Source organism: Pteropus medius, unplaced genomic scaffold (assembly GCF_902729225.1).
Source record: "Pteropus medius unplaced genomic scaffold, Ma_sr-lr_union100, whole genome shotgun sequence".
NCBI classification, from domain to species: Eukaryota; Metazoa; Chordata; class Mammalia; order Chiroptera; family Pteropodidae; genus Pteropus; species Pteropus medius.
Genome location: NW_024349803.1, coordinates 18,539,915 through 18,611,086, shown reverse-complemented (window position 1 = coordinate 18,611,086; position 71,172 = coordinate 18,539,915). Strand labels below are relative to the sequence as shown.

The window sequence follows — 71,172 nt, the reverse complement described above, 5'->3', positions numbered from 1 at the left end:
GGCAAAAACGAGCTTGAGGAGGTCACGGTTCGTCCCCCGGGACCTCGGCGTTTTTCTCATTCGCACGTAGCAAACGATAAAAACCGACAGGGGAACCAGAAGACCCACGATGTTCATCCTTAAGGTGAGAAAATACTTCCAGAACGTCTCGTTCCCTGGGAGAAAATGCAGCCTGCTGAAGAAACACTCGGGTTCCTGGCTTCCCGTCTGAGGTTGGTAAAACAGGAATTCCGGCAAAGCGACCAGCATGGCTGCTGCCCACGTCACGACACTTGTGACGGTGGCACAGGGCACCTTCCTGGCACTTGAGGAAAAGCTTCTTTTGTGAAAAAACACAGTCAGAAGGACACTGAACAACGCCTCGCCGTGCAGGCCCACGGAGGAGAGAGCGGCGAGAATCTTGCACGTGGGGTCAGCCAGCAGCCCCCCGTGTAAGGCACTGTGAACCCAGAACGGCAGGGTAAGCAAGAAGCACACATTAGCAACTGCCAAGTTGAGGAAATAAATATTTTCCACGTGCTTGAGTCCTTTAAATTTTACCAGGTCGCGCACCACCAAGCCGTTGCCCAGGAGACCGACCAGGAACACCGTGAGGTAGAGCGGAGGCACGAGCTGGGCCGACAGGATCTTGGCGTCATAGTGGTCACACTGTTCTGTTCCACTGTTGTTCAGATTGTCCTCTATGATGACATCATAATCATCACCGTCCGGTGCCGACGTGTAATTAGCCATCTTCTGGCTGCCCTATGGGGAGATGAAACATTATTTTTCCTTCAGACAGCTAGCTGTGTGCTCCTGCAGGAAGCACCAAACAGGACTGGTTTGCTGGTCCGTGCGGCTAGGCTTTCCCTCTCCTGGGGTTTGATTTTAGCCAGAGGAGGTCTACGGCTCAGAAGATGGAGAACAAACATTTCTTTAGCATGTCCCTACTTCCTGAGTGCGGCTGCTAGAACCATCTATTCGTTAAGCACTTAGGTGCTTAGCTGTCTGCTACTCCCACGGGCAAATACAAGCAGGCAGGACACTTCCTCAAAGAACGTCACTCTCCTGGTGGACAGACACAAGACTTGCCCACTTGTACACAAGATGCAAGAGAACACAGTGAGAGAACCGAGTGCCACGGTTTAGTTTCACAAAGCTGGTGTCAGTTACAGTTTCGACACTTTACAAAGTCTGCTCACCCACCGAAACAGCTTCCTGTGACAGGCTGAGAGGTCTGAGTTCTTGGCTCGAAGGATTTGAACAAACGTTCGCAGAAGCGAAACCATCCTGAGCATCAACATGGACATCGCCGGCTAAATACACGGACGACTTACCGGCTGACCGACTTCCTGGGGCGAAGGCAGCCTCCCGACCCACCATGTGAGCTGCAGTGGGGATGGCCCGGGACAGTGGGAAGACCGGCTTCCTTCCGAACAGAGGATCCTGACCCCTAGGGACGAGAGAAACCGCAGTGTGTCCCCAGTAGCTCTGCCCACAGGTCACGGGTCTCGGGGACTGACTGACATAAAGCCACTTGAAAGCTCCCCAGGCCCCGGAGTGTGTCTCAAGCCTCTGAGAGAAACGGGGAGGTTGTTTTCTCCTCCAACTTCCCCCGTACCCCGCCTCCGATTTCCGTGTGGCCTTCATACAGCCGTTCTCCTGGCTGCCCCAGATAAGGGAACTAAGTTACGCTGCTCCTCGGTGATAGCGACGGAGGGATAGGAAGGTGCTTCTGACATGTAACCCTGTGCAGGGAGCAGCAGGGGAGAAAAGTGTCACCTAGTCACCCTTGCAGACCTGAGCGGCCCAAGGCTCCCCCGCAGCCTCTCATCAACCCGAGCAGAAGCCCCCTCCCTGAGTCGGTATGGCCTTCGAGAACTTGTAGTGAGGACCCCAGTGAGCTGTGGCGCTTGGGTTTTTATTGTCACTTTTGAGAGACACTGGATGCTTTAGCCGAGGGATGAGGTCCCAAGAGAGGACTTCATGGCAGTGGAAGCCACAGAGTCGTGTCTGTTGGAGAGAGAGGCGGGCAGAAGCGGGGCCTCGGCACCAGTGAGCGTGGGGCTGCTGTGAGCACTGATGTGGGAGCCCGAGGAGAGAAGTAAGCTCTTAGGGGCTGACCCACCTCGGAGGAGGAGAACCCGGCGCAGGAAATTTCCGTGATGAGGACCCAGAGGCTTCTCCAAGTCAGAGCTGCAGAGAATGTGAGGGACATGAGCTCGACACCAGACAAGGCTGGGGGGTGAGGTTTGAGGCCGGAGAGAGGAAACTGAGAAGAGTCCAGATTTGGAGTGGTGGGAGGAGGTTGTGGGGAGCAGGGAGGGGGGCGGTTTGGAAGAAGGATGATCTGAGAAGAGGAAGTTGAGAGAACTGAAAAATCTGTATGACCTTCTCCTGGATCAAGTCTTTGCATCTGTGATTGACCTGAGGTCTCGTGGATGGGTTGAGCATTTGTATCGCTGGTCGAACGACATCCTGTTCACGCCAAACAGGTGTCTGATTCAGAACGGGGACCCGTTAAGATAGACCTAGAAATGAGGAAAGCTTTAAGAGAATGGAAAAATAAACATAAGACGGGTATGCGATTGAGCGTTAAATTTAACTCAAAGGGAAACTCATGGCGTCCCTCCGCGTGTGGGGGGGTTGGTGCTGGTGAGAACCGAGGCTGTGACTGCTTCTCAACGAGCCGTCCCTCTTTCCCTTCCCCCCCACCATGGGCTTCTGTGAGGGAGGCAGGGTCACCGTGCCGTGGGAAGCTCTGCCCACTGGTGGCAGCCACAGCCCTGGGACCAGCAGGGGTCCTTCGTCCTGGGGCTCTGTCTCCTATAGCAGGGCTATTGGGAGCCACACCTGGGACCCCCAGAACCTGGAGTGAGTAGATGACAGCGGCTCATGATGCTTTAATGGCCCGGTGCTCACTGGTCAGTCCCAGGTCAAGTCCAGTTTTGAGACTCGAAAAACCCCATGAGTGAACACTCTGCATGTGACGGGGAAAAGCAGAGTAAATATCACCAGGCGGGTGCCTCGCACGTGTCCCAGAGTCTTGTGAAATTTGAAGTTTCCCAAAGAAAAGCACTGTTTTGTAAATTCAGGATTGCCCTGACTTCTCAGTATCAGCGTGGCCTTCGCTTTCAGTATTGCTCTATTTTGGCTCGATTCCCAGCATTCTGCTGATCCACACACAGGCCACGGGATTCCTTATTTTAAAAAGGGACATATTTTTATTGACAGCCTGTACATTTACGGTATACCATGGTACTGATCCGATATGTTTATGTAGCGATATGATTGCCATCGGAGCATTATTAGCTAACACCTCTGTCACAGTCCCGTGATTGTTACCATTCGTTCTAGTGGTAGCAACAGTTAACATCTCTCCTCTTAACAAGTTTCGCGTTTATAATACTGTTTTGCCGTCCGTAATCGTTGTACCGTGTAGTAGATCTCCAAGGCCATGGGATTCTGGAAACTCCTGGAATCGTGGAAAGGAATGGTGGAGAAGTTTGAACTTGAGGCAAAAGGAAAGTTTTATTTACCATCTGAACATCTGGATCCATAAGGTCCTCGCTGTCTGTGAAACTTGATCGCGCTCTGTGGATTTGGCATGTGGGTGACAAACCTTACGCTTTAGGGCCTGGGTTCCCCAATTTCGGTCTAAGAAGCTATCACGTTACAAATCTCATTCCTTCGTACATGTAGATCCTCATTTATTCAATTCACTTATTTAACGAGTATTTATCGAGTGCCTAGCATGTGCCCAGTGCTGTTCTAGGTACAAACAAAATGGGCAGACACCTGGACCTTCACGGAGCGCATGCTCTATAGAAAAAAACAAAATAAGTAAGTACATCATAGGGTAGCAAGAGAGAAGTCCTGTGGAGAAAAGCAAAGCAAGAGGGAGAACGGGGAGATCAGGGTGGTTTTGGGGGTTCGTGGTTCACCTCGGATGGTCAGAGAGTGCCTGGCCGAAATAGCTAATGGTTAGGGCCAATAATTAATGCTCATTTTCTCATTCTTTCTTGGTACGTACGAAGTTCTTATTTATACCAGGGAGGTTGGAAAACACCCTGGTTAATGAATTTAGCAATAATTTTACAGACGATGCAGAAATATTCTCCATGTTCCATTGACCCTCAAAGAGAAGAGAGAGATTAAGATGCTGCAAAAACATATCATTCCCCAGTCAGCAAAGGACTGAAGACTTTCTAGACAGATGCCCGCCTTCCAAGGCCGTGTCAGCCCAAGGCCTCCGAGACACAGACGCCGAGATGAGGTGTGGCATAGAAGGAAGGTATCAGCGAGAAAGTCTCTGAGAGAGATTGCAAAGTGAGCCGGGAGTAGCTGGGAAAGCTACCTGACCACAGTGCAGGTCCGGCCCACCATCCACCTAGGGCCCGCTGGGAGCAGTCTTTTTTGGCACCCAAAATGCTTAGTGCCATCACGTCCCTTTCCCGGTCAGTTTTTGTCAACTCCTCAGGTCATGTACCTTCTATTTCTCATCGCCAGCCTCTTCCCGCGAAGCCTGTTTCGTGATAAAGTGTTGACTCTCTCACGGAATTTATTATACGTATCCCTCGTGCCATCATCAAGTGGAAAAATCCTAAGCCGAACCATTGTAAGTTGGGGACGGTCTGTATACGAGGCTACTTGGTCTCCAGCCCTCTTGCTGCGTGACCCTCTTCTCCACCTCATCGCCACCACCATCAGCCTCATTGTGCCCGTCTTTTATCTCAGACTCGTGTACGTGGATAAGGGATTTCTATTCACCAGTGTCCTCCGTCATCCTGGGGACTGAACTGCCCACGTCGACCCCCGTCCAGTGGCCAGATCGTTTAGCTCATTAACTTGACTTCACTGGCCTTTTGGTTTTATTCCACTGACGTCCACACTCAAGGTCAGATTTTGGGTTTGTTAACACGGATTCACGCCCTGAACGCTTAAAATTGCTCAGTCTCTGATAACAGCTTCTAGTCTTTGGTTTTTCTCACTTCGTTGACCTTTTCTGTGATGGTCGTTGTCCTTCATCAAGCCCTCCAGCCTCTGCCTGTCTAGCTGAGATGCAACAGTCTGTCACTTGGTCATCCTCTGGTCAGCACCCTGAACTCCCTTGAAGCCCCAGCCTTAGAGCAAACCATCCACCTATTTCTCTCCTCCATCCATCCACTGAGTATGTGTTTCTGAGAACAGTCGACACCACTTAGCCATGAAGACAAGCGCCACCACTCATGCATGGTCTCCAAGCTCAGCTAGCTTCCGGAGAGTCTCTGGTTCCCCTGGTAAGTCTTCTGAGTGTCCCAAATTGTCACTTTCTCCTATTTTCCATCAGCTATTTCAAGCAATTTAAAACTCACCCAATCGCTTCAAACTCCCCCATTCCACCACCTACGTTTATGCCCGGAGAGAACCTCATCTCCTACTTTTCTTGGAACTCTCGCAACTTCCTGGTCCACAGCTTCAAACGTAACTGTGGCCATCTCCCTTTTCTCTTTCCATGGACAGAGATGCTCCTCTTATGTCAAGGGCTGATTTCTCCTGCGCTCTGGATGTCATTCTAATTTCTATCAGTCATTTCTACATTTTATTTCGGCTCCGTCCTCTCTTTCTCTATTGGATTCTCCAGATTTTTAAAATGCTCATATCTCTCCCTCAAATAAAGACTATAAAGCCACCATTAACCCCACACATTACTCACGACTTACTCTCCCTCTTCCTAGGCAGCCTCCGTTAACTGTCTAAAGTCACTGTTCCCACTTCCTCATTGTTCATTCTCTGCTCCATCCCCTCCAGCCTGGCTCCTGCCCCCGCCATTCCACGGAGATGGGTTTCCCCAGGGTCATCAGCAACATCCCGTGGTGAAATGCAATCAGTTGCTCTGCTAAGTTGAGGCAGGAAGTGTCCAATATCTCCCTACTTCCCAATAACACTAACAACCACAAAACTGTGAGGTCGACAACACATAAACACCACAACGCCTAGGGCTACCCAGGCTGAAGAGGTGTGTAATGTTTTTGAAACCCCTATAGAATTGTAAAAAAAACACTAGCATGGGACTTTCCAGTAGAGATGGCAAGGTGAAACAGGATCACAGACTCTCTCTCCTCTGGTACCTTATAAAATGACCAGAAAATAGTTTCAACAAAAATTCTGAAAATTTGCTAGTAGCAATTGAATAAGAAATAGGATACAATCTTGTATCAAAACTTTGAATAAAGTGCATTAGAGTTGTGCCTGAACCTAATCCTGCTACAGATATCATACTGAAGAAAGAAGGAAAATCAGTAAACCCTGAGAATTATCTTCATGTGCTCCAGGAGACAAGCGGACTCCGAAGGTGAGTGTGTATCCCCAGGAGAAGAAACGTTAAGCGCCTACTGAGTAAAAACTCCCACATTCCAGAAGGATTTCTAAGAGTTTTCATCTTCTAAGACAATGTGCTGAGTTAGGCCAATAAGACAAATCCCACAAGAGTGGAATATAGCCTTGTCTTCACTGAGTGGGTTCTGGTAATAATATTTTGCTGGTTTTTTTTTTTTTTTAGGATTTCGATTCCTTACAAAACACTTTTAATCAAATCATAATTTGATCAGATCTTTCACTGGGGATGGGGTTTACGCCTATGGTTTGTGAAAGCTGTCAACTGTCACTCGTGGTGACCATTTCCTTGAGTGTTTTGTAGTCTCGCTGTGAGTTAGATTTATTTGGGATTATTTTTCCTGCAGTAGCTTGTGGTGGCCTGAAGGGAGAGCATTCCCTTCCCGAGGAGATTTGCATTTCTTTCAGCCAGAAGCACTAGGGGTATGGATGCCCTGAGATGAGTTTCTTTGGTCTGGTTAGGGGTTCTCCCATTTTGAGGGTATTATAACATCGAACCTCATATTTGCATGAGGCACAAATTCTGGATTCCCAGAGGAGATTTTTTTCCTCTACCACTTAGGAATTAAGCAAAAACCAATAAGCTTTTCTACTGTCCTCCCACTACGGGCCAGTTTCTTCTAGCCCGTTTATTCCCAAGCTGAATGTCAGGACCACTCGGTTCCAGCTCCCCGTCTCATGCAGCCCACAGCTTTGCTGTCTACCCCGCTCCCCCCCTGTTCGAGTTATACCTAGTGGCCTTTTTCTGTGTGTGGCCTTTGTTTACATACATGGGACAGCGATCAGCATGATCAATATCCATTGTGTAGAGTTTCAACACATATTTGTTGGAAAGCTCATTCATTTACTCCTTTCACGGGTCGTCAGTGCCTGCTGTCTTGCAAATCTTCCTTCTGTCCTTCTGCATCCACTCGCCACGCTCCTCTGCTCTGCAGTGGGGCTTATCTTATTAACAGCGGACATACCCACCCTTCTGATTTTCAGCTGGATTTGGCCAATGGGGAGTTTTAGGCAGGAGACTGGAGAAGGAGGTCAAGGGGTTGAGCTCCAGGACTCCTTCCTGGTGCGGTCTCAGAGCTCCCCTTCTTGGTAGGGCTGATGTGTCCCCTGACTTGTGGGCAGCTCCTGTCACACAGCATTCTCCCCAGGCAGTGGCAACGGTGGCCTGCTCTCGCCAGCACCGAGTACCGAACTGCATCCTGTGTAAATCTTTGTAAAGAACTCTCTTGCCAAAATATCCTCAGTTGCCCTATTTGACCGTGCCACGGCTTCGCAGGAAGCATCTCAGGAAGCATCTCCCGAGGGCTGGGCACTTTGTCAGGCCCTGGGAGAAAACAGTGAGCAAAGTAGGCCTGTTCTCCACTCTCATGGCATGAATGTCCTAGAGGGAGATGGTCAGATACCTAACTGATTATATTCAGGGAGTCATGTGCCATGCTGGAGGAGCGCGGGGCAGCTGGGGGCAGGAGGCAGTTAGCAAGCCCACGGGGGCCAGGTTTCCCAGGTAGGTGTCATCTAAGCTGAAGGCTTGAGTGGGAGTGAGCCCCATGAGGAGTGCATAGGCCTCTTTTTTAAGGTCCTCAAGGGACCATCTACCTGTATCTCAAAGATGAGGCAAGGGAAGGTAAAGGAACACAATTCAAGGTGGAGACATTTTATTATTTCTCAGCATCTGTGACTGAGTTTTGGTGGAAGAGGAAGCTGGAGCCAAGAGCCAGATTATTTAAGATGGCATTCTTGGGAACGCAGAGTTCTCGGCGAGGGAGTCGCACGAAGAGGTCTCGTTGGGGATGGATCCCGGGAGACCCACCTGGAAGGCAGTGAGTGAGGCAGGGCAGGGCGGAGGGGGAAGCCGGGCAGAGTGTGGTTCCCCTGCAGCTTCTGCTGATCCCCGTGAGGAGCTTTGGAGCTGGGATGGCACCGTCCCACACCGAGAGAAGGGGGCCAGGCCTCTGCCATCGCGCGCCAGCCTGTCGTTGTCCTCAGCCATCCCCCGGGACGGGACATAGCCTGGCAGGCAGGTCCCAGGGCTGAGGGCGGTTCCCGGTGGGGGGCACAACAGCCCCACCCCCGGCAGCTGGGAGAGTGGGGACACTGACCTTGAAGAGGGCATCTGGGCAGAGCCCACAGCGCCCACTGAACAGGCTGAGGGTTCTGGGTTTTCTGCAAATTTTATTTGCCCTAGTGACAGAAAACGGGGAACTGAAATTTCCAAAACCACCATGATGTAAGGCCACGAAACCCACACTCGTGGCTGCGCACACTGCGGGAGGAGTCACATGCACCCTGCCACTCACTCCACTTGACTGGCCCCTGGTCACTCACCTGCGGTCATCAAGACGCAAACAGAAGCGTCGGAGGGGAACTGGACGGTCCCTCCTGGCGTGATCTTCAGCTTCCCCTTCTCCCTCTTTCTCTTTCCCCATCTGACTGGCCACACTCCAGCTTTTGCACGGCTGGGTGGACCGGACAGTCACTGGTCTGATGGTAACCATACGGTATCTTTTCTTATGAACAGAGGTCAAAGGTAACAACCTACGTAGCATCCTCACTTTAGAAATATTCCCTTTAACACAATTAAATCATGATGGATTTTAACCGTGCAGGTCAGGGTTGGGCCCTGACCCTCAGCCTGGGCGGGTGCTGGGACCTCCTAGGGCCAAGGCGCAGGTGAGCCCCACACGTTAGGGACCGGTGGCTGTGCTCCCTCCCTGCCCAGCACTCCCCAGGGACGGTCCCTGAGGCTCCTCCGAGGCTCCGCAGCCATCCCGGTCCAGGCCCTACAGCCCCCAAGGACTTAATTTGAGCTGGCCACTATCATCTCTGCACTGTGGCCCTCGGTACCCATCTCCTTCCCACCTCAAAGGATTTCGCCGCACACTCTGGAAAGGGTCATTGAAAGGGCCCTTCGTTTCCCAGGAAACCAGGACTTCAAACCACAAAGGCTGCTCCTGTCCCCTCTGGAGAGCCCAGAACCTGGGGACAACGCTGCGCTTTCCTAGAGGGAAGGAGGAAATGCGATTCCGTGCCCCTCCGCCGTGCGCTGACACGGGAGGGGACGGGCCGGAGTCTGAAGTTATCTTGCTTTTCTGATTGCACCACAGAGCCAGCGGATGTTTTTCCGTTCTTATCTTGCTTGGTGTCCCACAGCGTTTGACATTGCTGACACTTCTCCTTTGGGGCTCCTTGCTGTCTGTGTTCCCGAGAGTTCCGTCTTGAGCCATGTGTCCACCCCCCATGGTGTCCAATGCCTGTGACTCCAGATGTGGTCTCCACCCATGTGCTTGGCTGGATTCAAGGCCGGCACATCCAGCTTCTCCTGACACTGCCTGGAACCTGGGTGCCACCCCCCGCCCCCCCTGCCCCGCACACATACACAATTTCTAAGTCCACTTGTCCTGAAAACTGACCCCATCATCAGGCATCCTGAGCCAGGTTGCCCACCCCGCTGGGCCAGGGCCCAAACCTTGAGCTCTGTTCCAACCTTTCTCCCTCCGTCCCTTCCTTCCTCCCTTCCTTCCTTCCTCCCTCCATCTCTCCCTCCCTCAGTCCAAGTCCTGAGGAGTCACTCTCCCCTGGGCAGAGGCCTTCGTCATGTCCCAGCAAGGTCACTGCTAAAACCTCCACCTAGGGTCTCTGAGAAGAAGCACAGTATCTTCTCGATAAGTATTGGGTGAATAAATGATTAAAGTGCAACCCCCCCGCCCCCCGATTTAATGACAGTTTCCACTGGAATCTGTTATTTACTCTGTTTGGATGAAGGACAGGAGAGGAGGTTTGACTAAGGAGGAAGACGCGGGGCCGGGAGGCGAAAGCAATACTTTTTTACAATTCACTTAAGGCAGTTTCCAAAAGGACAGACAGAGACCTTGTAGTCGAAACGTCCAGTGTCTTCGTCAGCTCTGTCTGCTGTAACTAATCACTATAGACAGGGTAGCTTAAACAACAGACTTTTATTTCTCACCGTTCTGGAGCCTAAGAGTCCAAGATCGAGGTGCCAGTGGATCTGGTGCGTGGGGCGAGCTGCTTCCTGCTTCGCAGATGGCTGCTTTCTCGGGGTACCCTCACGTGGGAACAGCAGAGAGAGAACAAGCTCTTTGCGTCTCTCTTATATGGACACTAACCCCATTCGTGAGGGCTCTATCTTCACGACTTCATCACCTTCCGAAGGTCTCACCTCCAAATGCCATCACCTTGGGGGTTAGAATTTCATTTTCTTTTCTTTTTTTTTTAGGTGAGGCAACCCTTGGTTGACCTCACAGATTGCAAGGACCTTGTCAGTTTACGATCCCTTATTTTTTTATTTTTTTACTTTTTACGCCTACAGCACCTGGTCTTTCTAGGTGGTCTCCCTTCCGAGTTCTAACCAGGCCTGACCCTGCTTAGCTTCTGAGATCAGACGAGATCGGGCACGTTCAGGGTAGCATGGACGTAGAAGGTTAAGATTTCAAGATGTGAATTTTAGGGGTCCCAAACGTTCAGTCCGCAACTGGTGAACAGATATCCACGTGTCTGCGTATGAAAACCTGTCCATCCCACTGGGAGGGGAAAGGGGCGTTTGGGAAGCGTGGAGTGGGGACACGCGTCTTGCTGGGTGGGCGGGAGAAGCGGGAGCTTTGCATCTGCGCTGGTGGAGAGGCTCCGAGTGTGAGCAGCGGAGATGGACCCAGGCCCACCTAGTGATGAAGGGGAGCGCTGGACGGTCCTTGGGGTTGATCACAGGACAGAAGGAATTGCCGGGCATCTGGCCTTGGGACAGACATGACCCAGGGCAGTTCTGTGTTGGGACTTCTCCCCTGGGTGGTCATGAGTCTTCTCTCCAGGGCACTGCTGGCCACTGTGGGGCCCTGTCATGGCCATCATTTCTGGGAGCAGGAATCTGACTGGCTTAGCTAGATTTCGTGGTAGGCAGGTGGCCTCTTTAGCTTGTGTCCACTGCAATGACCCTTGAATGATCATCAAAGGCCCACGGAGGGGTCTTGCCAAGTCTTGCCAACGAATCGCACCTGCAGCTAATTAATTACAAGTTCAAAGAAAGTACAGGACACAGCGGACTATGTTAAATGACACCCAGGGACGGGGGGCGGGGGGCGGGGGCGGGCAGCCATTTAACCAAAAACACAGACATAGACCCAGACATTTGGGGGAGATTGAAAATATTATAAAGACGGCATTTCAAGTTAGTAGAGAAATTATGTAATAATGGTCTTGGGATGGTCGCGTGCCTGCTGGGAGGAAGAGAAACCCTGGATTCCCGCTTGACTCTGTGCTCCAAGATAAATCCCAGAGAGAGCCATGCACAGTAGGAAAATGAAACCGCAAAAGCTTTAGAAAGAAAAATGGAAGATTTCGCCATCTCGGCGTGTTTTCTAAACATGCCACGAAACCCAGAAAACAAAGAAAGTTAATAAGTTTATTTGCATAAAAATAAAATCTCTCTGCATGGCAAAGAACAATAACCACATTCACTGAGTGGTTGTCATGTGACAGCTAATACATGTTACACATGCTAGTTCATGGGTTAATTTATTTCCTCCTTGGAACAACCTATGAGATTGGTATTATTATGCCCATTGTGCAGGTGGAGAAAGCGAGGCTCAGAGAGCTTAAGTAACTCGCCCGACATGAAGTGGAAAGAACCAAGGTGTGGTATATAAAACTGTGGTATATTGTGTAAAAATAAGAGGTAAGGTTATCAATGTGAATTTGCTTATAAATGCAGAAATAGCTCCTGAATGATAAGAAACCGGTCACTTAATTGCCTGCAGGACAGGAAACTGGGTCACCAAAGACAGGGGTGGGAAGGAGACTTTTCACTTATTCCCTGGGTATCTGGTATGGGTAAACTGAAGGGCAGGGGAGCGGACAGGGAAACGGTAAGACCAGCCCCAAGAATTCAAAAAGCCTGGTGGTGCCTTGTCTGCAAGCCTCTCTCCCCACCCCCCATCTCATGACACCACCTCAGGGCAGGGACACTGGGGCAATAAGGAATAAGGACATTCTGTTCAGCATAATCCGCTTAAGGAGGCATATGGCTCCTACCAGCGGGTTCTGGACAGGCTTGCTTTGCAAAATGGTCACGATAACACGTGGGCGCTGCAAGCGGTGAGCATCAGGTGTCTGCAAATACAGCTGCTGGTGTGCGAACCCCAGGGCCCGGGGCCCACGCGATCCTGCTTTCTCTCTCCCCACCGCCTCCACCCTCCACAGGCCTGGGCTTGTGTGGCTGGAGGGAGCTCGTGCCATCCGCTTCTTCTGTAGACAGAAGACCCTTTTTAAAAAAGCAAAGTTGATGGTGTCTAACTCTGCCAGGGGTTTCCTGTGGCCTGCAGGATAAAATCCGCACCTGACAGCTGGACGTAGACACTGCGCACAGTAGGCAGTCAATGAATGTCGAGTCGAATCGGTGAGTAAGTGCGGGGCCTGGACTCATAAGTAGCCTGCGCACGTGGGTACTGTGTTGGGAGACTCCCCACTCCCCGCCACCCCGTGCTTTGCTTCTGCTCAAAGGGAGGGCAGAGTGTTCGCCCAGGGATCACTTCCTGGTCCTGTCCTGCCTCCGTACTGGCCACCGCTCCTGATCTCCCTCTGCAGGGAGGCCCTCCCTCATGCCTGCCTGCCCGCCTGCCTGCCTGTCTACCTACCTAGCATCTATCTAACTTATCTTCACGGTGCCACTTTAGGTATGTGGACTATGCCTTGGTCGACTTCGCCTGTGCACACCGGCACAGTTGTCCCTCCTCCTAGGCTCTACCCAAGGAGCGTGTTAGGGTCCCTTCCCTGTGTACCTTCTCCTGGGAGAGGCAGCTCCCCGGTCTCTGAGCCGCCTCCCTTTAACGCGTTCGTAATGCTTTTTAAACACCTGTGTAATTTGGTTTATTTGCCTGACTTTCTCTCTAAAGAGTGAACCTGATGCGGACAGGGCCTCTCATGGGCATGGTCGGTGTCTTGCATAGTAGACCCTCCAAAAATGTTTGTCGAATGATCGGTTGTTGAGTGTTCAGCTACTCATGGTTAATGCACAACTGAACTGTGCTAGGGAGGCGTCCGCTTCTCCTAGCCCCAGGCTTCTGCTTCAGCTCCAAGGAGGGCAGAACCTCGGGGGAGGACTGACGGGGACACTTCCCATGTCACTCCCACCCCTGACCACCCCGGCTGCCATGGGAGGGAAGTGGGCTTGGGGTCTATTAACTGTTCCCTTTTCCACAGGGCTCCAGATCTGGATTGAGGGGCTGGTAAGAAACCCCATTTCCTTTCTGTACCTGAACCACGATGGCTTGTGGGCCGGAGCTTCTCATTTGGATATTCAGTACTTACCTAGTTCTTCATAAATTCACTCCTACCTGATTTCTCCTTTGAGTGCAGGCTCCTGGCAGGCTGGGACGTTGATCTGCTACCCCCCCATCCCCCGATGCCCACCCAACCTCCCAGTTTGCTTTGAGCTGTAGGGTCTACCTTGGACTAGAATCACATTTGCAGGTTAATCCCCTCAAAAGGCTTTCCAGGGGAGCTATCCAAGGTCAGAAGGGTTGAACGCAGCACCGTAAAGTTGGGGGGGCCCTTCACATCAATTACTCTAAATCCATGGGGTTTGGTTTCTCACCCAAAAAGCCATCTCCGGTCTGCAGGCTTCAATTCCACTGCAGAAAGTGAGCCGGATCTCACACCAAGGGAAGAGTATCCTTCCGGGGAAGTAATCCTAATCTAAGGAGGGAACAGCCATGATCAGAAAAGGGGCTGCTAGTTACAAGGATTCTGCGTGCCAGGCACTGCACTAAACCTTTAACGTGCAATTTCTCATTTAATCCTCTGGACAAACCTGAGAGGCAGGAGTATTATCAGCCCCACATTACAGACGAGGAAACCGAGGCTAAGACACGTGAACGAACCTGCCTAGGAATTTAAGCCTGGGAATCCCCGATGCCCGAGTCCAAGTTACAATGATATTCGTTGAACACCTATCATATGCCAGACCCACAGTGTCCAATACAGTAGCCATTGGCCATATTAAAATTAAATTAATTAAAAAGAAATAGATAAAAATTCAATGGCGCAGTCACATCAGCCACATTTTGCACTAGTGTGGGGGTGGCTACCGGATCGCCATATCGGACAGTGCAGGCACTGAGCGTTGCCATAATTTCAGAAAATTCTCCAGGACAATGCTGGTTGAGACACCGTCGGTCCCAATAGAACTCTACCAGGTAGATAACAATAGCATCCCAAAGTACAGGAAAGAAGTCAAATGCAGAGACTTTAAGTCACTTCTGTCGAGCTCCCACGGCTGCAAGGCAGGAGCCCAGCTCAGCCCGCCTTTGAAATTCTCATTCTTTCTTCTTCCAGGCTCTATTTACTACTCTGCAGAAAGGGGTGAGTTAACCCATCAGCAGAGTCCCGATTTGATTATATGCTAGAAAACCATCGTGATTTTCTTAAGAGGGACTTTTGAAGAATATGAGTTAGTGGAAATAAATCTGAGCAGAGGAATTTTAGAGTAAATATGGGCCATTGCTATTTTAAAACTAACTTTGTTGTTTTCTCTGAAGAACGATCATTGCCTCATCCGGGCCTGACACGGATGGCCAGAGTTTTCCGATTCTTCTGGGATAATTTACTGGACAGAGTTAAAAAAAGATGGTTCACTGGAGGGACAAGGAAGGGGTGGGGGACAATTCTTCCGCCAACATAAGCGAAATCCGCATTCACTTGCGAAGCATCAAACAGACCCTTTTCTACATGAGACGCATTCTCCCTGGAATCTGAAGCCTCAAGCTCGGCACGGGCGCCAGACATCCCATTTTTATTTACTTTTCACTTGGAACGAATGGCTCAAAGCATAATCCAAAACCAGAAATGAAAGCGAAATACTTGGGGCCTGATGCAGAGCTTTTATGTTGCCAGATAAGTCTAGGGTCTTCTGCTTTCAGAACTAGCTCGCGGGAAGACGGTGCTAACGCTCCATTATGAAAACTGAGGAGCCGAGTCCAGCCTGTCCCCGGCCCGCGTGCCACCCACTCCCAGCCAGGCAGGGTCTCCCTCCGACAGCGGGTCTGGCTCCAGCATGCTCAGTAGGATGGGCTTGAAGCGGTGCTTTTCAAACTTGGCTACACTTAGAATCACCAGAAGATCCTAAACGTCAAAAACCACAGGCCATGTTGCAGACCGATTAAATCGGAATCGCTGGGCGCGGGACTCAGGTGTCACTATCTGTAAAACCTCCCGGGTGACTGCAATGTGTGGCCTACGTTAGGGGTGCCCCCGAGAATTCCAGGCCCCCTTCTTCCACTCTCACCTGCTGTGCTCAGTGTGTCTGATGGCCGCCCAGGTGCAATAGGGAAACACCACGTGAGATTGAAAACGTGCCACTGCTCCGGCTGGCCCAGACCTATCCCATCAGAAGCTCTGGGGCTGGGAGTGGACTCTGCTCTTCCTCTGTAAGGTCAGGGCGCTGGACTGACTGGTCCTTGACAATCTTCTGAGTTTCATACTGTACGAGTGATCAAAATGAGGGGGTAGCAGTAAGCGAGACAGGAGATTGTGGATGAAAAATCCACCCACATCCCAGTCATGTCTGATTGCTTCGAACGCTTGGCGTTTGCAAGAGATACGTGGTGTTTTATGGACTAGGAAAAATGCTTTGTCACAAGACATTTTCTGACCTTGTCGCAAGACTGTGAGTTCGGCGATCTGCAAAAATGAACTCTGGGCAGCTGGGACCTGCACTTCACCGCAGGCGTCGACCTGTGTCCTCCAGAGACAATGTGAAAATGTCGTGTCTTCTCTGTGGTCAAGGCTGCGGGGGTGGGGTGGGGGCGGGTGGACAGCGCCTTGTTGGTTTGCCGAAGTGGCCACGGGGGGGCAGTGCAGCCCAAGGCTCTCAGTGGTTTTGAGGACCTTTCGGTTGACTTGTGTTTGAAAAAGACTTCTATAAAGTATGCTTTAAAAACGAGTTACTCCCTTTAGGAAAAGAAACAAAAAGAAATCCCCGAAACGTGACAGAGTCACAATGACACAGAACCTGTCATCGGATTAAAGTAGTAACGGTAGGGAGCCAGACATAAGTGAGACTTGTAAAAATGCTTATGGACAGCTACGAAAGAACATTTGGCGCAACTGGGACACGCATAATCTAAAATATCAAAGTTTGGAAAAATACGAGCAAGACTTCTAGAGCGAACTTCATTCAAAAGCAGAGGAGCCATGGATATGCTTCTCTGTTTTCGCCTCTTCTGTCCGCTATGCCCGCTCCCCCCACCCTCGCAGGGTTAACACTTGGAAGTTGATGCCCACATTCAGGAGTCTGTCCTTCCCTCCCATAGAAAACGAATGACTTGCAAATGTAATCATAACGGTGGAAATGCCAAGGCGGTTCAACTTAGAGCTGTTCGAAACTTAACCCTCGGGATGCAAGTGTAAACAGAATCGTAATTTATGAATTCGTACATTATTCCTCCCTGAGGAGGACAGTGACCCTTACTTTGACTGTATCCATGGCACGGACGTGACGCCCTCCTCGACGGGGGCCTCCGGGTTGAGCAGCAGGGGCCGGCGAATGGGAGCACAACTCTAGAGAAGAGTGGGCATCGGAGGGTCCAGGCAAACAAGGAGTGAAGACGCGGGACTGGGGAGCCCACGGGAATGTGCCCTAGAAAGGCTGCAGGCACCTCTAGTACCAATCCCTTTGTGTTAACTCTGAAGTCATTTATTAAGGTGGGAAGAGGATAAGAAGTATTACATAGCGGCCATAAAAACTGGCCCCTTCCGAACTTCCCCCGCAGCTGCCCTCATCATTTGGGACAGGTCTCCCTTCTCTCTGACCCCTTCCCTCTACTCTAAACCCGACCCCCTCTCCCCTTTCCTTGGTTCACGCCTCCTTTTGGCTGGGAGATGGAAGGCAGTCCTTCAAGTATTGTTTGGGAGAGGTGTCTGAAGAGCCAGCTCCAGCTGCCCTTGTCTTCTGCTCATTTCACAGAGCTCCGAGTAGGATGGCAGCTGGCCCTTGCTGCCAGTGACCTACCTGCTGGAAGGTGAGAGCCCAGTGGCCTGAAAACCAGAGCGTTCTAAAGTATGAATGTGCTGGGACAGGTCACCTCTACCTGGAGCACCTGTGCCCTGAGGATAAGAGACACACACACAGAAATCCACATGGGCACCCTCGTCATCACTGTAATGACAGCCAGGTTTGGGGGAGGGATATTTATTTGTTTATTTGTTTGTTTTTAGGTGAGGCGGCCCTTGGTTGACCTTACAGGTTGCAAGGACCTTGTCAGTTTACAATCCTTTATTTTTTTAAAAAATTTTTTTATGCCTACAGCACCTGGTCTTCCTAGGTGGTCTCCCATCCAAGTACTAACCAGGCCTCGCCCTGTTTAGCGTCCGAGATCAGACGGGATCAGGCTTGTTCAGGGTGGCATGGCCGTAGACCCTGGGGGAGGCATTTTTAAAGGAAAGAAAAGCAACCTTTACAGCAACCAGTCTCATCCTCTTGCATCCTACGTCTGCAATTCGGGGCTGCAGCTAACTGCCCAGGACGTGGTGTTGTCTGTTGTCTTCATTTTCAAACATACACTGCCGTACACTCAAACACACATGAATTTCCTTTTTTCTTTTTTTTTTTTTAAAACATGTCAATTCTTTTACTTGACTAGTAGAATGGAATTTGAAATTTTAACGTTTTCTGTGTCAATTGCTCAGAAACTCCACTCTTAGAGGTAGCATTTTGAAATACCAATTATTCTGGCAGTTTGACTCAGGTAAAGGGTCATCTTTTAAAAATATTTAAAAAGAAATACAATTCTCAATGTGTGCGTGTGTGTGTGTGTGAATGTGTGTGTGAATTTTCCTAAACAACTACTTACAATGCTCTCCTATTTTTTGTGTGTGTGCTATTCTCTAAGCGTACACTTGACTGAAAGAACAGGCATACGATCGATTATTTTAGAAAGTGGTTTTTATTAGACACCTATTTTCTTTGAAACAGGTTGCAACTTTCTATATTCATTAGCATATCACATGCATATGTGGATCTGCATATAGGCACAAAGCTATCAGCATGCTGACTTGACCCAGAGGCTAGGGTCCTCTGCCAGTTATGCAGCTTTTAAGAGCAAAAGGATGCCCCTCCAGTCACCTCCCCTGGAAGCCACAGCCCTCAAGTTTCAGGTTTCAGAGTTTGAGAAAAATCAGTAGCACTTCTTTATTATTCTGACACCTTAATTTCCAGAGTGATTCTCACTTCTTCACATTTCTTCACCTAAGCTTTATCACCAGGCCTCAGCTACACCGAAATTCAAAACATGCTCAAGCAGGTACAAAATAATAAAACTAGCAACCGCAAACACAAAAGATCTCTTTGAAATATAGAACTCCCTTAGTGTTTGGGTACCATTTGTCTGGAGAGAAGGCACCTAAAAGGCATTTAAAGGCCCTTACACTCAGCCTGAAACGGGGAGGCTGGTAAATTGTTATTTTTGTGGCTTATAAAGCTGGGAGTAGACTGTTTCCAAATGACTACGTTCCTTCTCCCTTTTGCTGATTGATAGTTAAATCCAGAAGGTGATACGCACACGCTTATAAAGTTCTGGATTTTCATTAACTAGGTAGTCATCCTTCGCCTAGATCTCACGTCTCATCTGCACGTGCCCTTGGACCTCAGGCTCGTGCATTCACAAAGCTGCTGTTTTAAAGCCTCCTGGAGATGCCTCATGATCGAGCTGGATGCTCTGAAGGCAGACGCATCAGTGAGAGACAACCCAGCGTCTGCCTGTGCCAGGCTGTGTGTGAGCTCACATAACCGAGCCCCTTTGCCCTCCGCCCACTCAGCCCTCCTGTTATCCACCTAATCCTCCTTCCATGCTTGAAGTCTCTTTTAGGACATCTCCAGTTTGCACGTTTGAAGCCTAGAGTTTCCCTGACTCCTCTGTGCCCCTCCCACCTCCCACCTAAATCCTCCCCCAGTTCTGCTGACTCTCATCCTAAGTGCTGTGAATATACGTCTTCCTTCCTATCCCTCGCGCCTCAGCCTAAGTGGGGGCCTCCTCACCCTCACCTGCTTGCTGCTGGTCTCCTGGCTCTAAACGCTTGTCTTTCCAGGCCGTCCTTTGGGCATGGAATGAGCCTCCTGCAACGCCGGCCAGGGCTCCTTGCTCTGCTCTCAGACTTGGACGAGCAGTGCTGTTCGGGTCCCTAACAATGCACCCTTGTTCTTCCTCCCAGGGCCTCCCCTAACCAGCCGCATATCTTTGCCTGTGCAGCACCTGCAGCCTGGAGCCGGCAGCTAATCCCCCTCAGGTCCCGTCACTGAAGAAGTTATCCCAGCTCTCACCAGGCCAACGGCTCTGCCCTGGTCCTCAACGTCCGTGGGACTTATTAACTCACCTCGGAGGAAGATGTCCTTCCTTAACTGATTGCGTTCATGTCCCTTCTCCCCATGGCAAGGCAAGGAACTGTTTTAAACATATTTACAACTTGTATGTTGCCTTGCGCAAGCAAGAAATGAATACTTCTCTGGATTCCTGGTCAGGTATACCAAACTCAAGAATCAGCAATTTTCTGGAGTTTTTTTTAATAATGAAGTTTTGCAGCGAATGGTGAGTTTGCCCACGAGTCGATGTACATGGAAGGGAGATGACAAGGCTATTTCATCCACGTTTTGATTTGGCATTCTAGAATGTATGAGTTTCAACTCTGCTGGACTTAAAACAGATGCCAAATAGATGGATGGATCTTAGACCCTCTATGACAGTAACTTCCTCCCACCCCGGTCTGTGTGTAAAAAACAAGTCACAAGACAACAGAGATATCCTGCTCCCCAGAAGAACGAGTATAAACGGAGCTTCCACGCTCGGGAGCTTCTCGCTGAAAGAGGGGACAGTGTTTGCAGAGGCGTCTGGCGATGTGCTTTTGGAAAAACACGGAGAGGTACCGTCTGAACTTCTCCCCGACGAAGGCGTAGATGATGGGGTTGATACAGCAGTGCGTCATCCCGAGGGTCTCTGTCACCTGCATGGCTTGGTCCAGCCTATTAGAGCTAATGCAGTTATCCAAGCCGAAGAAGGTCTGGAAGGTGTTGAGCAGAAGGACGATGCTGTAGGGCGCCCAGAAAAGGAAATAAACGATCATGATCACGAAGATGAGCCTCACGGCTTTGTGCCTCCTCTGCTCGTTTCGGCAGCGAAGCAGGGTCTTCAGGATTCCCGAGTAGCAAATCACCATGACAAGCAGTGGCAGGATCAGGCCCAAAAAGACTATCTTTAATGCCTGGAAATTCTTCCAGAAATGATACTGGCTGGCTGGGTAATGAGGGCTGCATGTACAATGAGAGCCTTCTTTTTGGGATTTGCTAAAGATGATTCCTGGGAGAGAGGCGAACACAGCCACCACCCAGGTGACCCCACTTGTCATCATCCCAAAGGTGACTGTCCTGGCTTTTAAAGCGAACACCGCATGGACGATAGCCAAGTACCTATCGATTGTCAAGAGGATGATGAAGAAGATTCCAGAGAAGAAGCCAATAAGATAGAGTCCCGTCAAAAACTGACACATTCTATTTCCAAAGTCCCACTGGCCTGCTGCATAGTAAGCCCAGAACGGGATGGTGAAGAGGAAAAGCAGGTCGGAGATGGCCAGGTTGAGCAGGTAGATGTCGGTCATGCTCTTCAGCTTTTTGCAGTTTATCAGGATGAGGACGACCAGCAAGTTGCCCACAAAACCAAAGATGAACACCAGCGAGTAGAGCGGGGGCAGGAGCCTGGCCGCTATTTGCTTCACGCTGATTTTCTGGCAGGGCTCCGCCATACTGTAATCAATGTCATAGGATGGAGTTGCCACTGAGTAATCCATCTTGCTCTACCCTGTGAACGAAGAAACAGTGATCTCGTGTAAGGTCCTAGAATATACTTGGTGGCCCACCGTGAATACAAACTGTCTTATACAAGAACAGGTTCTTAAAATTGATGCATAGATTTCTACATTCAATTGAGCCCCATTTTCTGGCCAGTGAACTTTAGTAATAAAGGGAAGGCTTGCTGCTAGCTTCCTTTGCTCACTTGCTCTATGGGGAAATTCACAAAAGCATCATCTCATCAAAAAAAATCTGGTGTTCCATAGCCACGTGGAGTGAGTGATGGCTTGATAACAATTTCACGAAACTGAGCCAGGCACCGTCCATCCAGCACGACCCCGAAACTGCCATTCCCTGGAGTGAGCTCACAGGAGCCTCACCACGAGCGTGCTGTGATAATTAACAGTTCCCAAGGGCATGCTGCATGCCATCCACTATTCTAAGTCATTTATTCAATGACTCCTCAAGGTGACCCGATGAGGCAGGTCATGGTATTGTACCCAGCTGACAGATAAGGACATCAGAGCTCAGAGAGGATGCATAGCTTACCTAAAAACATACAGCTAGGAAGCAAGTGGTTTTTAAACGCAGGCAGCCTGCATTCTTCCCCACCGCGCCACCCTGCCTTCCATTCTTTTGTGAGAGAACTAAAGGGCAGGACCATCAGCCAGGTGTCTTGATGTAGTCAGAACAGAATGGGCCGATGTCAAGGTCAATTGTAGAACCCAGACTACCATTTTCATGTTTCCTCTGAAGTTTGTGTTTCTAGTTCCTGAGCCGCTATGATTAAGAGATTCCCCACATAGATAAGAACCGGCCAAATGGAAGATACTCCATCTACTGTCAGACTTTCTTGATTCGCTCAGTCCCTTCTGGCTTGCCTGGTCTGCTTGTTCTGGACTGAGAATTCTAAGTCATCCCTGTGAGTCTCGAACTCCCTGTGCCTGGGATTGGGCAGCTGGGAGGAGCACCCAGAAAATTTCCCCTTTAAATTCTGAGCCAGAAAAAGAATCATACACTAAATGTGCTGAGGAACTGATATGTTAAAAGGTGACTTTGTTTAACATTTATAATTTGATATTAATTTGGACAATTTTAAGGCTTCCTCTTTTCAGGGGAAAAAAAATTCCAAAAGAACCAGATTTAGACACAATTTATGGCTGGGCTCGAATTCAGAAGGAAACCTGGCAGGAGGTTTTAGTTCTCCGACCAGAAGATAATCTCTACCAAGGTTTTGGCCAAGAATCATCTCTCTGAAAATCTCTCTTTTGAAAGATAAGGTTTCGGTTTTTTTAAAAAAACTATTTTTCCGTTTCAAATCTTTCATTCATAATCGTGTTTGGTATCTTTGATGTTATCACAGTCTGAAACACATTCTAAATTCTAACTCTTTCCTTATCTTAAGGATTATATTTTAAGATAGTTCTGTGAGCACCTGGCGTTGGTCAAATGTCTTCTGTGAGTTTCCTGTAAAGGCTTGTACTCATCACAGAAGCTGAGCTAGTTAATAGACAAAGTGGTTGAGAGGTGACTTACCGGGAGAGTTTCTTGTTGGGGGTGACGGATGTCTGAGCTCCTCTGACCAGCTGAGCTGTGCAAATCAAACATATAGACAACATCAGAATAGGAAATGCAATTTCTACTGAAAAGGGGGCGGAGTTTTAATGCCTAAGTATATGTAGGGCAAAAAATCAGAGGAGTTCTTCCTTCTTCTTTTTAAAATTGAGCTTAAAATAGCTCTCTGGTCTGAATGGTTATTCTTGGGTTTCCCTAGTTACATTATTTTCTTTCTGCTCATCCAAGTACAGAGTCTGTTGGGAGCTCAAAAGAATTGAAGGATATTAGCACTAGAAGAACATCAACATGCATCCAGTCAAACCTAGAAACGAGGTGAAACTAGACAGAAGTTGCTACCCAAGAGGCAAATGATTCCTACAAGGCCACGGGGCTTATCAGCGATGAGGCTGGAAGGGCGAAAGATTCTGATTCTCTTACTATTTGTCCTCGAAGAAAGCCAACTCAAAGAACTTGAAATTGAGAGGGGCATGCTTCATGACCCCATGCTTGCTTCGGCCCACCTCCCTCCCACCCCCACCCCCTCGCCTACCAGAATTCATACACCTTTGCTCACCACCCAATACGATTTTTCTCTGTAAACTGAAACAACTGGTTATCTCGAGCATTTTAACTCTAGGTTCACCTGTAAGCTAAACAGGTTGACGACCTTTCTCTGGATCGGATATCTTGTGGGGCACTGAAATTCATTCTGAATTTTCACTCTACCTATTTGCTATTTTGCAGCCCTCCAGACCAGCAGGCATCGATCGATCGGTACCTGCACCGTGCCAGATACCCAGGCGACGAGAGTTCCTCATTCCAAGGATACGGCCTTCCTGGAGCTTTAAGAAATTTTCGACATGGAATAGGTAACGAATGCCAGAAAAAGAGGGTCCCGTTCAGGATGATATGCAACAATGCTATAGGCAGTCACATCAAATTTTCTTGGTGGCTGATTACTTATCTAGAAACCTCAGTCGTTGACAGCAGAGCTGTGAACACAGTGGGAACCCACACCCGGGCCGCAAGAGGCTTCCGTTTCCTTAGCCGGTGATCTGAGGGAAGGCAAAGGAGACCCCACACCGGTAGAGACAGCCCAAGGCAGGGGCCAAGCGAATGGCCTCTGCAGTCAGCCTGCCTGAGCATGAAGCCTGGCCCTGCCCACAGCATTCACATCTGTGTAATTCTCATCTGAGAGACAGTCGACCCTTCATGGGTTTGGTGGGAGACGTACGTGAGGTGCCCACGTCCAGGGTATATAGCACGTGATAGATACTCAATACACACCAAATTTACTCATTCTGTGGTCCTTTGTTAGGGAGACTTGTTTGAGAAAATTCTCACAGACTTGGTTCCCTGGGGTCCTAGTCTGGGGCAGATTAATATTAGCAAATGAGAAGCTGAAAGTGTGAAGCTAATGGCTGGGCTTAGAGAATAGGAGAAATGACTCCAGGTGAAGTTGGGGAAGCACAGAAAGAGCCCGGCGATCGAGAACCACCGTACAGGGACATGTGTTTGTGTTTATGACAGAGCCCGATAACTCATCACCCTAACCGGGAGAGCGAAGCGTGAAGAAAATGTTCGGGGCCCCCCATCTGTGCCATCCAGGAGGTGGCAATGAGGAACTGGGCTCCGAAGTCACGCTGGATTTAAACTTCCGCTTCACTATTTACTATTTAATCTGAACAAGCTACCGAAAGGCTCCAGTCCTCAGTTTTCTGATCTGTGAAATGGGGGCAAAAAAACAAAACAAAACAAAACAAAAAACCTCGCTGAAGACACAAATCTTCTTGATAGGTCTGTGGTCAAGATGAAATGATATACTGGCCCCGCAGACACAGAGAACAAGCTGACGGTTGCCAAAGGGGGAGCTTTTAAAACAGGAGTTAGAGGAGGGAAAGATCTAGGGGGCCTGTAGGTTTTCAGCAGAGCTTAGAAAAATTATGTTAACGTTTACCACTCATATAGTATTTACTATGTGCCAGAAAAAAAGAGGAAAAGATCAGATGATGTAACAAGTGTAGAGACTTTGGCAGATACCTGTCCTGTGTGGGCTATTTAAGCAGTGAAATACGAAGTATGCATTAGAAAGAGTTCACAAGATGGGTAGCAAATAAATTAATACAATATGTTATGGAAAATAGGACACGCACAGTTTTGGTTTTTGGAAGAGTAGCTCGTGCTTGCGGGTAACACACTGGGCGGCCCTCAGCTGCTGCAGGACAAACATTACATTTCTGTATGAGGCGGATTTGTTCCGACTTCCTCCCCAGCACAGAGCTGGGGCTTTGCCTTGTATCCAGTATCTTGTCATCTGGGTGGCTGAGCACCCGACGGCAGGCTCACCCGCAGAGGGCAGTGTGGAGCAGTGGAACAGGCTCAGAGTCACTGCTGCCGACAACCGGTGTGCTCTGCGTGAGATACTTTCCCCCAGAGCTTCCATGTCCTCCTCTGTCAGGTGACGTGCCAAGCCTGGGGCTCCTGAAGGCTGCTTCCCCCTTCAGTCCTGATGACCCCGTGGCCACGCTGGTAGATATTGGATGGAAACGGGGTGAAGATCCATAGGCTGAAACAAGGAAGCCCAGCCTGGCAGGGTGGGTTACTCCCTGTCAGCTTTCTGGATCCAGGGGTGAGTTCAGGTCCCCTCTTGAAATATGAGTCTCTTGCAAGGATGCACAGGAAGTGAGGACACGTGGGAACTTCTTCAGCACTTCATCAACGAAACGCTGCTCTGGATACAACGATGACGACAAACTAGCAGTTTGTCATGCCGTGGCTTAGTTTCCTGGTCTCTGCTTTTCTTGTCACTTTGTACCCACCTCCCACTCTGCAGGGTTCTCCTTCTCATAGATATGTGGCATTCAGACCCCCCCACCAGAAACGACCTTTTGACTGGTTTGTCACTCTAGACTCGATGCCCGTATCGGAGGGTGTCTCACGCCAGCCCACTTCGTGGGGCACTGGCCAGCCTTAAACAGCTGCTTCAGATTTAGTCATTGCACCCAAGTTTCAAGGGCTGCTGCCCCTGCCTTGCCCAGGCCCTCCCTGGACCATATACTCAGAGCGCCATTGACAAGATGGGGAGAATGTCCAGTCTTTTCCTTGGGTTCAAAGGGCCAACTGCATGAGCACAGGGAGCTGAAACCCCGCCTCACAGTGGCTCAGGTGAACATACCGGGGCTCGAGCTGACTCTAGCTCAATGTCAGTCAACGGTGAGATAGGCTGTCAAAATAGCAAACGCATCTTTTAGTTTCGAACACAGATATCTAATTATAAAACCAACACACGCTCATTGTACGAAGTTAGGAAAAGCAGAAAAAAATAGAAAGTAAGGAAAAAGTTAGGCATATTCTCACAATCTCAAAACAACCCCCAACATACGATGTATTTCAACCCCGACCTTGTCCTATGCATCCTTTTTGATTAATTGGTCTCACTCATAGACCAGTTCTGTGTGCTGCTCTTTATTTTTTTTTCCTAAAAAATTACATCATAGGCATTTCCTCATGTTATTAAAACGTCTTTATAAATGTGGTTCTCTAATCGTTGTTTTGATTGAGGTGTAACTTACATACGGCAAAGCACACCAATCCTAGGTGTACGGCTTAGTGACGTTTTGATACGTGTGCACCACATGGAACCAGCACCCAGACCGAAATGATAGGAAATATCCCCATCGCCCCATCAGCATAGATGAGAGGCGGGGGCCGCTCTGACTCCCATCATGGTGGATAAGAGGTGTCTGTTCTTTAACTTCGTGGAAGTGAAATCTTAGACGCTGGCCGCCTTCATGCGCAGCTTCTTTTGTTCAACTGATGCCCAAACTGTATTCGACAGAGCCCTGTGATTCGATAGTCAGGCTCTCTCCCCTGTTGGCTGATCCGGCGAGCATGCTCTGAGGGTTGCTCTCCCCGCCAGGGAGGAAGCTCCCGGTGTCTCCAAAGCCGCCTTTCCCAGGAGGGCCAGAGGGTCCCCACGATCCTCGAAGAAACAGGAAGAATCTCCCTCTCCCCTGACCAGTGTCACACTCCGTCACCTGTGGCCTCGTCAATGATGTTGGGATCTTTCGATTCCCAGCACCCTTCACCTTCTGCCTCAGACGCCCATCCTGGCGAGTGGGGTCGGGAGGTCACCATGCCATCCTCGCCATTCCCGCTGTCCGTGTCCTCCAGACCTTTCCCAGGATAACCTCTTTTCCCAGCCCGGGCGCCACATGCCCCACGCCCTGTGCGGGTCATCGAACCAAGCAGACACGGGCAAGCCGACCCTTTACTGCTTCATTAGACGTCTGGACATGGTGGAAACCCTTTAACTCCACTGGGAAGCCGGCTCTCTGCATTTTGGGTATTTCTTTCAGATCGGCGCCCATACACGGGTCTATGCAACCTTGAGTGCAGTGGCGGAGGTCTAATGTACCAATTAAGGTACACGATAGGCACTCTGTGACCTTCGGCGGGTCAGATCTCACCTGCCACTCTATGTTCAACTCTGCATAACAGGATATTATGTAGGACTTTCCTGTTGCCTCCAAAGTAGCAATTATGTCCTGAGGCTGAGGGCAAAGAAGTGTTAAGTACCTTGCAGTTCTAAAGAAAACCGCTAACACTGGGGCCACACACCTTCCCCAGGGCTTACTAAGAGTGACAGAAGGAGCCCTGTGCCCCGAGTCACCATGTCAACTCCTCCCACCGCTGTCCTATGTAAGGAGACAGGCCAGGGCAGGAATGGGTTGTAGGAGTGGGTGGGATGGATGGAGAGGAGGGTCATGGGGTCAGGGAAGGGGCTCTGAGAGAACAGTGTGAGGACTGGGGGCTTGCAAGGAGGGGAAGCCAGCACCTCATTCCTGGGTAAGGCATCCACTAAGCAGCAGGCCAGCTGAGCCCGGGAAGAGGGGTTGGAGTGGGCTGATGATGGGGACAGGGCGTTGCCGTGAGGCAGCAAGGAAGTCACCAGGATGTGACACCACCCAGGGTCAAGTTCAAATATGGTGTCAAAGTGGCACAGTCTGAAGAAGTTTCCAACCTCAGTCACTCACCACGCTCAGGGCCGGTTTTCCTCTAAGTTCGCGGGCTGCCTCGCAGAGGTCGGCTCACCAGCCCTGATGCCTCTTCTCTCGTGGCGCGTTTCCCCTCGGTGGCCCTTCGTGGACTTAGTTGCTGGCTCATCTCACCTGAGGCCATTTCGATCTGTCAGGGAAACTTGAACAACGGGGAAACTCAAAAGTGGGAAGATGGGATCTTGATGGCTCATTGCCAGGAGGCTGCAGGACCCCTCTGAGAAATCAAATTCCCTTAGCTGCTTTAAGCATCACAGACAAGGAGGATGGCATGGTGGGGGTGGCGGGAGGCGGGGGGCGGGGGGCGGCTATGTCAAGCCTCCAGCTCCACTAAAACGCTTCAAGATATTCCTCCCCAGGAATGATGATATTTCCTGGCTTCGGCTTAACCCGAACGGCCCGCTCCAATGTCCTCCCCAGAAGAAAGGAGAATGGAGATGTCTACTTCTCGAAATGGAGATGGCTGGCAACGTTTAAGTTGCAGTTTCTTCGGTGGGGCTGCAGCCCTACGATAGTCGTGATTACTATAATGCAGGGCTGTCATGGCAGTAGCCACTCTCTCTCCTGCGCTCGCAAAACAATGGCGCACATACCTCTATTTCTGGTCTCTGCACAGTGTGTTGTGACCGACTCTCTGCCCGTTCCCCCTTCAGTAGTGCCTGGACTTGGAGGTCTAAGGGCACGGGCGTTAACACACCCATCTTTACGTACCTGACCCAGTCTGGCACCTGGGAGATCCTCAGGTGTGTGCGTCACATTGAATTCCATGATGGCCAAATACGGAGGCTTTGCCAAATTTGACTTAGGATGTCAGCACATCTCATGTGTATTAATTAGCTTTTGTGCTTCTTAACAAACAGTCCCCACAACTCAGGGGCTTCAAAGAGACCTCTTGCTCCTGGGACACGTGGCTGCCATGTGGTGGGGTTCTGGCTCCCTTGTGTCCTCTCCTTCACCTACCAGGACACCTGGGCTGAAGGGGTTGCGGTCTGGGATGGGCCTTCCTGTGGCTGAGCGGGAGAGCCTGGGGCTCAGCCCAACAACCCCTCTGTGTGGATGAGGCAGATGTCACTTCGGCTCACTCTCCATTGTCCTAGCCACCTGTGGCTGGGGTGGGGGCTGCCCTGCTGTAAGGCACACTGCAAGTCACAGGGCAAGCACAGGCAGGTGTAATCACACAGGAGAAGAAGTGAAAAGCCGTGAACAATAAGACAATCTATAGTACCACAGTACAACAAAACAGGCGGGTTTTTAAAATTTTTATTTTGGTAAGAACACTTAACATGAGACCCACCCTCTTACCAAATTTCGAAGTGTATATACAGCATCGTTATCTCTAGGCACAATATTTTAAAGCTGATATTTAAATCTTATCCTGTATACGTGAAATTTTATGCGTGTTGATAAATGGATAAAGAAAATGTGATACATACATGGAAGGGAATATTATTCAGCCTTAAAAAGAAGAAAGTTCTATAATATGTGACATCATGGATGAACCTGGAAGACCTTGTACAAAGTGAAATATGCTAGTCACAGAAGGACAAGCACTACACGATTCTACTTACATGAGGCACTTAAAATAGCCAAACTCATAGATGAGAAGGTAGAAGAGTTTGGGGGGGGTGGAAGAAACGGGGAGTTGCTAATCAGACAGTTAAAAAAAACCAAGCAATATAGTGAAAGCATCGATTCATTTTCCAAGTCATAGTTTTGTTTTGTTTTTAAAAAACAGTATTTAAATGTTATCATCATCAGAACAAAATTTAATGCATTTCTTAGGATAATACAAACATCCGAAGGTGTATCACATCCTCCCACCGCAGCCCACACACTTCTTTCCGAAGCCTTCTCGAGCCGTGAAACAAGAAAGTAGAGCCACGGTAACTCCCAGCTCCCGAGCTGCTGGGCTCCAGAAGCCCCGTGCTTTGCCTCGCATCAGATCGTGCACTGGGTGACATGTATGCGCTTCCCAACTTGGCTCAACCGAGGCGAAAGTCTTTCCTTCCTTGCTTACCAACTTCCCTCCTTTACAAGTAGGGTCAAAAGGCTTTGATCAGGGATCAGCTTCATTTAGAAGTTCCCACCGGCGAAATGGGACAATCTGACCATCAGTTCAGACATCTGCAAGGCACTGAAGCATTCGAATGTGATGAAATCCATGACTTCATAGACTTCACAGTGCAAAAAAAAAAGGAAAAAAAGATTTTCGGCAGCAAGTCTAAGAGAATAAAGACGTGGTTGAGATGACACGGTTTATGGAGTGCGTGCTGTGACCCAAATATCATTTGGCCACTACATCACCATACGCGCAGAGAGCACAGACTTCCAACTCCCTGATCGACAACTATGTATGCCGAATCAACAATCTCCCAACCATGTTCTGAGATTTTAAGCTCAAAACCAGAATTGTCTCTATGACTGATACTGTATTTCAGGCTTGGCTTAATGGTAACTCTTGAAGTGATTCTTTGGCCCATTTGCAAATTGCAGTTTTCAGCTTTAACTTTATCTCTAATTAATTAATTAAAAAATATCTGTACTCAATGCCTGTATCCAAAAATGAGGCTCTGCAAGGTCGTTTGGAAACCATGTTCATCCAATCCATCTAGAATCTTCCTTCATCTAGGCCCACCCTGCCTGCTAATTTGGACACATAGATACATATGCCGGTGCATGATTTCTGGGATACGGGCTTCTGTTCTGTCCCCAGACCCCTTTTCGGCCTCGAGGACACACCCCAGTGCCCCCACTGATTGTGTTCCCTCTTCCGGCCCCGCCAAGGGGTTCTTGCTGCCCATTCTCCCCAAGTCTACTCTCCCGGACCCCTACAACTGGATTTTGAAGTCAGTTAATCCTGCAGGCAAGAGTTTTATGTGACAAAGGCTTTGGGGAAGCACACGGGGCCAAGGCAGCAGGAAGGCCAAGAAAGACGACAAGGCAGAGACTCGGTCGGATCCGAGACATGAGGCCTTTAGGGGTTCTGGAGCGTCATCCTCCCCAGCCTCTCCCTTAGCTGTTTCTGGAAACATTTATGGGGTGGTCTCACTCTTGCTATGGCCCTGCACCCCCAGGGGGGAACTCATTTGTCCCTACCCATTCTCTAATCACTACCTCCAACCCTCCCCCTTCCCTACAGACCAAACAAGGGCTTTAGATTTTTCATCTCATAGATTATGCATATTTTATAAACAAAAATATTAATACATTTTTGTATAGGAGGCTGTGGCCTAAGAGGCATGGGAACAATGGGGACATACATTTAATAGATTTCAAATGCTGGGTACGTGGTTGGCGTAGATAAACCATGAGAAATCAACGATGTGTCATGCCCTGACACAGAAAAGGATCAGGAAACCCAAGCAAAGCTGTCAGAAAATGATTACGATTCTCGAGCTCTCCAGGACCCGGGGAAGCCTTCAAGGTCAAATGCAGGTGGGAGACGAAGCCAAGGACCAGTGCTTGCCCAGCTGAACGAGCAAACCCCTTACGTTCATCCCTGTCCAGGCTCAGCCAGGCTCACGCCTCCCTCCTCTCTGCATGTGGCTCAACCCCTCTCACCGTCACTTGGTTCACCCATGCCTGTCTCAACTCCTCCCCACCTGCAGCCGGGCACTTGATTAAAGAAACTGACCGAATCAGAGAGGGAGGGAAGAAATGGTGAAGACTGGGGAAAAGGCACAGGCACAAGGTGATGCGGCATCTTCCAGGAACTGAGATGAGCTTTCTAGACAGTCAAAGTTCAGTCACGGTGGGTACATGATTGGCTGTACGAGCGTGACATAGATCCATCTTGGTACACGCCACCCTGAGGTCCCTGGGCACTTACTTGGGAGACTTACAGACTCCTGTTCTTTGGCAAACCACGAGGCTCATTATCATACAGAGATTGCCATCTCCCTTTAAAAATAACAAGCGAATTGCAGCTCGTTTACAAACCAGCCGAGACTTCCTGCTCCCCCGTGGAAGGGGTGTATGCTGAGCTCACGCCGTCTGCTGTCTCCCGGTAGAAAACCGGGCACTGTTTGCAGAGGTGTTTGGCGATATGTTTCCGGAAAAACACGGAGAGGTACCGTCTGAACTTCTCCCCGACGAAGGCGTAGATGATGGGGTTGATACAGCAGTGCGTCATCCCGAGGGTCTCTGTCACATGCATGGCTTGGTCCAGCCTATTAGAGCTAATGCAGTTATCCAAGCCGAAGAAGATCTGGAAGGTGTTGAGCAGAAGGACGATGTTGTAGGGCGCCCAGAAGAGAAAATAGACGATCATGATCACAAAGACGAGCCTCACGGCCTTGTGTTTCTTCCTCTCGTTTCGACACCGAAACAGGGTCTTCAGGATTCCCGAGTAGCAGATCACCATGACAAGCAGTGGCAGGACCAGGCCCAAAATGCTTCTCATTATTGTATAGAAATTATTCCATTCTACTGGAAAATAAGGGCCACAGAAGTAAACTAACCCTTCTGCTTGAGATTTGGTAAAGATGATTTTTGGGAGAGAGGCGAACACAGCCACCACCCAGGTGACCCCACTTGTCATCACCCCAAAGGTGACCGTCCTGGCTTTTAAAGCGAACACCGCATGGACAATAGCCAGGTACCTATCGATTGTCAAGAGGATGATGAAGAAGATTCCGCCAAAATAACCCACGTGATACATGCCCGTGAATAGTTTACATATCACATTCCCCAAGACCCACCCATTTGCGGCATAATGAATCCACACTGGGAAAGTCAGAAGGAAAAGCAGGTCGGAGATGGCCAGGTTGAACAGGTAGATGTCGGTCATGCTCTTCAGCTTTTTGCAATTTATCAGGATGAGGACGACCAGCAAGTTGCCCACAAAACCAAAGATGAACACCAGCGAGTAGAGCGGGGGCAGGAGGCTGGCTTCCATTTGCCTCACCTCGTCATTTGCGCAGGGTGAATTGCCCTCGTAATCATAACCGGTGGTGGGGTCTTCATCATTCCCCTTGATGTTTGCCGTAAGCAGAGAATGAGACGTGGCCAGCACGTCGTGGCTGAACCGGGGAAGCACGTCACCGTCACCCATTTTCTTCCTCCGTCCTGTAAACAGAGCACAGGATGGTAATTCGCAACGTAATCGCTGATCTTAAAAATACCCTTGCTCCACTCGAGCGTTGTCTGGCCTTCGCCTTCGCCTCGCAGCCATCTCCTTGGAAGCATTTGTGCTGCTTTATCCCCTTGTGGCAGATGCCAGTCATCACCCCGACCGCCCTCTGCCAACACCTTTGACCTTCTTGGAGAGCCCGACTCATGATAAGGCTAACGTGATGGACACTCACTTTCTCTACCTCCTCTGCAGGTGGCACACAGGACGGTGACCCATTCCTGGACGATAAATCTAGGAGGAAACTCTGTCGGGAGCTTTTGGGAACTCTGCTTCGTGAAGAGAGAGGCAAGAGAAACCCTAGCCTGACATTTCTGCTTTTGCACCTTGTCTTGGGAGGGCTCGGTGTTTGGGATCATGAATAAAAGACTCAAAGAACTGAAGAAGATCTAAGCAGAGTCCCAACATCAACAAGTTCCCCAGCCTGCCCTTGAACTGCCCATCTTCTGATTTCTTGTTATCTGAGAAAAATCAGTCCTGGTGTTTAAAACATTACTAGTTGCATTCTTTTTTTGGTCAATTACAGGCAAAGTGTTCTGATGCCCTTCTCGACTTTCTGCCTCCGTCATCCTGCCAAAATGTCTCTTGTCAAAGTTTCAATGACAACCCAAGTTCCTTCCTCATTGAGCCCTTGATCCCTCTGATAACTTCAGAGGAACGTTTTGCATTGTTATTGTAATGTCATACGGTTTCTTCCTCGGAAGCGCCTCTGACACTTATCCCTTCTCTGCCTCTTACAACTGTCACTCCCTGGCCTTCTGTGCACGTCTCGCTTCTGGCTTTGTTGTGGTCTTTCGCTTTTTTGTGTGTGCTCCCTTTCATTCTGTCTGTTCTAGCACTGAAATTGAATCATGCCCTTCTCAGCTTAAAGCCCCCAGCAGCCCACGATGTGGAGGAGGTGGGACTTCAAAGGGAATGCCCGGCCCGCTCATCCTGCCTTTTCTAAGCTCGCCTCTCCTCAGCTTCATCTCTAAGCGCTTCTCAAAGCCCAGAGTCAGCCATAGCCACCTTCTTTCCATTTTCCCCGAACGCGCCATTTCCGTCACGCTTCCGTGGTTTTGCGTGTGCCTGCCCTCTGCTCGAAACAGCTAGTGAGCTCCTGCTCATCCTCCAATACCTCCTGCTCCAATTCCCTTCTTCATCATCTAACGACCCTGTGCACGCCTCTCAGTGAGCACTTATAACATTACCTTCTGTCCATTGTGTTCTCCTTGAGGTCAAGGACTAGATCATGTTTCTCTCTCCAGCTCTTATGACAGCACCCAGCAAATGGAGGCACCAATAAATGGTCATTGAAAGAATGCACGAAACTCATTATAAGGGCGACACCTAACATCATTAAGCTTGATTCTCAAGAATACGCTTTTTTTTTTTTTTCCTGGTAGTGACTGTGAATTTGTTTTTATCTAAGTGCACACCTTATCTTTTTAATCTACATATACGTTGTTCGGTTTCTCTTGTGACTGATAGATTTCACAGATCTTGCATGTCATGTCACCGAGCCAGATTCTTGAGATCTGCAGTGACCAAATGAGACCTTTAATCAAGCTTGGAAGAAAATGAATGTATCCGCCTAAAGAATCACAACTATGATTATTAATTGAGGGTTCCTTTAATTCCAGGTGCTACGCTAAATACTTGGCATACATTAATTAATTTAATCTTTGCAAAAAATGTGTGGGATAAGTATTTATACATAGTACAAGTGAAGAAATTCAAGCGTGGATGGATTAAATGACTTCCTCAAACTTATAAAGCAAGTAATGGCTGAGCTAGAATTTGAGCCCTGGGCTATTCAATTTCAAAGGCCCTGAGAGGCTCCCGTCTCCAGGCTCTGAGGACAGAGATGGGTATAGAACAGGTAACAAATTTTCTAGGTATTCTTTCATGGCTTTAACAGAACCTCTTTGGCATTTCACCTTAAAATGCACACTCGCCCACATGAGCGTGCCCCATCCATGCCTGCACAAGCGTGCATGTGCGTGCACGTGCACACACACGCAGATGTGCACACACACGCAGACACACACACACTTCTACCAGAACATAAGCTCCATGAGGGCAGAGATCTTTGTCTTTGTAATGAGGTATCGTGGTACCCCAGAACCCAACCCAGTAAAGAATGGCTACTAAATAAATATTAATTGGATAAGTAAATAAGAGAGAGCTCGTAGGTTGCAAGCTGATGGGAAACAAAATGCTCCACTGTGGGCTAGACTTCCAGGTAATCCAGTGGGAGACTCTGTAAAAATGAATTATATTGGGGATCCACAGCCCCTTAAATTGCAGCAAGCTCTCGGGCTGTTCGGTGGTTAACCTGGGCTTCGTCTCCTCCTCTGTGTGGGGAAGTGTGGACTGGAGCAGTGGTTCTCAAATGCTTGGCTTCAGTCTCACACAGAAAGTCTGTCAATTAGAAATACACAGCCCAGCCCCTCACTCTGCTGATTCAGATTGAGGGGTGAGGGTGGCGTACGAGGGGGTGAATTGTGCTAACCATTTCCACCGTGGATTCTCTGCTCTTTATGTGGTTTATTTATCTGCACTGGCTTCTCAGATGCCAGCCACCTCCCCTTTGTTACCTTTCTCGCTCCAGCACACTTAGCTCCTACCAAAGCAGACCCTTAGCAAGGTGGCTGAAGTGCACTGGTCTAGCAGTTCGCTTTTCACTCAGAATCAATGAAAAGCTGCCTCTCAGAAAAATAATTTTTCTTCACTTCAGCCTCTGTGCACCTAATGATTTGAGGCAAGAAGCACATTTTTGGTTCAGGGCTGGGGCTAGAGGAGGAGAAAATTCTGGGTAGAAAGTTCCAGCTCTTGGAAGCCCTTGGGAGTCGGGAGAGACAGAGTGAGAGGAGCAGTTGTCAAAAAGCCTGATTGTTCTTACTTTTCTTGGTTATTTTTCAGCACTCTCTCTGCTGTCACCTGAGCCCTGAGGAGTGGTCTCATCCTGCCCTGTACCTCCCCGGGGTCTCTCCAACATTTCTGGTGCAGACACCATCTCCCACCCCTTTCTCTCACCTTTATCATTCCCAAGTTCCTGAGCTGTGCAGACAACTCAGAGGGCTCCCAGTGCATCTCCAGAGCTGAGATGCTCTGAGCCTCCGATTCATAAAATAATGGATCAAGGACCCACAACTCACCGTGAGTGGATGGCTTCTTCCAAGAGTCACCGGTGTGTCAGGCTTCTCAGCAACTGAATCAGGCAGATCTAGAGGTAGGAACTTGGTGTGTAGAAGTAGGAAATAAACTTTCCTGCAGAAGGAGAAGGCGGAGATACAAGAGTCAATAGGGTAAAGATTTAAAAAAAAAAAAAGAAGAAAGAAAGGATAATATAGTTCTTCTTTCCTAACCAAGAATATAGTACACTAGGTTGAAGTCTCCAGAGGAGGATTAATTTTGAAATCTTACTTATGCAACCTTGAGAGTGAGTCAGGCACACCCAGTCTGCTCCTGTGCCTAACGATTCTTTATCCTGTGGGTCTCTATATCTAGAAATCTACTCTCTTCTGTCAGCGATAATTTGCATGAAACGAGCACAACAAGACTTCATTTCCCAGAGAATAAATGCTAATGGGGGCTGTCGGTGGTGGTGGAGGAAATATTGTGAGGTTTTACGTGACCATGTGCCCTGGTTTCAGGGGCATCCCAGATTTAGAATCAGATTAGAAATTTCAATATATAGAGCTTTTTAATGAAAAGGAATGCTAAATAGTCTTTTGTGTCAGAGATATCCAGTAAGAAGGGCCTCGGTTATGAGAGGTCCCACTCCCCAGAAAGAAGTTTGTTAAAAGAAAATGCCATTGAGATTCTGGGAAGGTGGTGGAGTGGGAAGCACCAGGAATCTGTCTCCTCATCTAGACAACAACTGCCCTGGGAGAATCAGCGTGCTCTAGCGATTTCGGAACTCTGGAGTCTATCGAAGGCTTGCAGCTTTCAGGAGAAGGCTTGAATGATCAATTGCAGTTAACTTTGCTTAATTTCAGCTCTTAACACAATAGCAGCTACCCATCTCCCATACCCAGTCCCTTGCAAGGCAGCCTTGCATCTATTCCTGGAAGAGATGCCTCACAGCTTGCAGAAGCCAGAGCTGGACCTTGTTGGACCCTGTTCTCCAAATATCAGGTATCTCTACTCCAATCATGGATTACTGCTACTGATCTCAGAGGTGCAGACCAAGGTGCAGGTAGCCATTGCCGTTCCATTTCCCCTTATTGTTGTAAACCCCTCCCTCTAGGGCTGAAGTGACTTTCAGGGGATTTAAAGGGCCAGTTCCCTTATTTTTCTCCCCATGTTCTCTTTCTCCTCTTTTGGGAGTCAGACATTAAAGACTAGAACATTCAAAGGCAACTGCATTTCTGGGGAAAATTAGAAAGTGACCACACGTATTAAGGGAAAGGCATAGGCTCAGAAAAGACCTGAGAAGACCTTAATTTCACACCTCAGGCTGATTCTTGGCACAGACACATCTTACAGCAATTAAAAAAATATAACAAAAAATAGCAGACTCTAGAGAAGGACAAAATCTGATTTCTAGAGTTAGAATCATATTAATAGATTCAAATGTCCAGCTATCAACCCAAACAAAACAAAAGCAAAAACAAAAACTTACAAGGCATACAAAGAAACAGGAAAATATGACCCATTCAAAGGCAAAAAAATAAACCAACTGAAATTGTTCTTGAAAAAGTTCTGATATCAGATCTATTAGATGAAGACTTTAAAACAATGTCATAAAGATGCTCAAAGAACTAAAGGAAGATGTGGGTAAAGTCAAGAAAACTATGAACAAGATGGAAATATCAATAAAGCGAAAAATCTAAAAAGAAACCACAAAGACATTCTGGAGCTGAAAAATATAAAAACAAAAATGAAAAATTCACTATAGAGATACAAAAGCAGATTTGAGCAGTCAGAAAAAAATATCAACAAACTTCAAGAGAGGGCAATGAAAATTATTGACTCTGAGGAGCAGAAATAAAAGATTGAAGAAAAGTGAACAGAATTTAAGGGACCTATGAGAATCCCAGCTGAAACGAGAGAGAGAGGAGCAGAGAAAGTATTTGAAGAAATAATGGCTGAAAACGTCCCTAAGGAGAAGAAAGACACGAACATAAACATTTAAGAACCTCAATGAACTCCAAAGAGACTCACACCAAGATACATTATAATCAAACTTTTAAAAGACAAACGGACTTAAAAACATGATCTAACTATGTGTTGTCAACGAGAGACTCACTTTAGATCCAAAGACACAAATAGATTGAAAGTGAAAGGATAGAAAAACATATTCCACGCAAATATGAACCAAAGGAGAGAAGGGGTGGCTACATTAATCAATCATCAGACAACATAGACTTTAAGTCCAAAAAGTTTATGAGACAACAAAGAAGGATATTATATATCGATGAAAGCAAGAAGATATGACAATTAGAAGCATTTGTACTCAATGACAGATCATCAAAATACATAAAGCAAAAACTGATAGAACTGAAGGGGGAAAATAGACAGTTCTACATCAATAGTTGGAGACTTCAATACTCCATTCTCAATAATGGATAAAACAATCAGATAGGAGATAAGTAAGCAAATAGAGCACTTGAACAGCACAATAAACCAATCAGATCTAGCAGGCACATACAGAGCACACTACCCTAGAATAACAGCAATATTCTTCTCAAATATACATAGGACACTTTCCAGAGTAGGCCATATTGAAAATAGAGAATTTCTAAAACTCAACAACAACAAACAATCCAATTCGAAAATAAGCAAAGGGCTTGAATAGACATATCTGCAAAGAAGATAGACAAATGGCTGATAAGCACATGAAAAGATGCCCGATACCACTGATCATGAGGGAAATGCAAATCAAAACTACTATAAAAAACTGCTTCATACTCATTAGGATGGCAATTATCCAAAAAAACAAAAAACAAGTGTTGGTGAGAATGTGGAGAAATTGGAACCCTTGTACACTGCTGATGGGAATATAAAATGGTGCAGCCACCATGGAAAATAATAGAGTGGTTCCCCTAAAATTAAAAATAGAATTACCATATGATCCAGCAATTCCACATCTGGTTATATACTCCAAAGAATTGAAAGCAGAGTGTCAAACAGATATTCGTATGCTCATGTTTATAGCAATATTATTTGCAATAGCTTAAATGTGGAAGAAACCAAGTATCCATCAACGGATGAATGGATAAGCAAAGTGTAGTATATGCATACGATGGAATATTATTCAACCTCAAAAAGGAAGGAAATTCTGACATGGGCTACAACATGGATGAAACTTGAGGACATCATACTAAATAAACCAATCACAAAAAGACAAATACTGTATGATTCCACTTATATGATATACTTAGAGTAGTCAAAATCATAGAGACAGAAAATAGAATGGTGGTTTGCCAGGTGCCAGGGGGAGGGGTTAATGAAGTGTTATTGTTTAATGGGTATAGAGTTTCAGTTTTACAAGATGAGCAGAATTCTGGAGTTGGATGATGGTGATGGCCGCATGGCAGCACCACATAATGAATGGCATAAGATGGCAAATTTTGTTATGTAAACATATATGTGATGTTTATTTTACCACAATTAAAAAAAAAAGAAAAACAAGGAAATCGTCATTAACAGCACAATTGTAATGTAGGCACTACACATGGGAGAAATGTCCCTAAGGTTCCCCAGGAAACATTGGGTCATCTAAGCGGGCCTCTGGCACTTTCTGGAATTCAGCAGACTTTGAGGTCAGGATCTCATGCTGTGGTCTCAACAAATTTCTAAGCTTTGATTTGCCCCACTATAAAATAGGAATAATAAGGTCTCTGGGGTCTGTGAGACTGAAATGGATTTAGAGCAGTTAGTACAGTGGCTGGTATGTAGTAGGCACTAAACAAATGGTAACTAATAGCAACAATAACAGTACAACACTCAGTGCAGTCCAGGTGTCCTTTCTAGATTTCAACAAGTTGTGACTTTCTACCGGCTAAGACTTGGTTTTTGTGCTAAGCAAGAGGGACCTCAGGTTTTTCCTTAGAAGACAGCTCTTGACTTGACCAGTTCCCCGGTTATCCCCTAATGTGGCAGGGATCAGAAAAGTCTTCCTGAGATTTCAATAGCAAAACAGGTCATACTTGCTCCGGAAATCCTGGGTTCTCTCCCACTTACGGATTCTCCCGATTCCAGCATCTTGCTGCGAGTTCCTTGAATAACTCTGGGATGGGGAAGGTCAAGACTCTGACTGATTGATTAGGAGCACTCTGCATTTCTATCTTCACACCAGGCACCACTGAAAATTGGAAACCTGAGTAAGTACACTCGAGAATTCTTTATACTCATGGAGAGAGTTTTAAGAAAGATGCTATTCCTTAAGTTTGAGAATCCTATATCTACCTGTGACACTGTGTTCACGCTTTCTGAAATTCTCAGTCTGGAAGAGGAGTATAGCCCTTTGAGAAGATTTGGAAGAAAACGTGTCACCAGCCTTTTACCTCTAGTGTGCTTGCTGACCAAGCAGGGTCACATAGAAGGCTTGGCTGTGGTCAACTCAAGGTGACCTGAGACAGGGATGAGGAGACACTCAATCCTTCCATAAACCAATGAAATAAAAATAGTTTGTGAGTGAACAAGGGAGAGCCAGAGCAACGCTGGCCGTGAGAAGTTTAAGATTCTTGTTTACTTGTATTCTGAAGGTCAGCAGCTGAGTTGCGGGTTTAGACCATTGAAGCTGGACGTTAGATTTGTCCCAAGAACTTCTCTGCCCCTCCGTGGGTGGCAACACTCAACCAGATGAAAACACAGAGAAAAGCATGACTGGAGAGAAGTGCTGCCAAGGTAGAAGATGGACAAAATTTACCAGCAGCGTAAGGGTACTTTGATGATGTCCCTTGTCACATCTTATCTGTGTTGGGTAAATGACACCTTTAGAAGATAAATTCTTGCTTTTTTTCAATACAGATGTTTTTGGTTGGTTGTGGTTTCTATGATTTGCATGCTTCCTGTGACCTACTAAAATAGATTAGTGAGTTCTAGGATTTTACATCTTCAGTTTTGGTGAAAAACAATGATATGGACTAATATGACACCCATAGAAAAAGCAGTTCTGTGTTCCTACATGTTCTGGTCATATCTTAATAATAAAAATACTACAAACTATTTCTACTCTTTTGTTGCATGTAAAAAAGTAACACAACAGGGCATATAGTCACAGTAACAAAGCCCAGAAACTGCCATTGACTTTTGAAAAGGAAGTGTCAAGTAACAGAAGTCAGGCATGAATGTCTCCTTCATCTTCCAAGTTCACCATCATTTCCAAGTGGGCCAAGAATAGACAAGAATATATGATGGAAAATAGAAATAAAATGTCATCAACGATGGTGATATTATCTTTATTATATCTTTATCAGAGTATAGAGGTAGCAGATTGAACGTTTCTAAACCTTCAGGCCAAATAAACTGTGGGGAAATAGAGGCGAAGTCAAAATCTTCAATACATTCACTTGCTGAAAAGCCCTCTCAAGCGACTTAAGAAAATGCCTTTTGAATCCTGTAGTAGGAAGGTGATCTTATGTTCTTCTATAGCCCAGATGTTTTAAACTACTCTGTGACTAGACTAAGATCTTAGTTCAGATGCCTCAGAGGTGGCCTGCTCTGGGGAGGAGATCTTAGCTGGGATGGGTCAGGACAGAGTACTTGGGAGGCATTTTAGATACCCCCAAGACATGGCAACAATGTGTTGGGGGCTTGTTCTGGGGAATGAGAAACTAGAATTCACACTCGCCACCCATCACCTGCCCTCTTCCGTAACATGTGTTGAGCAGGAGGGGGATGGTGTGAGTGCCCACAGGATGAGGTTTCATGGATGGCACAGGGGGCTATAAATACTTCTCTCCCACCTCTGACATCATCTACCATTTGAGTGTGGCTTCTGAGGTGTTCCAGGGAGGGACACAAAGCTGTGGCCAACTGCGAGAAACCCAATAGTGCTTTTTGCAGGTAGTAGTGGTATGAGAAGAAGTCCACAAAGCTGCATGTGACACGGATTCTGATTGGAGGACATGGCTGGGACCTCCCTCGGGGTGGGCAGCGGATGATGGAAGATAGTGAGAGAGACCCTAATCAAGTGTGGCTAGTTGGAGATGTGCACAACTGCTGTTGGCTTTGTAGAAACCATAAGTATTTGGTGGTGGGGGAAAGGACAAGTTTGGGGAAGACGATTCATTTGTAATGTAACTCAGGTTAATATATTGTATAATGTGACATGTATATTTTTAAGTAATACACGCTGAAAGCAAAAGTTTGTTTGGACAAGATCGACAAAGTTGACAAACCTCTACCTACACTAACAAAAAAATAAAAGACATAAATAACTAAAATCGGATGAAAGTGGGGATCACTACTGACTTTACAGAAATAAAAAAGATAAGAGAATACTATAAACAATGTCCACCAACAAATTAAATAACATAGATGAAATGGACAAATTCTTAGAAACACAGAAATTACCAAACACTGACTCAAGAAGAAATAGAAAATTTGAAAAAAAATCTGTAAAAAATAAAGAGATCGAATCAGAAATCAAAGATCTTTCAACAGGAAAACACCCAGGACCAGATGGCTTGACTGGAGAATGCTAATAAACATTTAGAGAAAAATTAACCTCAATCCTTCTCAATCCCTTCCTAAAAATAGAAGAGCAGGGAACATTTTCTAACTCATTCTATGAAACCAGCATTACTTTGATAGCAAAGCCAGACAAAGATACCACAAGAAAACTGCAGACCAATATTCCTTATGAATATAGATGCAAAACTTTCAACACAATGCTAGCAAACTGAATCCAACAGCACGTTAAAAGAATTATACAGTATGGCCAAGTAGGATTCATCTAAAGAATGAAAGGGTGGTTCAATATAAGAAAAATCAATCGATATAATACACAACATTAACAGAATGAAGGAAAAAAATATGATCATTTCAACTGACGCAGTAAAAGCATTTGACAAAATCCAATACCCTTTCATAACAAAAACACTCAAAAAAAGTAGGAATGTGAGGAAACTTCCTCAGCGTGATAAAGGACATTTGTGAAGCCCCACAGCTGGCATCATACGTAATGTAAAAGACTAAAACTTATTCTGCTAAGACCAGAAGCAAGACAAAAATGCTCGCTTTCACCACTGCTATTCAGTACTGTAGTGGAAGTTCTAGCCAAAGCAATCCGGCAAGGAAAGGAAACAAAAGGCATCCAGATTTGAAAGAAGTAAAACTTTATTTACAGATGACATAATCCTATATAGAAAACCCCAAGAATCCACAAAAAAAACCTACCTAAGCTAACAAACAAATTCAGCAAAGTTACAGAAAATAAAATCAATGCAGAAAAATCAATTGTGTTTTTACACACCAGCAACAAACAATTTGAAAAGAAAATTAAGGAAACAATTCCACTTACAAAAGCACCAAAAAAAGTTAAATACCTAGGAATAAATTTAACCAAGAAAGTGAAAGACTTACATACTGAAACTACAAAACTGAAAGAAATTAAAGAACACTTAAATAAATGGAAGAAGAGGACATAAATCGGAAGACTCAAAATTGTCGAGATGACAATATTGCCCCAACCTATCTAAAGATTAGATGCAACTCGTTTCAAAATTCCAATGGCCTTTTGCCTAAATAGAAAAGCTGATCCTGACATTCATGGAGAATGCAAGGGAAACCCTGAATAATCAAAATAATCTTGAAAACAAAAACAACAAAAAGAACAACTTCAGAGCACTTGTACTTCCCGATTTCAAAACTTACTACAAGCTACAGTAATTAAAACAGTGTGGCACTGGAATGAGAATAGACGTGTAGATCTATGGAATAGAATTGAGAGACCAGAAATAAACTGCATCTATTTCCAATTGATTTTCAACAAGGATGCCAAGACCATTGAATGGGGAGAGAACATTCTCTTCAACAAATGGTGCTGGGACAACTGGATACCCACAGGCAAAAGAATAAAGTTGGATTCCTTACCCACATTCAAAAATTTTCGTATACGAAAATTAACTCAAAATGGATCAATGATGTAACTATAAGAGCTAAAACAATAAAATTTTTAGAAAAAATATGGAGGTAAATCTTTAAGGCCTTTGATTTAGAACGGATTCTTAGATACGACACCAAAAGAATGAATGACAAAAGAAAAAAAAATAAATTGGACTTCATCAAAATTAAAAATCTGTGTGTATCAAAAGACATTACCAATAAAGTGAAGACAACCTAGAGGAGAAAAGAAAATATTTGTAAATCATGTTAACTGCTAAGAACCTCGTATCCGACAATATAAAGAATGCCTATATTTCAGCAACAAAAAGGCAAACAATCCAATTTAAAAAAGAGCAAAGCACTTGAAGATGTATTTCTCCAAAGGTGATGTACAAATGACCCACGAGCACATGAAAAGGTACTCAATGTCATTAGTCATTAGAGGAAACGTGAATTGAAACCATAGTGAGATACTACATCATACCCACCAGGATGGCTGTAATTAAAAAAAAAAAATAATAATAACAAGTATTGGTGAGGATGTGGAGAAATTGGGACTCTTATGTTGCTGGTTGGAATGTATAATGGTGCATCAGATTTGGAGAATTCCTTAAAAAAAAACTAAACATAGAATTATCATATGACTCTGCAATTCCTGTCCTAGATGTGGACCCCACTCAAAACAGAAAACAGATAATCAAATACCGCTACACCAATGTTGATAACAGCACTATTCATAATGACCCAAAGATGGAAACAATCCAAAGTTCACCAAGGGATGAATGGAGAAACAAACTGTGGTCTGTGCATACAATTATCTGTAAAAAGAAATGGAGTTCTGACATGCGCTGCAATGCGGATGAACCTCAAAAACATCAGGCTAAGTGAAGGAAACCAGACATAAAAAAAAATCACATATTGTGTGACTCTGTGTATGTGTACTATCCACGATAGGTGAACCCACAGAGTCAGGAAGCAAATTTGTGGTTGCTGGGGCTGGGGGAAGGGAGAATGAAGAGTAACAGCTTAATGGGTACAGGGTTTTATTCTGGGGTAATGAAAATGTTTTGGAAGTACATAGAGGTGGCGGTTACACAACAGTGTGAATAGGCGTCTCCCTTATTTTCTCCAATTTAGAGGTTTTCGTTGTTATTGTTTATATGGCATTGCTGTCATATCACCTGTGTACTTTTGTATTTCTCAGTTTTACCACTAAGTAAGCCAAAGTTTTTTCCATGTTGTAAATTATTCATAAACATAGTATTAGCATAATAGCTGCATGCCTGTCAAACGATATCACGGTTTATGTGTGTATGTATTCATTCAACAAAAAAATAATCAGAATCTATACCATTTGATTTCCATTGTCCAGCCTAGACTGGACAATTTGTATAAAAAGTGAATAAAACATAACCAGCCTTGTCCCTCAGGAAACTTTTGTGTTTAAATGTAGTAGAGAGATATTAAACAAATAAAAACACATATAAATATATAACTACAAATTTTAATACGTTCAGAGACAAAAAGGACAGGGGTCCTATGAAATCTCACTTATATTGGAGAGTTAGGGTAGACTTCTTTGAAAAGTAATATTTCAACTGATATTTAAAATATGAAGGACACATAGGAGTTGACTGGATCCATTCAGAGATTTAATAATGATGGTAGTGGTGATGGTGATGATAGTAATGATGGTGATGGTGGAGATATTGATGGTGATGATGATGATGGTAATGGCAGACATTTATTAAATGCTTATAGGCACTGTTCTAGTGCTTCATAGACAGCGGCCACATTGAATCCTTCGAACAACTCTATGAGCTCAATACCCAGTGTTTGAAAGAGAAACGGAAGCACTAAAAGATTAAGAATCTCTCCTGAGGTCAACTCAGAGACTCAAGTCCAGGCAGCCTGGCTCTACACCTCCAATCCACTCTTCCCCACTGCGTAAAGAATTCCAGGCAGAGGGAGCCACACAGGTGGAGGCCATGAAGTGGAAAAGAGCTAGGTAAAAAGATGACATGTGTGCATTTTTCTTTTTTTAATGGACTATTTAAATGTACTGTATTTATTCAAAGAATAATGATAGAACGCGTGTGCCCCTATCACCCAGCTTTAACTATCTTATTTTGCCACATTCGCTAGATTTTTAAAAGGCAAAAATTTAGAATTACAACTGAAATTGCCTTGTGGACCTTCCCCTAGTCTCCATTTATTTCTCTCTCTCTGCATTGGATATTTACGGTTCTCATGCATGATATATTTATTTTTACTTTAGATGTAATATTGTGTTGTGTGTTTTAAAATAAAAAGTGATATACTGCCTGTATCATGACTTTGAGATTTATCTCACTAGTATTATTGCCTCTTTGGGGCAAATTGCTAAAAGTAGGAGTACTGTATCAAAGAATATGTTCGCTTAAAATTTTTTTGCATAATAGAGAAGCCCAGGAATCAGACCATGTTTGCAATGGTCTTAGTGCAAAAGATTTCCAGCTGGCGAAATGAAACACCTATTACTTCATGCAATATTTGATCGCATTAATAAGCTTAAACGATGCAACTACAAACCCTCTTCAGGTATTCAGCAGAATTTCTCTAGGCTATATGCCCAAGAGTGTCATTGTCACCATTGAAGATGAGGCCACAATGGTAGGTTGATTCATGGAAGTCATGGAGGACCTTGAATGATAAATTCAGGAGTTTTAGGAAATTAGTCTTCAAATTAGATATTTAGTATGGTTCACAAACAGAAAGCATCAGCATCACCTCGGTGCTTGTTAGAAAACCATTGGTCTAGAGAAAAAAAGGTTTTCTGCCGTGCTCCTCCTAATGATCTGGATGACCAAGTACAACCCAGGCATCCTCTGGGCTGGCAGGCTCTGCAGACTGGACAGCATATAAGGCCTCAGAAAATGGGAACGCTTAGCATTAGGTCCTCATCTGTGCAATGACACATGGACTTAGCATTCTATGCTTCTAATAATGCCCTGAAAGTTGCTCTAGTTGACACCATTTTATCTAGAAGTGATAAGTGGTAAGTTTTACCTCGGAGTGCCCTAGGGCAACTAAGCGGATTTTCAAGGCAGAAGACTCAATTGTAGTTTGAGCCTTGCCATCTTCATACTTGCCATCTGAGCAGTTGTTCACCTCCTTAAGCCTTGTCTTTGAGGCTGTAAAATAAGTATATCAGCACCTGACTTTCTACTCTCACAGAGATTTTAAGAGAATTAAAAAAAAAATTAAAATTAAAATTAAAATTAAATTAAAAAATGCAGGTTAAAAGCTTACTGTAAATCGTGACATACATGTTAATTATTTTCTATGCTATTAGCATGAATAAAAGAGATATTACTTCTTGCCCTAGTGATTCCCAAACCTTAGTGCATCAGAATTCCCTCCTGGGCTTGTTAATACTGGCCCCTACCCTCAGAATTTCTGATTTCGTAGGTCTGGTGCAGGGCTGAGACTGTGAATTTCTGACAAGTTCCCAGGGATGCTGCTGACTGGTGACCTTCCTCTGGGAACCACAGACTTAGATGTAAAGCTGGTGTTGAGGAAAGCTCAAGGGAAGATGCCAACTCAAAGCAATAAAGACATTGTGTTGATATGGGGGTCCCGTGAAAAGAGCACAGGGCAGATGTCAGAAAATTACTTTCTAGCCTGCCTCTGACCCTAGTTATCTGAGACCCTACAAGAGCTGCAGAGGACTCTCAGCCTCAATTTCTCTGTCTGAGATGGGAGGGATGGACATTTTTAAGAAAAGTCCTTTCAACCCTAACACACCTTGAGTTAAGAAATTGCCCAACTCTTCAGTTCTGATTGAATTCTCAACTGAAATGGTGCAGAGACTTTTTTTTTTTTCTCATAGCTGTTTCCCATTGACTAGTTTTTCCCCTTTTTTGATGGAGTAGTCAGGGAAGAGGGAGAAGCTTCTGCATTTCCTTTATAAAAAACTCAATTTCCATTCCTCTTTTTTTCTTGTAACTAGAATCTCTTCTTCCTCTTTTTTGTTTCTTGCTCCTGAGCCCTGCCTTCTCTGAAATGTTTCAGTTCCCTCTCATGTATTTTTAGGCCAACTCTCCATCTTTCAACAGATGTGGCAAGGGTACTTTTTGCATAGCTCTTTAGGGGTCAGGACCCCAGAAGGAGACATGAAGTGGGTCCCCGAATTCTTTCTTCATTCCTTTAAGGCTTCTCTTTTTAAGTGTTTTTTGTTTGTTTGTTTTTGTGTTGTGTTGTTTGTTTTCAGCTTACACCCAAGGCTGGAGGGCTGGAGTATTCCTGGAAGGTCATTCACAGGAGTAAAGCCAAAGCCAATTCATTCAGTGATGCTCAGTCAACTCTGATGAGGCCTTTTTGCCTCTCCTACTACTTTCCTTCATTTTCCATTCTTTCGTGATCTAACACCTATGGAGAAATAGAAGTCTGTGCAGCACAATACATTGTACTACGAGATACTTCTCACTTCCTCGCTTTCTTTTCTGATCTCTCAGCATTATTATCAATTAGGTTAATAAAATGATCTCTAAGTAAGAGGACTTCTGAAGTCCTTTAACCCTGAGAATAGATTAAAAAGTCGTTCAGAACCATGGAAAAGTGAACACTTTTCCTCTAAGGTTAGGAAAAGATAAGTTTTGATGCCTGAGTTCACCATTTCTATTCAACATAGTACTGGAAGTTCTAGCCAGAGCAATTAGGCAAGAAAAGGAAATGAAAGGCATCAAAACTGAAAAGAAAGAAGTAAAATGATCTCTGTTGCAGATGACATGATATTACATGTAGAAACCCCTAAAATTTCCACACGAAAAAACCTGTTAGAATTAATAAATGGATTCAGCAAACTTGCAGGATACGAAATCAATACATGAAAATTAGTTGCATTTCTATACACTAGATAAACAAACTAATAAAGGAAATTAAGAAAACAATTTCATTTACATTATCATCAAAAGGAACAAATTGGGTTAAGAATAAACTTAACCCAAGAGGTGAAAGACTTGTACACTGAAACTACAAAACACTACTGAAAGAAATTAAAGATAAAGATAAATGGAAAGATATTCTGTGTTCATGGATTGAAAGACTTACTATCGTTAAGATGTCAATACTAATTAGAGTGATCTACAGATTCAAAGCAACCCCCATCAAAATCCCAATAACATTTTTTTTTTTTGCAGAAATAGAAAAATCCACCCTAAAATTTATACAGAATGTCAACGGGCCCCGAATAGCCAAAATAATCCTGATAGAGAACAAAATTGAAAGTCTCACATTTCCTTGTTTCATATTTATACAAAGCTACAATAATCAAAATAGTGGTTCTGGCATAAAGACAAACATACAGATCAATGGAATAGAATAGAGAGCCCAGAAATAAACCCTCACATACATGGTCAGATGATTTTTCCACCAGAGTACCAAGATCATTCAATAGAGAAAGGCCAGTATTTTGAGCATGGTGTTGGGGAAACTGGATATCCACATGCAAAAGAATAAAATTGGACCATTACCTCACATTGCATATAAAAATTAACTCAAAATGGATCAAAGACCTACATGTAAGAGCTAAAACTATAAAACTCTTAGAAGAAAACATAGGGGAAATGCTTTATGACATTGGATTTGACAGTGACTTCTTGGATCTGACATCAAAGGCACAGGCAACAAAAGAAAAAAAAATAGACAAATTCAACTTCACCAAAATTAAAACTTTTGTTCATCAAAGGACAATATCGACAGAATGAAAAGGCAATCCAGTGAATGGAGAAACAATTGTAAATTATATAGGTATATAAAGAACTCCTATAACTCAGCAACAACAACCATCACAAAACCAAACAATCTGATTCAAAAATGGGCAAAGGACTTGAATAGACATTTCTCCAAAGAAGAAAATGGACAGTAAGCACATGAAAAGATGTCCCATATCACTAATTATTAGGAAAGTGCAAATCAAAACCACAATGAGATACCACCCCTCATCAATTCGAATGGTATTTTCAAAAAACAGAAAATAATAAATGTTGATGAAGATTTGGAGAAATTGCAACCCATGCACATTGCTGGTGGGAACATAAAACGCTGTAGCCACCATGGAAAGCTGTGTGGCAGTTCCTCAAAAAATGTAATATAAATTACCATATGATCCAGCAAGTCCACTTTCAGGTATAAATTCAAAAGAATTAAAAGCAGGAGTCCCCACAGATGGACGTTTGTACACCCATGTTCGTGGTAGCATTATTCACAAGAGCCAAAGTTTGAAACAATTCAAATGTTTATCAACAGATGAATGGATAAGCAAAATGTGGTTTATCTATACAATGCAATATTATTTAGCTTTAAAAAGGAATGAAATTCTGACACATGCTCCTATATGGATGAACCTTGAAGACATGCTAAGTAAAAGAAACCAGTCACAAAAGGATCAATACATGATTCCACTCAACTGAGTCTTCTGGAGTAAGTAGTGTAGAGGTTTGCCAGGGGCCGGAGGGAGGGGGAGAGTTCTGGAGACGGATGGTGGTGATGTTTGCACAACAATGTGAATGTGTTTAATGCCACTGAACTGTACAGTGAAAAATGGTAAAAATGGTAAATTTTATGTTATGTATATTTTACCACAATAAAAACAATGTCTCTCAGACTAAATTTCACCACATCATGGGCTTGTAAAGCTGGGAGTGATCTTTCTGGTTCTGTGGTGTAACCCACCCATGTTACATTTGAAGAGACCGAGGCCTTGAGAAATGGCATGACTTGATTGAGGCTGCATAGCCACTGGTGGCAGAGCCAAGTCATGACATCCTCTGCAACACCTCCAGACTGCTCGTTTGAGATTAAAGTTTAAATCTGTATTCCTCTGATTAAAATCTTCCATGCCACAAACCCCCCCTCCTCGCCTCCCGCCTCCGTACCCTGGTATGTGATTAAGATAAAATTCTCTAGTGTGGCAGAGCAGACCTTCTAAGATCTGGCCCTCTGCCTCACCACCCTCTCCTTCTGCTGCTACCCCACGTGAGCTCGAAACACAGCAAACTCATTCTAGTTCCCGTAAAGTATTGCCCAGCTCCACACCGTGTTTCCTGCCCGAGTGCCTCATCTGCCTCATCTACTTACAAGACACCATTTCAGGTGTCCTCTCCTCCAGGCAGCCTCCTGGGTGCCCTGTTCAGGATCAGCCCCACTCATGTCGATGGCAACTCTGAGCTGAGTAACACCCTCCCCCCGCCACACACACACACACACACTAATATTACTTTTGTGCCCTGCATTGCTGGGCTATGAGCGTCCAGAGGACAGGGGTCGAGTCTCTGATATTGCTGACAAGTCGTTGTCAGTCATGGCTGTGCACCATGGGAAAAAAGAAGCTTACAACAACGCAGATGCTCAGGCCTCTCCCTAGATCTACTGAATCAGATTCCAGCAACAAAATTCTTGGCACATTTGGAGGACAGTGAATGACCAACTTCAGGGATTGGCAGGTTTATAAAGAAAAATGGTGGGCAATAGGATAGAAAATAAAGAAGATTGGGGCCATGGGTGGATCTGGTCCGGGGGGAGTGACACATGAAATGTGCATCATAAGAAGGTGAGTCTGGTGCATATGCAATATGAATTTTTACTTTTTAAAAAACATCTAAGACTGCTCATTACATTCTGGTTCAGCGGTGTTGGCAGGAGTGGAGCGCGCGTGCGTGCGCACACACACACACACATACACACACACACATAAAACCTCAAGTGTAAATGGTGGTTGCAGCTGAGCTCAGCAGATCTCTGCCCCGTTTCCCCTGCTTCTCTGAGTCAACTACAGGGAGGGAAGAGTCACGCCTTTTCCTGGACTTGTAAATCTTGTTTAGGTCAAACAGACAGGAATTGGAGTTTCAAGGTTAAGGGTATTAAAAACCAGTGCTTCTCAATCTTTAATGTGCACATAAATCCTCTGGCGATCTAGCTAGAGTGCTGATTCTGCTTCAGCGGGTCTGGGGAGGGCTTGAGATTTGTATTTTTAACAAGTGGTGAGGTCTAGGCTGCAGGAAAATAGCAAAGCAACTAATCCGCTGGTCAGAAACAGAGAGGCTCATTTTCCCCTAGCTTTATTGAGTTATAATTGACAAGGATAATTTAGAGAGGCTCACTTTTGTTCATTTATTCACTTATGCATTTAGTAACTCAACAAATATGTATTGAGTCCTTACTATGTGTTAGGCATGGTTTTGGACACAGGGAGCATGAGTGTACAGTAATAAATCGGACATGAATTCTGCCCTCAAGAAGTTCACATGTTAGTGGACAAGACAGATGCTAAACAGATCATTGGAATACCATGATCTCTACCTGAAAGAAAGAAGAGAAGACATGCGTGTTTATAATTCACCAAACCTTCATGGAACAGCTATTCTGGGTCGATTGCTAAGGTTACAAAGATGAATAAGACAAAGTCCTGCCCACCCACCCACCCCCACCCTCTGAAACTCTAAGCTAGTGACAAAAAAAAAAAAAAGAATCTGAAAAAGTTAGCATGTTGGGGTTCCTCAGAGCCCCACAACTGCTCTGCCAATGTTTTGCTTCACTGTTGGAACAGGTCACTGCCTTTTAGCTTGACTTAAGATGAAGTAGTTGCCTTGCTTTGAGGAGCTTGTGGGACAAAACAAAGAGGTATCTTTATGTGGAGTTGCTCTCAGCACATGAAGCTAGATAATAACTGTTGGGCTGTTAAATGTGGTAAATATTTTTTTCTGCTCTGTTGCCCATCTTTTAACTGGGTTTATTGTGTCTGATTGTCTTCCTTGATTGCTATGGTTTTGTTTTTACTTAGTAAGGCCTTCCTTATCCCAAAGGAATAAAAATATTCTTCTATATTTTCTTTTAGTGCTTATCGAATTTTTTTATGTTTGTGTATTTAATCCATTTGGAATTCTTTTTACATATGATATGAAGAGTTTAACTTTATTTCTTTTCAGTGTCTAACCAATTCAGGACAAATCCAAAGGAATGGAGTTACAATGTCAAAGAGAAAAACTAGTTTTTGACTGTTGAAACAATTTCCCAATTACTTTCCAAGAATATTATGGCCATTAAAATATGAATGGGTCACATTCACTATACACTTACAGACAGTAGCTATTATCATCATTTGACATTTTCAAGAGGTTAGTTTTTATGCATTTAAAAACAAGACTTTATAGTTATTCATATTAAATTTTATCCTCTAAGTTTGAACTAGTTATTTGAGGCTGTTAATGTGTTTTTGAAATCTCCTTCTTTAATTTAACTCATTAGCTGTCATTCTCAGCTTCGTGCCTACTGCCATTCCAATAAGGCACAGCTTTAGTGTCTTCATTCAAACAACTGATAAACCACCGCCAAGAAAAAAGTTCGATACGATGCATTTTCGCTTGCCCTTAAAGACTTTCTTTGAGGGTAATATTAATCCATTAATCAATTTCTGTTAAGTATCATTGTTGAACCAGTCTTCATTTCTCCTTTAACTAAGTATCCCACTAAGTGTCCCCTAGATCTCTTCAATCCAATCCAATTCAATTAAGATTATTTTTCAGTATTTGAGCTCCAAATGCCAAGACATATACTAGATAGTAAGGAGTTTGCCAAATTTCTTGTTGCCAGTGATCTTCATCAGGCATGCCTGGATTTACTAATTGAGTAACTTTGCTTAAAAAGGGGAATGTGGTTGGTATGACATAAATTGCTATGAGTGGATTTATGTTGTCTTATAGTGAAAGAGTTGGTTTCTCTGTCAAGGGAGTGGGTGGCCCTAGGCCAACGGATTAAGCAACAACAGAATTAGGGGTGGGCAAGTGGGGCGGAACCGAGGACGGGAGTAAACCAGAAGTTTTTAAGCACGGTCCACTAGTTGCAGAAAAATTTAGGTCAGAGTTTGGGGGTGTAAATAAAAGTGATATTCAAGAAGTTCATGAACTCTGGGTGTTGAGTTTTACTAGAATTAGTAAGTATTTGTTTTGTAAACCCCCAACCACTTTCAACCCCTGCTCTCCATTCCTATCATGTCTGGGGTTCACTTTGCCCCCTGCCCCTTCTCAGGGCTGACCCCTCACGAGTATGTCTTTTAATAATCATAAATTTAAGTTATTCTGCCTAGCATTTATGAAGGTTCAGCACCAATCTCACTAAGTTAATACTCCAGAATTTCTCTGTTTATATATCAAAACAAGGATATATACTCAAACCTAGTCCTTTGCTTTCTCTCTTACTCTCCAAATATTATTGACAACAATTTTCCAGTCATAACTGCAAATTCTTTCTAGACCTCTAATGGGATTTATCTGAGTACGGAGAATAAAGCTCTTTTGGAAAAAACGGGTGCCCTCAATACCCTCACCTACCCTGGGGTTCAATTTCTTCTATTGAAAAGTTTATTTCTTTCATTATAAAGGTGATACACACTCATTTGAGAAAATTTGATCAATATATAGGGAGGAGGGTAATCTATAGATCTACTATCAAAAGTCTACTAAAGATTTAGTTGTATATTCTTTTAGTATTTTTCCCTTTGTGCATTCATTACTGAATGACTACAATCACCTGGGCAGTGTACAAGTTCCTAGTTTTACTGTGGTAAACAAAACAGACATGGCTTTTGCAGACTGGCTGTGGAATAAGGACATTAAAAAAACAAACAAACAAACAAGCAGAAACTTCCAGGAAGATGGAGTAAAAGTACTATTTCCTATTCCTTCCAGTAAGTATGATTTAACCCCCTATCATCATTTATAAAATAAACACAAGAAAACTCTGAAAGGTGGAGAGAAGAAAGTAAACCAGCTAGAGACCATGGAACCTGAGAAACAATATAGTGTTGAGTTCCCTGAATTTTCTTTGTGTCTCATATATCCCAGACTGGGTGCCGAATAAGCTAGAAATCTGGAAATGATAACAGGTGCAGACAAAAAATAGCTTCAACAAAAGCTATTTTGTTCTCTCTAGCCAAAGGACTAGAAAGACAGAACACTTTTAGACATGAAATATTCTACTCCAGTCAGACACCACAGAAAGAACTGTGGCCTCAACCCATTCAAGCTATCAAAGGTAAGTAGAGAGTGGGGCATAGACATTTGCCCTCGATGGGCTGTAACAAGACTGTCTTCCCTCCTCCCATAGCAGTAGGGCATCAGAGAAGGCCAGGTAAGAAGCAAGGACTTTCATCCTTCCAGGTGGTAATGAGGCCTCACTCCCATCTTCCTTAGTGTCAGTGTTGACAATGCGAGCAGCCTGGACTTTGACTGCCACCCAGCAGTAAAAAGCATCCCTCCCACTCTGCACTGAGGTGGTGTCAGAGGAAAGCTAGTGGGAAGGGAGTAGTTTTTGCACCATTCATCAGAAACAAGATCCAGTGGTAATGTGATATCACTGGAGGCCACATGGGGGATAGTAATGAGATCCTCCCATCCCTCTTATCCAGAATGTTATTAGCAGAAATCTAGTGGGAACTCTCACTTCTGACTAGCAGTAACAAGAGCCCCTGCTCCCCCTTGAGTGTCAATGGAAACCAAGTGAAATATCTGGACTTCTACCCCTACCTGGCTGTAACAAGGCAGCACCACCCTTTCCCCTATAAGAGCGGTATCAAAAGAAGCCAGTTAAAACAAAAATTTTAAATAAGATTCATAGTTTTAGTTTTATAGCATGCTACACGAAAAGTCCAAGTTTCAATAGAAAGTCGCTTGGTATACCAAGAACCAGTAAAATCTTAACTCAAATGAAAAAAAGACAGTCAATAGCTTCCAACATCAAAATGGCAGAGATGTTAGAATCACAAATATTTTAAAGCAACCTTCATATAAAGGCTTCAATGAGCACTTATGAACACACTCGAAACATGTTAATGAATTAAACATCTCAGCAAAGACATAGAAAGTCTCCACAAAGAAATAGAAGACATAAAGAAGAACCACATGGAAATTATAGAACTGAAAAACACACAAAATTTGCTGGATGAGCTCAACAGCATAATGGAAGGGACAGAGAAAAAAATTGTTGAACATGAAGAATAATTAATAGAAATATCATATACTAAAAAAAAAATAGAGGAAAAAAAGACTAAAACAGAACAAAACAAAACAAAAAAAAACAGAACCTCAGGAACCAATAGGACTGCAACAAAAAAAATCTAACATTCGTGTCATCAGAGTCCTAGAAGGAGAGGAGAAAAAGGATGAGGCTGAAAGAGTACTCGAAGAAATAATGGATGAAAGCTTTACAAACTTGGCAAAGACATAAACCTATTAGATTCAAGAAGCTGAGAAAGTTACAAAAAAGATAAACTCAAAGAAATAGCACTAAGACACACTACCGGCAAGCTTCTGAAAACTAAAGACAAAAATCTTGAAAGCTGCTCTGAAGTACGTTAGCCATCGGGGACAAACGAAATGACAGTGAATTTCTCATCAGAGTTGACAAAAGCCCAAAGCTAGTGGCACAACATTTTCAAGTGCCGAAAATAAGAACTATTAATCCAGAGTCCTACATCTAGGGAAAATATTCTTCAGGAGTGAAGGGATAACCAAGACATTATCAGAGAAGAGGAAAGAGAGAGAATTTGTCATCGGCAGACCATCATAAGAGAATGGTTAAAAGGAAATTCCCTAAACGAAAAGAAAATGGTAAAATAAGAAATCTTAGAACATTAGGAAGAGGGCAAGAACAATGGAAAAAGTAAAAATATGGGTAGTAACAATATGTTTTTCTTCTGATCTCGAACTTCTTCAATGATGTCTGATGCTTGAAGCAGAAATTGTAACACCGTTTGATGTGGTTTAAAATAAATGTGGAGGAAACGTTGAAGACAATTAAAATATTAATGGGGAAGTAAAAGGTGGTAAGGTTTTTACATGTCATCTGAACTGGTGAAATGTCCATTCAGTCATGAACCACGTAATGACATTTTGATCAACGACAGACTGCATATATAACGGTGGTCCTGTAAGATTTTGACGAAGCTGAAAAATTCTTACTGCCTTGTGCCGTCACAGCTGTCAGAGCTGCCTTAACGCAACACATTACTCACGTTTGTGGCGAGGCTGGTATAAACAAACCTACTGCCCTGACGGTCATATAAAAATATAGCACATACGATTATGTACAGTACCTAATACTTGATAACGATAATAAATAACTATGGTAGTGGTTTACATGTTTGTTACAGTATACTTTTTGTCATTGTTTTAGGGTGTACGCTTTCTACATATAAAAAAAAGTTTGTCGTAAAATAGTATGCCATGTTATGAAGGCAGCAGCCTCATGCATCTCATATGCATTTACCGCATCTGATTGAATCGTGTTTCTGTTGTGCTGGACTTAGTCTCGTGTCGTTTTGTTCATTGTGGCCCCTAAGCACACAAAATCCACTGCTAACGTTGCCAGTAAGAGGCCATGTCGAGGGACTGATGGGGAAATGAAATTCAAAGTGATTACGGACTACGAAGGTGAAAATCAGTGATGATTCCTGCTTGCCGGTCAGACGACAAATTTGAAAGAGTTGAAATAATACAGAGTATGTTCTCAGATCACAGTGGAATCAAAATAGAAATTAATAATAGGAAGAGAACAGAAATGTTTTTAAATTGGAAGTTAAGCAATAAGCAATACATTTCTAAATCTACGTATCAAAAAGGAAGTCTCGAGGGAGATTAAAAAAGACATTAACTAAATGAAAAATAATAGACAACATATCAAAATCGGCAGGACACTGCTAAGGCAGTTCCAGGAAAGAAGTTTATAGCACTAAATGCTTATGTCAGAATAAAGGAAAAATCTCCTGTCAATGGTCTAAGCTCTTATTGCAAGAAGCTAAAAAAAGAAAAGCTAAATAAACCCAAAGCAAGAAAAAATAAAAAAAATAAGAGCGGCCATCGATGAAATTGAAAAGAGGAAAACGATAAAGATCACTGAAACAAAAGCTAGTTCTTCTAAAAGATCAATAACGTTGAGAACCTCTAGTAAGACTAACAGGAAAAAAGTAGTACAGAAATTCTACAAACACAAATTTCACAATTTAGATGAAATGGACCGATTCCTTCAAAGGCACAAACTGATGACTAGGACTCACCCAATATAAAATAGATAACTTGAACATCTCTGTAACTATCAAGGAAATTGAATTAATATTTAAAAAACTCTCTCCAAAGAAATTTCCAGACCCATATGGTTTCCCTGGAGAATTAAAACCAATTCTATGCAAACTCTCTCAGAAAATAGAAGAGGAGGGAACACTTATAGTTTTATACAGCTAGAATCAAACCAGGAAAAGTCAATACAGTGAAAGATAACTACAGATAACTACTTTATACCCAAACCAGGAAAAGATAACTACTTTATACCCAAACCAGGAAAAGTCAATACAGTAAAAGATAACTACAGATCGATATCCCTCACGGTTATAGACATAAAAATTCTTAATGAAATATTAATAAACAGAGTTCAACAATATTTAAAAACAATTATGCATCTGACCAAGGGCATTTATTTCAGAGATGCAGGGCTGTCTTAATATTCGACACTCAATCAATGTAATCCACTATATTAACAGGCTAAAGAAGAAAAACCACATGACCATTTCAACTGATGCAGGAAAGCATTTAATAAAATTCAACACACATTCTTGAAAAAATATTCAGAAAGCCGGGAATGGAGGTTAACTTTCTCAACATTGTATTTACTGGCGAATGACTTAATGCTTTCCCCGTAAAGTCAGAAACAGGTCAAGAATGCCCACTTCCTGACTTTTATTCAGCATCGCACTGGATCTTTTACCTTGTGCGATAAGGCGAAAAAACAAACAAACAAACAAACAAAACACAGATCCAAAAGTAAGAAATAAACTGTCCCTGTTTGCAGATGATGTGGTTGTCCACGTAGGAAATCTCAAAGAAAATGTCTAGAAATAATAAGTGAATTAAACAAGGTTGCAGGACACAAGATAAGCAAATGAAAGTCAATTGTTTTTATACACTAGCGATGAACATGTGAACACAACAATTAAAAATGCAATACAATTTAGAACTGCTCGAAAATGAAATATTTAGATATAGCTCTAATGAAACGAGATGTATATGCCGAAACTACAGAATGCTGATCAAAGAAATCAAAGGTCTTTATAAATAAAGAGACTTACTGTGTTCACGAATTAGAAAGATCAACATAGTAACCATGTCAATTATCCCCAAACTGTTGTATAGTTTTAGTAAAAGTCTTTTCAAAATCCCATCAAGGTATTTTTAGATATAAATGAAATTATAAAAGATTATCCTATAATTTACTTGGAAAGACCAATAAAAGATATAGAAAGACAAATATGTTAGCTACAGTAATTTTGGAAATGAAGAATAAAGAGAGAAATTAGTCTACTAGATTTCAAGACTTATTATATAGTTACAGTAATCAATATTGTGTGGAATTAGTGAGGATATAGTCACAAGATAAATAAAAGAGACTAAAGAATCCAGAAATAGACCCACACAAACATGGCCACGTGATTGTTGACAAAGGTACAAAACCAATTCAGTGAAGGAAGAACAAATTAAAAAAAAAAAATGCTACTTGAGTAAATAGTCACCCTAGACACAACCTAAAAACAAAACAAAACAAAATAAACCTTCGGACTTTACACAAAAGTCAATTCAAAATGGATTATGGACAATATTAAACATAAACAATATGGTTTTTATATTAAAAATTTGGAGGACCTAAGGTTAGGCAGAGTTCTTAGACTTGAGCTCAAAAGCATGATCTATAAAAGAAAAATATAAATAATTAAACTTTACCTAAATTAAAAACTTTCGGTTTGTAAAAGATTATCTTAAGGGGGTGAAAAGACAGGCTACAGACTGGAGGAAATATTTGCAGCCCACATATCTGAGAAAAGACTAGTATCTAAAAGATAAAAGAATTCTCAAAACTCAACAGTAAGCAGACAAATTAAAAAAAAAAACAATTAAAAAAAGAACAAAAGACACAAACAGACGTTTTACCAAAGAGGATATACGGATGGCAAAAAAGCACATGAAAAGATGTTCAATATCACTTTCCATTAGGGAAATGCAAATTAAACCATGACAAGCTCTCACGAAATACCGATAGATCGGCTAAAATCAAACGCTGGTGACAATGCAGAAAAGGTTCTTATACATTGCATTGCTGATGAGAATGTAAAATTTCAAAGTCATCCTAGGAGATAGTTTGGAAGTTTCTTTAAAAAATTAAACACGAAAATACCATATGACACAGGTATTGGATTTCTGGGCATTTTTCCCAGAGAAATAAAAATTTATGTTCACACAAAAACCAGAACACAAATGTACATAGTAGCTTTAGTCATAAAAGTCAAAAACTGAAAATCACTCAGATGGCTTCTGTGATTGGTTAACCAAACTGTGGCACATTCATACCATAGAATACTACTTAGCAATAAATAGGAACAAACTATTGATACCACAATATGGATGAATTATAAGGAAATGATGCTGAGCGAAGAAAGTCATTTAAAAAGGCTACGTACTGTATGATTTCATTCTTGAAATGACAAAATTATGGGACTGGAGAACAGATTTTTGGTTGCCATAGGTGGTGATCAGGAATGGGATGCAGAGGGAGAGGAAGGTGGGTATAGCTCTAAAAGGGTAAATGGAGAGATTCTTGTGCAGACGGAATTGTTCTGTGTCTTGACCGTATCAAGCTCATTGTCTTAGTTGCGATATTCTATTCTATTTTTCCATGAAAGAAACTGGGCAAAGGGTACATAAGATTTTTCTGTATTGTTTCTTATAACTAACTACAATCATCTGGAAAAGAAAAACTTTAATTAAAAAACACACAAATAAATGGGTAATTGCAATATGTGATTGAGAATGTGAAAGTAAAGAAGTATATTTTATTAAACAGCAATGACAGAAAGTTGGGAGTGGTAGCTGATGATTTAAAAGATAGGATTAGAATTCAAAATCACATAACAGCCTAGAATAATGGACCAAAACCTATGGAACAAAATATAATGGATTTTAATGTAAAGCCTTATCCTTATATACATAAAAACCTGCTCAAAAATGTAAGTAATGAAATTCATGTCCTAAGCCTTGAGAATTTACTTCCTTTTAGTTATAAATCCTGGTGAAAATTATCTAAGAAATATCAGAAGTTAAGAACATCTTTCTCCCTTTCTCTTTATTAATCTCACCTCTCAGCAGCTTTAAAAGGTCGTCAAAGTTATGAACCATAAAGGTAATTTGAGAGTCAATTCTAATAATGTATTAAGCTGAAAACATCCACCAGAATATTGGTCCTCCTCCTTTGTCTGTTAAGAACAGTGAGAAAATTTGTTAATTGTGATCACTTTTATCTTTTACCATTAAAAAAAAAAATCATTCTTTCAGTGCATTCGTGAAAGAGATTTTCAAGATACCTAGACTTTAGATATTACTATTATTGCTATGAAATGCAACTTTAGGTACCAAAAAGTCTGGTTTGCAAAATTAGTCCTCTTGCTTGATAATGTATTGCCATTAGTAATAATATTCAAACTGGTTTTTCTGAATTCTGAAGGTATAAATACTTGTATGCACGATTTCCTTATGAGCTATAAGAATGTATAAGGTAAAATAAACTAACAACACAGGTAGCTCTCTTATATTAAAATATTGTGTATGGACGATCATTGTCATGTCATTACCTTACCTCTGGGCCTCTTGTTATATGAAATAATAACTCTCCTTGCTTAAGCCATTAATTTTGTTGGCTTTTTTGTTAGTTGTGGATGAAGAGGAAAAAACAGGCACAAATAAGCAAATTAGCAACAAAAGGAGCAAAAGACATAACTAAATAGAACAGACGGTAGCCATCCAGATGGAAATTTGGACAAAATGGACAATTTTCCAGAAAATTATGCATTGCCAAAATTGACTCATGGAAAAAAAAAAAAGCCGAATAAACTTTTAAAGAAACGAAATTATTAAACTCTCCTCTCTCTCCAGTAGAGTTCCAGAATAAGAAAGGTAAACAAATGGCCCATAAACATGAAAATATGCTACATTTCCATCAGAGTCAAGAAAATGTAAACTGAAACAGTATTGGGCTAGTATTTCCCACCCATCTGACTAGTAAAGATGAAAAGGTCTGGCAATAACAAGGGTTGCAAAGGAGGTGCAGAAACCAGCCTTCTCTCATAATGCGGGTAGGAATATAAACCGGCAAACTTATCTGTAGAGCAGTTTGGCAATATCTAGAAAATGTATAGATGCTCTGATTCAGCAGTTTCATTTTTAGGTATACATCTGGCCTGGAGAAATTTCAACACTTGTGCACAGAGGAACAGCAAGATGACCTGAGGAGCTGGAGCAGGGGCAGCGAGGGGGAGTGTGGTGGCACCCAGGGTGGAGACGTCGTTGGGAGCCATGTCGTGTGGGGCCTGGCAGGTCTTGGGAGGGGCTTTCCGCTTTACCGGGCTCTGGGTGGTGGAGAGTCTGAGCGTTAAATAGGATTACTCTGGCGGCTGCACTGAGCATAGCTTGGTAAGGCAGATAGAAGCAGGGCGACAAGATAAGCAAAAGTCCCTCCCATGACGGTGGCTTGGCAAGGGCCACAGCAGGGCGGTGAGGATGAGCAGTCAGATATAGCCCCGGGCCACGTGAGTGACACTGAGCGCGTACACAGCACCTGCCTCACTCCAGTGATGTGGGTTAGAAATGTTCCAACAGCGAACGAATCAACCTTCTTGAATTTTTGGCTACTGGAAACCAGTTTTTTGTCAGCCCGACGGTACTTCTTTCCTGTTCCTTGCTGAAGCGAGGAGGCCACTATTTTTATTGTTTGGGTCATGATGACAAATTAAAGAGTTGATGTTTGGGAAGGACTTCTGAAGGTGAAGAGGTCTGACCATTTCCCGTCACATAAAGCATGGAGACATCGCAGAATCGGTTAAAAAAGCAGATCCCTGGATATATAGGATCATCGAAATCCCTGAGATCTTGACGAAATTAATTGCAGAAACAAACAAGATGAAACTTAAAAATAACAACCAGGAGAGTTAGGACTCTGGCTCCAGAAGCAGAAAATGGACTCTCTGTGGTTGGTGCCTCTTCGTAAGTGGGGGCCCATTCACCCACACTGTTTTCACTTTGCTCTCTCCAGGCACCGAGATACTGACTCCAAACGGCTGATTGGCTCTCCTGAGTCTGGGACTCCATGGATAAAAGCAAAGAGCCCGTGCTTCTCTGCCACGGGCTCTGTCTGGTTATTCTCAGAGGCCATGTCAAAGAATTGCTTGAAGAGAACCCAAGTCATTCTTTGAAATAGATGGGGTTGCCAGGCAGTTGTTTTGACGGTACGAACATCAGATGAAAACTATCAAAAGGCAAACCAGCCACGTGATTCTGTCCCTTGGCCCTGTGAGGTCAGGAGCACGCACTGCCCTGGGCTGGTGAGAGCATGGCTGTGTGAGCAGAGCACCAGGTGGATCTCGGTTGTCACCTGCCCCCCCCGGGCAGGAGTGGCACCCTTGTTTAGGGCACTGCCTGCACAACTGTCTTTGCCCACTCTTCCTCCAATCCACATCTTGGTAAGACACAGGGTTAGAGCGACCAAAGATTTCTTTGTTTTGGTTCAGTCTAGTTCCTCTTTTTTAATTCTTACTTTTTTTTTTTTTTTTTGCTGTCTGTTCACCTCTTTCTGTAGCCCACACGGGACACACTGATCCACCCCAATTCAGGCTGGATTCATCACTTCCTTTTATGAAGGCTGACACATTAACTGCCAAGAATATCTTTCTTTTCAGAGTTTCACAAAATTCAGACTCTAAAGTAGATGATTTTCACGACCCTCTGTGCAACGTTTCAGCTACTTTCCCTTCTCGGATGCTTCACGGATCCATTTAAATATAAGAACTTGAGAGTCATAGTTTCCTTTTGCTGTGACTCTATAAAAGGTCTCCCCCTTCATCTCTCTTAATAAAGCCTTATGAATATTCTAATTTTAAGGTATCAGTGGTTTTAGGCTTGCCGGTTTGTCGTGCATGAAAAGCCCTTAGTAATTATAATGGTGGAATTTGAGGCTTGACAGTGGATGTGGGGTCTGATAGTTTTGTCTGGGGATCCCACAAAAAAGACAGTAGCTGCCACCCTCATGCTTTCTAACTCCAGGAGCTGGTTCTGAATTCGTTTAAATTAGGCACCCGTCCCTCACATAGCTTTTCATTTTGCTCTATTTTCTCAGTCATCTTTCTCTTTGACCTAGAAAAGTTCCATTAAAAAATCATGATAGCTTCCAGCCGAGAGGCCTGTTTCAGTCCTGACCCTGCCAATGAATGGAAGACAATGGCCATGACTTGTTACCTCTCAGGGCCTCAGTGTCCCCAAAAGTAAAGAGGGCCGATCGGGCCGTGTCCCGGCTCTGACAGTGCGTGGAATTGGGAAGTTGTCTCTTGCTATGTAAACCTCATTAAAGGAAGAAAGTAGACGGGAAACACCACCCTGGCTGTTTGATCTTCTGATGTTTCTTTTGCCTATTTCATTATGACTTTAAGGAAGTGGGGTGAAAGGCACACGGCAGGGGCAGGGAGGCGGCGGTGGGGCGGGGGGTGAGGTTACGGGAGTGACTGTCTCTCTCTCATCCAATGGGTGTCTTGCAGGTTTGGATCCCTCGCCAAGAGTGGGTCTCTAACTCGTCCTTGCTGACGCACAGTGAGAAACCCACGCAGAAAGCTTCAGATTCTGTAGGTCTAGGTGGGCAGGGCCCAAGATGGCTTTTCTAACAACATGTTGCTGATCCTGCTGGTCTGGGGACCACACTTTGAGGACGATGGCTCTATGGGACTGGGCTCAACGCCTGCAGCTCCTAAGTTTCCTACTCTCGCCTTGACCTCTTTCCCACGCTCCTACTGGCATTCCGAGCACAGGAGACCCCATCGAATCAGCACCCTGCTTCCATCCACTTGGGGTAAGGGGAGGGCACCTGAGCTCAGACTAAGGGCTTCAGCCCCCCCAAACACAATTAATCAGTCCAGGTGTGGGCACCTGACTCTAGATGGGCCAAAGAGCTGCTTCCAGGGGAACCCGGAGTTGAGGCGAAGAGATTTCAGCCTCTGGGTCTGGCGGCCGCCTATGGCAGAAACTCTCAGCTCCTGGAAGTACAAACAAAGCAAGCTCATTTGCAACTCCAGGAAGAGAGAGGCAGAGGGTAAGAGAGAAGTAGAGATGAGCAAAGAAGGGTGGACACCCCTATTTCCCTGGGCTCCTGTCTCTGTTGTTTGCTCATTTTGGAGGCCCTGCTTCACCTCTGTCTTCGGATTTCCTGAAGAGCCCCTATACCCTGACAATAAATTCCTCCGTTGGCTTAAATCAGCAGATTTCAAGTTTTAATGGCCTCCAGCTTGCCCTGGAGAACTTGTTAAAATATATTACTGGGTTTCATCCAGAACTTCTGATTCGACAGGTCTGGGGTGGGGCCTCGAGAATCTGCATTTTTAAAAAGTTCCCAGTGACTGGGATGCTGCTGGTCTGGGAACCGAACTTTGAGAACCGCTGGCTTAAGCCTCGGCCACCTCAGTATTTCTGCTTGTGTAATAACAGCTGGAACGTCACGTCGACCTCCTGCTCCTCCAGGTGTCTCTGTAAAACCTACATATTTTAACTACTCAGTCCCCCACAGTGACTCACCGGGGAAAAGGGATGTACGATTAACGTTTGACAGACGGGGCCGTCGTGGTTGTGACAGGTGCCTGATGCCCCTCTCTCGGGACAGAGCTGGGAGTCGAGCCCAGGCTGTCTGACTTGGAAGCATATGTTCTTCACTCGTACTTTAATTTAATTTCACTTCCCATTCTGGCCAAACTGATCGGTCGTCACCGTCTGGATACACTGATCGGTCGTCACCCTCTAGACACGTCCCACACACCCCAGCCGTGGGTGCCTGTGTTTCGCTGGCGCCGTCTGGAGTGCTTCTCTGCCATGGGCTCTGTCTGGTTATTCTCAGAGGCCATGTCAAAGGCTCCCTCTCCCATGAAGCTACTTCAGATTGCCCGGTCTCTCCCACTCCCAAATTGTCGATAACGTCTTCCTCCCTAGAGCATCCGTCGCACTTTATGCTTGTCTTACTGTACTTCGTCTTGTATCTTAGCCACCTGTTTCCCCAGCTCTGTCGCACAAGCCGGTGAGCTCCTGGAAGGTGGGGCTGGTGCTTTCATCCATGTTCATATTCCCCCCCCCCAGCACGCCTCAGGGCTCAGAAGGTTAGGTTGGATCAGAAAAAGAAAAAAAAGTGGCTCGCCCCTTAGGTGAGGTCTGAGCCTCTGGGAAATGAGCCTGCAGGGTGTTTCTTGGGGGTGCTTAGGGGGAACATTGATGGGAAGGAAGAATAGGAAGTAGGACCGGGAGGAGGGAGAGATGGGCAGCAGAGACGTCTCAACAAAGACGTCCGTGGACTTCATGGGGAACTGCGGCCGGGAAGGCAGAGTAATGAAGAGATGAGGCAATGGATGGATGACGGCTGTCCTGAAACGGGGTGTGACTTCGGGCAAGGTGACTATTTTCAGCCAAAGCGATTTCCCAAAAAGGCTGACAGCTGAGACCATGTCGGCAGCCCTCCCTGCGCCAAGGGGAATGGACGCTTCAGCTCTGAAGGGGACTCCAGGGGGCAGCACAGAGACCGCTGCACCCTCTTAGAGGGCTCTGCCCTTTCCCTCAGCCCTAGTGATCCCCTTCGGGTCCCTGATGCTGGCTTTCTGCATCTTGTACTGAACTCAGGCATTTGGGGCGGTTCCCTCTTGGCAAATCACACCAGATGAATGCCCACACTCATCACCCCTCCTTCTTTACTACTGTGACTGTGACTCTGTTCAGGACAGCCTTCCTTGCGGCTAGAAGTGGCCGTGTGGCACCATTCTGGCCTATAAGACCAAAGTGGAAGTCTGCTGGGGATTCCTGGGAAATTTTACTTTCCTCATATTGTTTCTGCCCCTTCTTCCTTCTCTTGGCTGATTTCTTTCTTTCTTTCTTTTTTTTTTTTCCTGCTTAGAATGCTAATAAGAAGCTGGCAGTGGACCAGCTATCTGGAGCCCATGTGGCAACCAGGGGTATGAAAGCTTGGCTCCGGGATGGCAGAGCAGAGAGCAGGACGCAGCAGCTGGGGTGTTGGTGTGGGTAAGACGAGGCCATAATTAGTCAAGCCACACCTGCGGCTGGGTTTCTGTTGTGTGCAGATGGGGAAGACTCAGCTGGAAGACACCCTGTTATTATGGCCACCCTGTTCTTACGGCTGATGTCTGTGCTGACCACTCAGTGCAGTGTTCTGGTACACCTGGTTATCTAGAAATGCATGGGCTGGAGCTCTGAGTCATAAATTACGGGTCTTAGACTTGAGGAGCTGGTAAAGAATCTTAGAAAATTGGGAAGGGCTTCTAAAGTAGAGGAGGTGAGGTAGTAAAAAAAAAATGTAGGAATAAGGAAAGGTTAAGTCAAATCATTTTTGTTCAATAAAGGTCAATTTTTACAAATCGCCAGTGTCACCCACACACCCAGGTTTTTTATGGGCCCCACACAGGGCTAGGGAGGTGGCACGGGAGAGCTTAGCTCTCAAAGATGGGCAGAACTGATTCTGAATCTTTGATTCCTCACTGATAACCTGTCTGACCTTGGGCAAGTCACTTAGCCTCTCTGAGTTTTTGTTTGGACAAAGACTTAATGGGACTTACACATAGAGACACACCAGGAAAATTTTTAAAAATAAATTGATGAGAAAATGGAGGGAAACAGACGGCACCAGTGAGTCAGACCATAGCGAGTGTGCTGGAGGCCTTCCAACAGTGTGGCTCTCAGCCCAGCAGCCGATAAAAAGAGCAAAACACATCAAGTTTGGGATTCCTATGACTCACAGAATGAGGCAAGGCAGTTCCCCAGTAGACCCATAGCCGTTCTCAGTACTGGATTCAAGGAGAAAAACATCTTCCACGGGTCTTCTTTGAGAAGACATAGGTGTGGGGGAGCCTGTGCTGAAGTCCTTTACACAAGACCATCTTGAAACAAGTGGTTAAAGAAGTTTGGAAAGCCCCATCCATCAGACCTTCTTCTTGCAGAGTCCCACATTGATGTAGCAAAGGCTCCACGAATCTCACAGTAAATGAATCAGCTTTCAGAGCTTCTGGAGGATGGAAGAGCATCTTCAACTTCTTCTTTCTCTTGTTCCTGTCTTTCCATAGCGGCTGTTAATTAGTGTATCATGGAGGAGACCGTGGCAACTGCTAGAGACATACAATCAACGTCCTTCACAAGATCCATGGGGTGGATACAGCAGTGCGCTTCGAAGAGTCATTTTAAAATGAAACATTTCTCGATGAGATGGTGAAACAAAATTCAGGAAGAGGTGTTCTGAGTGGGGGGAGGTAGTGAAGGAGCATCTGCCTCGGGGTAGGCATTCAGTAAGTGTACATAGGTTAAGCTCTCTTTCTGGACCCAGAGAATGGTCCCTTGCTAAGGGATTAGGGCCATTCTTAGTGTAGCAGCTATTCCTTTCTACCCGGATTATGTGAGGTGAAATTTCCCTTTTATAGGTTTCCTCAAAAGTAACAGTTCTGGACACCTTAATGGACAGGAAGTGTATTACTTGTAACTACACACATAATTTCCCCAACAGGAAGGTCATGGGAATAAGGGAAAGAAAGGCCTGGTGTGGCCATGTCATTCCTGGGGCCTCCTGCAGAAACTTGGGCCTGCTGCCGGAGCGTGGCCAGAGGAAGGGCAGCCTGCAGCCTTGACCTTAGCAGCCCAGGCCCGTTTTTTTTGAATGGATCAGTTTTGTGGCTTCTATAGAACAAAAAGGCTGCCACTCAAAGTCACCTTCACTTGCTAACTCATTGTCTTTCTGGGCTTGTGAGATGATTCGTCTTCGATCTTTGGAGCATGAGGACAGGGTGAAGTCACATGGCTCTCAGGTGGGAGAGACGTGGGGCGTTCAATGACCAGTCTCCTCCAAGAAGCTGAAGATCTGTAATAGTGTTGCCTGAAGGGATGAAATGCCTAGGGTGCTTGATAAGAATTCAGATATCCGGGCTGTAGCCCAAACCTCTCCGAATCTGAATTTTCAGGGTAGATCCTAGGAATCTGTATTTTAACAAGTCCCCAGTGATTCTTATAACTGGGTGGGCCTAGGGGCTTTGTATCCTGCTCCTTAACTCTGCTGTAAAGAAGCTTCCCTATTATGGCTTCGTGCCTGGTAGCTAGAGCCGCGTCTTGGATTAAACCGTCCCAGGGAACTTTGCTGGGGAGAGGGTAGGCAGGATGGCTGTGTGCTCCTGAGTGCTCCCATCCTAGCCCTTCTCAATCCACTTGACACCCATATTCAAGATTTGTCCAAGACCGAGCTCATCCACGGATAGATTTCAGTAGCAACCCAATTCCAGGCGGTCTCTCCATTCTGCCTTTGTGCTTGTATCAATGTTTCTCAAACTTTAACAAGCCTACGTGTTATCTGGGGATCTTGCTAAAAGTGCAGATTCTGATTCAAGGGTTAGGAGTGGAGCTTGATATTCGGCCTTTCTGATATGCAACCTAGTGATGAGGACGTTGCCGGGCCACTGACCTCACGTTGACCGATGAGGCCCTACATCAGACCAGTGAACACCGTTTCATGTGAAGACTGGTTCTTACATTTCTCCTGAACATCCCATAATGCTTTGCTCAATATGGCATCCGTGGGTACCACTTTCTCAATGTTTGGCAGGCACCATGGGGGCTATCGGAAAGTTACAAAAAACAACCTCATTCCTCAGAGTTTCATGGATTGGCACCAGGATCACGGGCAATTAGAGAGAAGAAAATATCTTTGGCCCCGCCCCCCTCAGCCCCAGGCTACTTCAGTTCTGATTCCTGTGTTGAAATCCCCTCTCCTCACCTGTTCGCCTTCTTGTCTTAGCTTCTACAGAAGGACTGAAACTAACAACCTTTGAGTTTAAGTCCTTAGAGTAATTTCCTTCTTGCAGGTTTTAAATTATCAACATGACTCATCTCTTCCTCTGCTTTTTGAAAGTCTGCATTTCCTTTGTCCCCCGCTCGCCCCCAAGCCCACTCACTCCTGCGATGTGTCACAGTTGCTTTGTCAGTTTCCCTGAGACTCCCCACCTTGCTTCGTCACATCGACCTTCTCTTTGGGGCGGAGGCCGTTGATGCCTCTTCCATCTACACCTTTCTAGCCTCTTAGTGGCTCTTTTCATACATGGCTCCAGCTGTCGCTTTTGGGTTGCTATGCTTTCTGTGGAAGACCCACATACCCTCTAGGAGAAAGGGGATGATTCACAGGTCATGGGGGCCACACATGTGGGCTGGGACCACAGCGCAGCTCAGAAGCTGGGAGACTCATCCTTTTATTGCTGGGCACCTCACTCCAAGTCACTGGGCAATGTCCAAGTCGTCATAATTAACATATGTAGATCAACTGGTAATGGGACAAAGTGGAGACTGGCCTGGACTGAGGGGAAGTGTCTGGGCTGCCAAGTTGCACCTGAAGGAGTAGGTGTCATACAGAGCATCCTACACAGGGTCTAATGGGGTGTCTTGATCCAGGTCCTGATTCCATTCAAACAGCTCAGTCCATTGGGTGGGGCCTGGTGGTGCAAGTACAGACACCACCCAAATCGACATCCACAATCCAGCTGATCTGTCGTTTAGGGCCACACTGCAGATCAGGAGTTTAAAGAGGGCTGAGGACATCCTGGGCTAGACTGGATTTTGAGGGCATGCTCTTGTAGGTGGTGGAGTTTTTGAAAGTGTGCTGAAAGATTCACAGAGTTGTAATCTGTTAATCTAGCACCGTTTGCTTTGTTAGAAGCAACCATCTCGAGGGGAATCCACCATCTGCGGTATAGAGCCTAGTTCCTTATCTCAAGGTGTGACTTGCAACCTGTTATATTGGGTTGGTTTGGTCTATTTTGTTCTGTAAAATTTGAAAAATTCGTGCAATCAAATATGTTTATCTTTTCTTTTATAGCTTTTGGATTCCTGTGTCACTGTCATTAGTATAAGGAAAAGCTGTTGATTTTTATGCGTTCCAGGAGTTTTTTTTCTTTTAGGTTTTCTAGGTATATGCATGTGCAAAGTTTTACCAACTTTTTTCTTGTATTCAATGCACTTGCGAGACTCTCTAAGGTAATGTTAAGTTATAGTGGTGGTGGC

The 71,172-nt window shown here is 44.8% G+C and overlaps 3 protein-coding genes and 2 pseudogenes across 6 annotated transcripts in view; all 5 read right to left on the bottom strand.

Annotated features, from left to right (window-relative positions):
• Positions 1 to 2,436, bottom strand: part of CCRL2 (C-C motif chemokine receptor like 2) — a 2,801-nt gene extending 365 nt beyond the window's left edge. The window contains exons 1-4 of one of the 3 annotated variants that reach the window (XM_039836842.1): positions 2,371 to 2,436; positions 2,108 to 2,175; positions 1,317 to 1,432; positions 1 to 744 (exon numbers count right to left, since the gene is read on the bottom strand). The exon at positions 1 to 744 is cut by the window's left edge and continues 365 nt beyond it. In XM_039836842.1, coding sequence (XP_039692776.1) covers positions 1 to 732 — 732 coding nt within the window. In that variant the 5' untranslated portion in view covers positions 733 to 744; positions 1,317 to 1,432; positions 2,108 to 2,175; positions 2,371 to 2,436. Of the gene's footprint in view, positions 745 to 1,316; positions 1,433 to 2,107; positions 2,198 to 2,370 lie in introns of those variants that run through there. The other 2 variants (XM_039836844.1, XM_039836843.1) reach the window with 2 other exon arrangements.
• Positions 2,437 to 10,672: 8,236 nt separating this feature from the next.
• On the bottom strand, positions 10,673 to 10,791 carry LOC120582599 (uncharacterized; annotated as a pseudogene).
• A 6,868-nt stretch (positions 10,792 to 17,659) lies between these two features.
• On the bottom strand, positions 17,660 to 17,778 carry LOC120582699 (uncharacterized; annotated as a pseudogene).
• A 2,123-nt stretch (positions 17,779 to 19,901) lies between these two features.
• On the bottom strand, positions 19,902 to 22,814 carry LOC120582274 (C-C chemokine receptor type 5). The gene is made up of 2 exons (XM_039837556.1): positions 22,733 to 22,814; positions 19,902 to 21,206 (listed from the first exon to the last, which is right to left on the bottom strand). Exon 2 carries the CDS (start codon positions 21,193 to 21,195, stop codon positions 20,137 to 20,139), a length of 1,059 nt encoding a protein of 352 aa, XP_039693490.1. The 5' UTR covers positions 21,196 to 21,206; positions 22,733 to 22,814; the 3' UTR covers positions 19,902 to 20,136.
• Positions 22,815 to 30,968: 8,154 nt separating this feature from the next.
• Positions 30,969 to 37,083, bottom strand: CCR2 (C-C motif chemokine receptor 2). 2 transcript variants are annotated; one of them, XM_039837555.1, is made up of 3 exons: positions 36,960 to 37,083; positions 36,082 to 36,193; positions 30,969 to 32,877 (listed from the first exon to the last, which is right to left on the bottom strand). In XM_039837555.1, the coding sequence occupies exon 3, from the start codon at positions 32,861 to 32,863 to the stop codon at positions 31,742 to 31,744; it is 1,122 nt and encodes a 373-aa protein (XP_039693489.1). In that variant the 5' UTR covers positions 32,864 to 32,877; positions 36,082 to 36,193; positions 36,960 to 37,083; the 3' UTR covers positions 30,969 to 31,741. The 2 variants fall into 2 exon arrangements, with proteins under 2 accessions (XP_039693489.1, XP_039693488.1); XM_039837554.1 differs by lacking the exon at positions 36,960 to 37,083 and adding an exon at positions 36,350 to 36,408.
• Positions 37,084 to 71,172: the final 34,089 nt, after the last annotated feature.

Bases quoted from the DNA above. Each gene is read 5' to 3' on its own strand.
- LOC120582274 (XM_039837556.1), bottom strand. From the start codon at position 21,195: ATGGATTACTCAGTGGCAACTCCATCCTATGACATTGATTACAGTATG.
- CCR2 (XM_039837555.1), bottom strand. From the start codon at position 32,863: ATGGGTGACGGTGACGTGCTTCCCCGGTTCAGCCACGACGTGCTGGCC.